Source organism: Chionomys nivalis, chromosome 6 (assembly GCF_950005125.1).
Source record: "Chionomys nivalis chromosome 6, mChiNiv1.1, whole genome shotgun sequence".
NCBI classification, from domain to species: Eukaryota; Metazoa; Chordata; class Mammalia; order Rodentia; family Cricetidae; genus Chionomys; species Chionomys nivalis.
In genome coordinates this window covers 708,533-780,621 of record NC_080091.1, presented here as the reverse complement: position 1 = coordinate 780,621, position 72,089 = coordinate 708,533, and the positions used below count along the sequence as shown (strand labels likewise).

General features: G+C 39.8%; 1 protein-coding gene and 1 pseudogene across 2 annotated transcripts; one reads left to right on the top strand and one right to left on the bottom strand.

Moving 5' to 3' along the window:
* Positions 1-21,650: 21,650 nt before the first annotated feature.
* On the top strand, positions 21,651-66,120 carry Adgre3 (adhesion G protein-coupled receptor E3). Of its 2 annotated transcripts, none has more exons than XM_057772463.1 (16): positions 21,651-21,705; positions 25,005-25,055; positions 25,800-25,922; positions 31,716-31,868; positions 38,774-38,814; positions 39,320-39,455; positions 40,619-40,720; positions 43,440-43,624; positions 44,803-44,970; positions 47,240-47,443; positions 52,435-52,670; positions 55,089-55,155; positions 56,181-56,272; positions 58,087-58,267; positions 60,986-61,081; positions 65,562-66,120. In XM_057772463.1, the coding sequence occupies exons 1-16, from the start codon at positions 21,657-21,659 to the stop codon at positions 65,586-65,588; spliced, it is 1,911 nt and encodes a 636-aa protein (XP_057628446.1). In that variant the 5' UTR covers positions 21,651-21,656; the 3' UTR covers positions 65,589-66,120. The 2 variants fall into 2 exon arrangements, with proteins under 2 accessions (XP_057628446.1, XP_057628445.1); XM_057772462.1 differs by having other exon boundaries at positions 40,619-40,723.
* On the bottom strand, positions 61,492-61,591 carry LOC130876695 (U6 spliceosomal RNA; annotated as a pseudogene).
* Positions 66,121-72,089: the final 5,969 nt, after the last annotated feature.

The window sequence follows — 72,089 nt, the reverse complement described above, 5'->3', positions numbered from 1 at the left end:
TCTTTGAAGAATTGTGTTGGGATTTGGATGAGAACTGCATTGAATCTATAGATTGCTGTTGTTAAATTATAACTTTAAACCATGGTGATCCGATAAGATACAGGGGGTTACTCCAATTTTTGTTTCTGTCTGTGGAGGTTTGCTTTGTTACTGAGTATGTGGTCAGTTTTAGAGAAGGTTCCATGAGTTGCTAAGAAGAAGGTATATTTTTCTGTGTTTTGGTGGAATGTTATATAGATGTCTGTTAATTTGTTTTATGACATCTGTTATTTCTCTGGTCAGTTTCTGTCTGGTTGACCTGTCCATTGGTGAGAGTAGAGTGTTGAAGTCTTCTATTATTAGTATGTGGGGACTGATGTGTGATTTAAGCTTTAGTAATGTTTCTTTTATATATGTGGATGACCTTGTATTTGTGGCATAGATGTTCAGGATTGAGACTTCATCTTGAAGGATTGTTTCTGTTATGAGTATAAAGTATCCTTCTCCATCTCCTCTGATTAATTTTAGTTTAAAATCTATTTTATTAGATATTAGGACAGTTATACCGCTTTGTTTCTTAGGTCCATAAGATTTGAAAAAACTTTTCCTATCCTTTTACTCTGAGGTAGTATCTGCGTTTGAGGTTGAGGTATGTTTCTTGTATACAGCAGAAGATTGGATCCTGTTTTCATATCCATCCTCTTCGCCCATGTCTTTTTATAGGTGAATTGAGTCCATTGTTATTAAGAGATATTAATGACCTGTGGTTGTTAATTCCTATTATTTTTTGGTAGTAGTGGTTTTTGTTTCCCTTCTTTGGGTTTTGCTGGTGGGAGATTATCTGTTACCTATAATTTTGTGGTACAGAAATGAAAAGGGGGACATAACAACAGACATGGAGGAAATATAGAGAATCATCAGGTCATATTTCGAAAACCTGGACTCCACAAGATTGGAAAATTTAAACAAAATGGACAACTTTCTGGATAAATATCACTTACCAAAATTAAATCAAGACCAGATAAGCAAATTAAACAGGCTTAGAACTGCTGAAGAACTAGAAATAGTCATCAAAAGTCTCCCAACCAAAAAAACCCAGGACTAGATGGCTTCAGCTCAGAATTCTATAAGACTTTAAAGAAGAACTAATACCAATACTCCTCAAATTATTCCACACAACCGAAACAGCAGGAACATTGGCAAACTCTTTTTATGAGGCTATAATTACCCTCATACTTAAACCACAGGAAGAAATTACTAAGAAGGAGAATTACAGACCAATCTCACTCATGAATATTGATGCAAAAATACTCAATAAAATACTGGTAAATCGAATCCAAAAATACACCATAACCATCATCCACCATGATCAAATTGGCTTCATCCCAGAGATGCATATGAAAATCTGTAAGCGTAATTTACCATATAAAAAACTGAAAAATAAAACCACGTGATCATCTCATTACAGGCTGAATAAGCTATTTTGACAAAATACAACATTCCTTCATAATAAAGGTCTTGGAGAGAGCAGGGATACAAGGGACATACCTAAACACAATAAAGGCAATATACAACAAGACAACAGCCAACATCACACTAAATGGAGAGAAACTCCCAGTGAGTCCACTGAAATCAGGAAAAAGACAAGGTTGTCCACTCTCTCCATATCTATTCAATATAGTTCTTGGGACCCTATCTAGAGCAATAAGACACTAAAAGGAGATCAAGGGGATACAATTTGGAAAAGAAGAAGTCAAACTCTCACTGTCTGCTGATGATATGATAGTTTACATAAGTGATGCCAAAAATTCTACTAAGGAACTTCTACAATTCATTACTTTCAGTAATGTAGCAGGATACAAGATTAACTCAAAAAAATCATTAGCCCTCGTGTACACAGATGATAAAGGGTTGTGGAGAAAATCAGAGAATCAACACCCTCACAATAGCCACAAATAGCATAAAATATCTTGGAGTAACTCTAACCAAACAAGTGGAAGACTTTTATGACAAGAACTTTAAATATTTGAAGAAAGAAATTGAAGAAGACACAAGAAAGTGGAAAGATCTCCCATGCTCTTGAATAGGCAGAATTAACATAGTAAAAATGGCAATCTTACCAAAAGCAATCTATAGATTCAATGCAATGCCAATTAAAATCCCAGCAAAAATTTTTCACAGACCTTGAAAGAATGGTACTCAACTTTATATGGAAAAGCAAAAAACCCAGAATAGCCAAAACAATCCTGTACAATAAAAGAACTTCTGGAAGCATTAAAGGCCCTGACTTCAAACTCTACTACAGAGCTACAGTACTGAAAACAGTCTGGTATTGGCATAAGAACAGACAGGAGGACCAATGGAACCAAATCAAAGATCCGGGTATCAATCCACACACCCTCAAACACCTGATTTTTGACAAAGAAGCAAAAAATATCAAATGGAAAAAAAGAAAGTGTATTTGACAAATGGTGCTGGCATAACTGGATGTCAACATATAGAAGAATGAAAATGGACCCATATCTGTCACCATGCACAAAACTCAAGTCCAAATGGATCAAAGTCCTCAACATAAAACCAGCCACACTGAACCTTATAGAAGAGAAAGTGAGGACTATGCTTGAACGCATTGGCACAGGAGACCATTTCCTAAATATAATCATAGCAGCACAGACACTGAGAGAAACAATTAATAAATGGGACCTCCTGAAACTGAAAAGCTTCTGTAAAACAAAGGACATAGTCAACAAGACCAAATGATAGCTTACAGAATGGGAAAAGATCTTCTCTAAGCCCACATCAGATAGACATGTGATATCCAAAATATATAAAGAACTCAAGAAATTGGTCATCAAAAGAACAAATAATTCAATAAAACAAGTGGAGTACAGACCTAGACAGAGAATTCTCAACAGAGGAATCTAAAGTGGCTGAAAGACACTTAAGGAAATGTTCAACATGCTTAGTCAACAGAGAAATGCAAATCAAAACAACTCTGAGATTCCATCTTACATCTGTAAGAATAGCCAAGATCAAAAACACTGATGACAACTTATGATGGAGAGGTTGTGTGGAAAGGGGAACACTTATGCATTGCTGGTGGGAATGCAAGCTGGTACAGCACCTTCGGATGTCAGTGTGTTGATTTCTCAGAAAATTAGAAAACAACCTTCCACTTTTGGGTATATATCCAAAGGATGCTCAATCGTGCCACAAGGACATTTGCTCAACTATGTTCATAGCAGCATTGTTTGTCATAACCAGAACTTGGAAACAACCTAAATGCTCCTTGACTTAAGAATGGATAAGGAAAATTTACACAATGGAGTACTACACAGCAGAAAAAGATAATGACAGCTTGAATTGCAGGAAAATGGATGGAGCTAGAAAAAATTATTTTGAGTGAGGTAACCCAGACACAGAAAGACAATTATCACATGTTCTCACTCATAAGTGATTTTTAAACAAAAAGCAAAGAAAACCAGCCTACAAATCACAACCCCAAAGCACTTAGACAAAGAGAACATTAAGAGAGACTTACATAAATCTAACCTACATGCAAAGCAGTAAAAGACAAGATCTCCTGATTAAACTGGGAGCATGGGGACCTTGAGTCGAAGTGGGTAGAGAAGAGGCAAGAAGGGAAACAGAGAAAAATGTGGAGTTCAATAAAAAAGGGAAAAAAGAAAAAAAATTATCTACTCATATACTCATGAGTGTTGTGTGTGTAACAACAACTAAATAAACAGGCCATTAATTTGAGAGAGCAAGGGGTTACATGGGAAGAATTTGAGGGAGAAAAAATGAAGATGAATATAATATAATTATGTTTTAATTCCATATAAAACATACATCAAAGTAATTTTCAAAAGATGAGACATTAAAAGTGAAGAGATAAAGTCACAATCTCAATACCATTTCTTTTAAAAAACAATCTAACCAATTATATTTTAAGATTTATTGCATAAATGGTTCATTTTCTATAGTTTTACATGAGCTGAATTATCTGCAAGGTAAATGTGCATACACAATTGCACATATATGTACACATACAAATATAGTATATGCATAAATAGATATGAAAAATATATACATTACACTAGCACACTTTCAATAGGTAAAATATTTAAAGTAGTACCTGATACAGTTTTTCTTTAGTATGAATTCTATAGCTTTTGGGGAGAGACAGCTTTTATCCATTAGAAAAGGACCACTCATCTTATAGTAAATGTGTTCTTTCTAAATACAGGCAGTCAGTGCACTGGCTTAGGATGCTGCAATTAGCACCTAACTGGTTCTGATACACTGAGAAAGTTCTTAGTAAATATGGGAGCAAGCTTGAGAGTTCCATGCTCAGGTTTCCAACCAGTGCACACATCATGGCAGAAATGTGGAGATGGAGCCACTGCAGAAACGACCGAGTTTTTAAATCATATTATTTTCCCGACTATTAAAATACCTTGTGCTTATCATTTTTATTTCTGCCTTTCCCCATCCTCCTTCATTTCTTCCTCCTTTATAAAAAATTTTGCTGTATTTTACTGCGTATGCAGGGCCTTCTTCACTCTAAGCAACGGATTTACAGTTTATATTATTCCTGACCCTATTAGTATTATTATTTTTACTGTCAAAGCAAGAACTATATTTTAAAATGTGGGGGTTTTTTTGTTTTGTTTTTTGTTTTTCGAGACAGGGTTTCTCTGTGGTTTTGGAGCCTGTCCTGGAACTAGCTCTTGTAGACCAGGCTGGTCTCGAACTCACAGAGATCCGCCTGCCTCTGCCTCCCAAGTGCTGGGATTAAAGGCGTGCGCCACCACCGCCCGGCCTAAAATGTGTTTTTAATAGAAAGAAAATTATGTTACTTCCCCCCTCTCTTTCCTTCTACTAGGCCCTTCCAGCTTACCCTTCCACAAATCCATCCCATGCTCCACTACACTCATTTTATTATGATTGCTTCATCCCCCTCTATACACACACACCACACCCCCCCCACACACACACCCTGCTGAGTATGTTTCAGTTGTTTTTGTATTAGGGGGTTCATGGCTTATCATTTTGCATTGGTTAACCAATAAGGGGCTCACCTCTGGACCAGGCTAACTCTCCTTCTCTTAGCAGTCAGGGGCTCACCTCTGGACCAGGCTAACTCTCCTTCTCTTAGCAGTCAGGGGCTCATCTCCGGACCAGGCTAATTCTCCTTCTCCTAGCAGTCAGGAGCTCATCTCTGGACCTAGCAGTCTATCAGTCAGTAGTCATTGCCTGTAGTTGTTTGTCGTGATGGACTCGATAAAATTTTCCCCTTCCACATTAATGTGTCCAGTGATATTGCTATTCTTCTGCTCTTGTTTATGTGCCCATTTCTAGGAGAGACTGTTTCGTGTCTGACTTTGTGGTGTTCTGGCTCTTACATAGTATTCTGCCACCTCTTCTGGGAGGTTCTCTGAGCCATGACTCATGGAAAAATTTTATTTTTAATTTTAAATTTTTTATAATGAAGTTTACTTTAAATTTAATATATAAAATTAAAAGTTACAGTTAAAATATAAATCACTCCAGCAGAGGCTATCATTGGTGTTTTTGATTTTAGCCATTTTGACAGGTTTAAGATGGTATCTTAATGTTGTCTTGATTTGCATTTCCCTGATCGCTAAGGAAGTTGAGCATGATCTTAAGTGCCTTTTGGCCATATGAACTTCTTCTGTTGAGAATTCTCTGTTCAGCTCAGTGCCCCATTTTATAATTGGATTGATTAACCTTTTACGGTCTAGTTTCTTGAGTTCTTCATATATTTTGGAGATGAGACCTTTGTCAGTTGCGGGGTTGGTGAAGATCTTCTCCCAGTCAGTGGGTTGCCTTTCTGTCTTAGTGACAGTGTCCTTTGCTTTACAGAAGCTTCTCAGTCTCGGGAGGTCCCATTTATTCAATGATGCCCTTAGTGTTTGTACTGCTGGGGTTATACGTAGGAAGTGGTCTCCTGTGTTGTAGAGTACTTCCCACTTTCTCTTCTATCAGGTTCAGTGTGTTCACTGATATTGAGGTCTTTAATCCATTTGGACTTGAGTTTTGTGCATGGTGATAGATATGGATCTATTTTCATTCTTCTACAGATTGACATCCAGTTTTGCCAGCACCATTTGTTGAAGATGCTCTCTTTTTTCCATTGAATACTTTTAGCTCCTTTATCAAAAATCAGGTGTTCGTAGGTTTGTGGGCTAAAGTCAGGGTCTTCTATTCGATTCCACTGGTCGACTTCTCTGTTTTTATGCCAATACCAAGCTGTTTTCAATACTGTAGCTCTGTAATAGAGTTTGAAGTCAGGGATGGTAATGCCTCCAGACGATCCTTTATTGCATAAGATTGTTTTGAGTATCCTGGGTTTTTTGTTTTTCCGTATAAAGTTGACTATTGTCTTTTCCAGATCTGTGAAGAATTTTGATGAGATTTTGATGGGGATTGCATTGAATCTATAGATTGCTTTTGGTAGAATTGCCATTTTTACTATGTTGATCCTCCCAATCCAAGAGCAAGGGAGATCCTTCCATTTTCTGGTGTCCTCTTCAATTTCTTTCTTCAAAGACTTAACGTTCTTGTCAAATAGATCTTTCACTTCCTTGGTCAGAGTTACCCCAAGATATTTTATGCTATTTGTGGCTATCGTGAAAGGTGATGCTTCTCTGATTTCCCTCTCTGCTTCCTTATCCCTAGTGTATAGGAAGGCAACTGATTTCTTGGAGTTGATCTTGTATCCTGCCACATTACTAAAGGTGTTTATCAGCTGTAGGAGTTCTTTGGTAGAGTTTTTGGGGTCGCTTATGTATACTATCATATCATCTGCAAATAACGAAAGCTTAACTTCTTCCTTTCCAATATGAATCCCCTTGATCCCCTTATGTTGTCTTATTGCTATTGCTAGAACTTCAAGCACTATATTGAAGAGGTATGGAGAGAGTGGACAGCCTTGGCGTGTTCCTGATTTTAGTGGGATGGCTTTGACATTTTCTCCGTTTAATTTAATGTTAGCTGTCGGCTTGCTGTAAATAGCTTTTATTATATTTAGGTATGACCCTTGTATCCCTAATCTCTCCAAGACCTTTATCATAAAGGGGTGTTGAATTTTGTCAAATGCTTTTTCAGCATCTAATGAAATGATCATATGGTTTTTTTCTTTCAGTTTATTTATATGGTTGATTACATTGATAGATTTGCATATGTTGAACCAGCCCTGCATCTCTGATCATAATGGATAATTTTCCTAATGTGTTCTTGGATTTGGTTTGCCAGTATTTTATTGAGAATTTTTGCGTCGATGTTCATGAGTGATATAGGCCTGTAATTCTCTTTCTTGGTTGGGGCTTTGTGTGGTTTTGGTATCAGGGTAACTGTAGCTTCATAAAAGGAATTTGGCAATGACTCTTCTGTTTCTATATTGTGAAATACATTAAGGAGTATAGGTATTAGCTCTTCTTGGAAGTTCTGGTAGAATTCTGTATTGAAACCATCTGGTCCTGGGCTTTTTTTGTTGTGAAGAAAGGGGTACACTCATTCATTGCTGGTGGGAATGCAAACTTGTGAAACCACTTTGGAAAGCAGTGTGGCGGTTTCTCAGGAAAGTTGGGATCAACCTATCCCTGGACCCAGCAATACTACTGTTGGGATTATACACAAGAGATGCCCTATCATACAACAAAAGTATATGCTCAACTATGTTCATAGCAGCATTGTTTGTAAGCGCCAGAACCTGGAAACAACCTAGATGCCCTTCAATGGAAGAATGGATGAAGTATGGAATATATACATATTAGAATACTACTTAGCAGTAAAAAACAATGACTTCTTGAATTTTGCATACAAATGGACGGAAATTGAAAACACTATCCTGAGTGAGTTAAGCCAGACCCAAAAAGAGGAACATGGAATGTACTCACTCATATTTGGTTTCTAGCCATAAATAAAGGACATTGAGCCTTTAATTCGTGATCCTAGAGAAGCTAAATAAGAAGGTGAACCCAAAGAAAAACATATAAGCATCCTCCTGAATATTAACCTTCATCAGGCGATGAAAGAAGACAGAGACAGAGACCCACATTGGAGCACCGGACTGAAATCTCACGATCCAAAGGAGGAGCAGAAGGAGAGAGAGCATGAGCAAGTAACTCAGGACCGCGAGGGGTGCACCCACACACTGAGACAATGGGGATGTTCTATCGGGAACTCACCAAGGCCAGCTGGCTGGGGTCTGAAAAAGCCTGGTACAAAACCGGACTCGCTGAACATAGCGGACAATGAGGACTACTGAGAACTCAAGAACAATGGCAATGGGTTTTTGATCTTATTGCACGTACTGGCTTTGTGGGAGCCTAGGTAGTTTGGATACTCACCTTACTAGACCTGGATGGAGGTGGGTGGTCCTTGGACTTCCCACAGGGCAGGGAACCCTGAGTGCTCTTAGGGCTGATGAGAGAGGAAGACTTGATTGGGGGAGGGGGAGGGAATTGGGAGGCGGTGGCGGGGAGGAGGCAGAAATCTTTAATAAATAAATATATAAATCACTCATATTCTCCTACTAATATCTATTACTTTTGAACATATTATTCTATATTGCTCTATAATCTTTTATTTTTATTGTGATGTTGTATAAAATATTTCCTTGGCTATTTAATATAGTTCTGAAATATTGTTTTATTTATGATATTAATTATTAACATTATCAATATTCTCATGCTGTTTTTCTCACGTATACACCGAGTGAGTTACACCTCTATTGAGGGCTCTAGCATTTTTTGAGGTTTTATTATTTTACAGATTTACAAAGAACAGTGTTTTTGATGATGCTATGCATTTGATGTTGTATTTTATTTATTTTTTTTATTCTTTTTTAATTAAAATTTCCAACTGCTCCCCGTTTCCCATTTCCCTCCCCCTCCTCCCACACATTGCCCCCTCCCCCCACTCCCCTCCTCCATCACCACTCCTCTTCTCCTCCCCCCAGTCCATTCCCCCTCCCTCTCGATACTGAAGAGCAGTCCAAATTCCCTGCCCTACAGGAAGACCAAGGTCCTCCCACTTCCATCCAGGCCCAAGAAGGTGAGCATCCAAACAGGCTAAGCTCCCAAAAGCCAGTTCATGTATTAGGATCGAAACCTAGTGCCATTGTCCTTGGCTTCTCATCAGCCTTCATTGTCCGCCATGTTCAGAGAGTCCAGTTTCAACCCATGCTTATTCAGTCCCAGTCCAGCTGGCCTTGGAGAGCTCCCAATAGATCAGTTCCACTGTCACAGTGGGTGGGTGCACGCCTCGTGGTCCTGATTTCCTTGCTCATGTTCACCCTCCTTCTGCTCCTCATTTGGACCTTAAGAGCTCAGACCGTTGCTCCAAGTTGGGTCTCTGTCTCTGTCTCGATCTATCGCCAGATGAAAGATCCTGTGCCATTCTCCTTGGCCTCTCGTCAGCTCTCATTGTCCGCCACATTCAGAGAGTCCGGTTTTATCCCATGTTTTTTCAGTAGCAGTCCAGCTGGCCTTGGTGAGCTCCCAATAGATCGGCCCCACTGTCTCAGTGGTTGGGTGCACCCCTCATGGTCCTGACTTCCTTGTTCATGTTCTCTCTCCTTCTGCTCCTCATTATAACCTTGGGAGCTCAGTCCGGTGCTCCAGTGTGGGTCTCTGGCTCTATCTCCATCCATCGCTAGATGAAGGTTCTATGGCGATATGCAAGATATTCATCAGTATGATTATAGGATAGGTTCATTTCAGGTTCCCTATCCTCAGGTGCCCCAATGAACTAACTGGGGACATTGCCCTGGGCATCTGGTAGCCATTCCAAGTTCAAGTCTCTTGCCAACCCTTAGGTGGTTCCCTTACCTAAGGTATGAGTTTCCCTGCTCCTCCATCCAACCTTCCTTTATCCCCAATCACCCTGATTCCCCCAGTTCCCCTCATCTTCTCCTTCACACTTTTCTCTCCCCATCACCCCTCATCCCCATCCCACCCCACCCCCAAGATTCCAATTTTTTGCCCATCAGTCATGTCTATTTCCCATAGCTGGGAGGATATCTATATGTTTTTCCTTGGGTTTACCCTCTTGTTTAGCTTCTTTAGGATCACAAATTATAGACTCAGTGGCCCCTATCCATGGCTAGAAACCAATTATGAGTGAGTACATCCCATGTTCTTCTTTTTGGGTCTGGGTTACCTCACTCAGGATCGTATTTTCTATTTCCATCCATTTGCATGCAAAATTCGAGAAGTCATTGTTTTTTACCACAGAGTAGTACTCTAATGTGTATATATTCCACACTTTCTTCATCCATTCTTCCATTGAAGGGCATCTAGGTTGCTTCCAGGTTCTGGCTATTACAAATAATGCTGCTATGAACATAGTTGGACAAATGCTTTTGTCATATGCTAGGGCATCTCTTGGGTATATTCCCAAGAGTGGTATTGCTGGGTCCAGGGGTAGGTTGATCCCAATTTTTCTGAGAAACCACCACACTGATTTCCAAAGTGGTTGCACAAGTTTGCAGTCCCACCAGCAATGGATGAGGGTACCCCTTTCTCCACAACCTCTCCAGCAAAGGCTATCCTTGGTGTTTTTGATTTTAGCCATTCTGACAGGTGTAAGATGATATCTCAAAGTTGTTTTGATTTGCATTTCTCTGATCGCTAAGGAGGTTGAGCATGACCTTAAGTATCTTTTGGCCATTTTAACTTCTTCTGTTGAGAATTCTCTGTTCAGTTCAGTGCCCCATTTTTTAATTGGGTTAATTATCCTTTTAAAGTCTAGTTTCTTGAGTTCTTTATATATTTTGGAGATCAGACCTTTGTCTGTTGCGGGGTTGGTGAAGATCTTCTCCCAGTCAGTAAGCTGCCTTTTTGTCTTAATGACAGTGTCCTTTGCTTTACAGAAGCTTCTCAGTTTCAGGAGGTCCCATTTATTCAATGTTGCCCTTAATCTGTGCTGCTGGGGTTATACATAGGAAGCGATCTCCTGTGCCCATATCTTGTAGGGTACTTCCCATTTTCTCTTCTATCAGGTTCAGTGTGTTCAGATTGATATTGAGGTCTTTGATCCATTTGGACTTGAGTTTTGTGCATGGTGATAGATATGGGTCTATTTTCATTCTTCTACAGGTTGACATCCAATTGTGCCAGCACCATTTGTTGAAGATGCTTTCTTTCTTCCATTGTATACTTTTAGCTCCTTTATCGAAAATAAGTTGTTCATAGGTTTGTGGGTTAAAATCCGGGTCTTCTATACGATTCCATTGGTTGACTTCTCTGTTTTTATGCCAGTACCACGCTGTTTTCATTACTGTAGCTCTGTAATAGAGTTTGAAGTCAGGGATGGTAATGCCTCCAGAAGTTCCTTTATTGTATAAGATTGTTTTGGCTATCCTGGGTTTTTTGTTTCTCCATATAAAGTTGATTATTGTCCTTTCAAGATCTGTGAAGAATTTTGATGGGATTTTAATGGGGATTGCATTGAATCTATAAATTGCCCTTGGTAGAATTGCCATTTTTACTATGTTGATTCTCCCAATCCAAGAGCAAGGGAGATCCTTCCATTTTCTGGTATTTTCTTCAATTTCTTTCTTCAATGCCTTAAAGTTTTTGTCAAATAGATCTTTCACTTCCTTGGTTAGAGTTACCCCAAGATATTTTATGCTGTTTGTGGCTATCGTGAAAGGTGATGATTCTCTTATTTCTCTCTCTGGTTCCATATCCTTTGTGTATAAGAGGGAGACTGATTTTTTGGAGTTGATCTTGTATCCTGCCACATTACTAAAGGCATTTATCAGCTGTAGGAGTTCTTTGGAGGAGTTTTTGGGGTCGCTCATGTACACTATCATATCATCTGCAAATAATGCAAGTTTAACTTCTTCCTTTCCAATTTGAATCCCCTTTATCCCCTTATGTTGTCTTATTGCTATTGCTAAATTCGAGAACTATATTGAAGAGGTATGGAGAGAGTGGACAGCCTTGGCGTGTTCCTGATTTTAGTGGGATGGCTTTAAGTTTCTCTCCATTTAATTTGATATTAGCTGTCGGCTTGCTGTATATAGCTTTAATTATATTTAGATATGACCCTTGTATCCCTAATCTCTCCAAGACTTTTATCATAAAGGGATGTTGAATTTTGTCAAATGCTTTTTCAGCATCTAATGAAACGATCATATGGTGTTTTTCTTTCAGTTTATTTATATGATGGATTACATTGATAGATTTGCGTATGTTAAACCAGCCCTGCATCTCTGGTATGAAGCCTACTTGATCATAATGGATAATTTTTCTAATGTGTTCTTGGATTCGGTTTGCCAGAATTTTGTTGAGGATTTTTGCGTCGATGTTCATGAGTGAGATTGGCCTGTAATTCTCTTTCTTGGTTGGGTCTTTGTGTGGTTTTGGTATCAGAGTTACTGTAGCTTCATAAAAGGAATTTGGCAATGACTCTTCTGTTTCTATATTGTGAAATACATTAAGGAGAATAGGTATTAGGTCTTCTTGGAAGTTCTGGTAGAATTCCGCATTGAAACCATCTGGTCCTGGACTTTTTTTGGTAGGGAGGTTTTTGATAACAGCTTCTAATTCTTCACGACTAACAGGTCTATTTAGGTTGTTCACCTGATCCTGGTTTAACTTTGGTATATGGTATTTATCTAAAAAAGCGTCCATTTCTTTTACATTTTCCAGTTTTGTGGCATACAGGCTTTTGTAGTAAGATCTAATGATTCTCTGAATTTCCTCTGTGTCTGTGGTTATGTCCCCCTTTTCTTTTCTCATCTTATTAATTTGCAAATTCTCTCTCTGCCGTTTGATTAGTTTGGATAGGGGTTTATCAATCTTGTTGATTTTCTCCAGGAACCAGCTTTTTGATTCATTGATTCTTTCAATTGTTTTCTGTGTTTCTATTTTGTTGATTTCAGCCCTCAGTTTGATTATTTCCAGTCTTCTACCCCTTCTAGGTGAGTCTGCTTCTTTTTTTTTCTAGAGCTTTCAGGTGGGCTGTTAAGTCTCCAATGTATGCTTTCTCTGTTTTCTTTAAGTGGGCAGTTAGTGCTATGAACTTTCCTCTCAGGACTGCTTTCATAGTGTCCCATAGGTTTGAGTATGTTGTTTCTTTATTTTCATTGTCTTCAAGGAAGAGTTTAATTTCTTTCTTTATTTCTTCCTTAATCCAGGTATGGTTCAGTAGTTGACTATTCAGTTTCCATGAGTTTGTAGGCTTTCTGGGGGTAGCATTGTTGCTGAATTCTAGCTTTAATCCATGGTGATCTGATAAGATACAGGTGGTTATTAATATTTTTTTGTAACTGTGGATGTTTGCTTTGTTACCGAGTATGTGGTCGATTTTTGAGAAGGTTCCATGAGCTGCAGAGAAGAAGGTATATTCTTTCCTATTTGGGTGGAATATTCTATAGATGTCTGTTAAGTCCATTTGATTCATTACCTCCATTAATTCTCTTATTTCTCTGTTAGGTTTCTGTCTACTTGACCTGTCCATTGGTGAGAGAGGAGTATTAAAGTCTCCTACTATTAATGTGTGCGGTTTGATGGCTGCCTTGAGTTTTAACAATGTTTCTTTTACGTACGTGGGTGCTTTTATATTAGGGGCATAGATATTCAGGATTGAGACTTCATCCTGATGAATTGTTCCTGTTATGAGTAGAAAATGTCCCTCTCCATCTCTCCTGATTGATTTAAGTTTGAAGTCAACTTTGTTAGAAATTAGTATGGCCACCCCTGCTTGTTTCTTAGGTCCATTTACTTGATAAGCCTTATCCCAACCCTTTACTCTGAGTAAGTGCCTGTCTTTGTGGTTGAGGTGTGTTTCTTGTAAACAACAGAATGTTGGATCCTGTTTTTGTATCCAATCTCTTAGTCTGTGCCTTTATATAGGAGAGTTGAGTCTATTGACATTAAGTGATATTAATGACCAGTGGTTGTTAACTCCGGTCATTTTTTAAGTTGTAAATTTTGTGTGTTCCCCTTCTTTGTGTTGCGCTGGTGAAGGGTCTCTAGTTGTCTGAGATATTGTGGTCATTGTTGGACTCCTTGGTTAGTGATTTTCCTTCTATTACTTTCTGTAAGGCTGGATTTGTGGCTACGTATTGTTTAAATTTGTTTTTATCCTGGAAAATTTTGTTTTCTCCATTTATAGTGAACGAAAGCTTGGCTGGGTATAGTAGTCTGGGCTTGCATCCATGGTCTCTTAGTTTCTGCAGTACATCTATCCAGGACCTTCTGGCTTTCATGGTTTCCATAGAGAAGTCAGGTGTAAGTCTGATAGGTTTACCTTTATAAGTAACTTGGCCTTTTTCCTTTGCTGCTCTTAGTATTCTTTCTTTATTCTGTATGTTTTGTGTGGCGAGAGGATGTTTTTTTTTTGATCCAGCCTATTCGGTGTTCTGTATGCTTCTTGAACCTTCATAGGTATATCTTTCTTTAGGTTGGGAAAGTTTTCTTCTATAATTTTATTAAATATATTTTCTGGACCGTTGAGCTGCGCTTCTTCTCCTTCTTCTATTCCTATTATTCTTAGGTTTGGTCTTTTTATTGTGTCCCATATTTCCTGAATGTTTTGTGATGAGAATTTGTTGGCCTTGCTGTTTTCTTTGATCAGCGTGTTTATTTTCTCTATGGTATCTTCAGAATCTGAGATTCTTTCTTCTATCTCTTGTATTCTGTTGGTTATGCTTGCTTCTGTAGTCTCTATTCATTTACCTAGATTTTCCCTGTCCAGCTGGCCTTCTGTTTGTGTTTTCTTCTTTGCCTCCATTTCAGTTTTTAAGTCTTGAACTGTTTCCATTATCTGTTTGATTGTTTTTCCTTGGTTTCCTAGGGTATCATTCACTGATTTACTCAATTCTTCAAACTTTCTGTTATACTTCTCATCCATTTCTATAAGGGCATTTTTAACATGTTGTTTAAGGGCATCAATCACTTTCATAAAGTCAATTTTATCTACCTCTTCATGATTAAGGTGTTCATGTCCACCTGTTGGGAGGTCGCTGGGTTCTGGTGGTTTCATATAGTTTTTCAGATTGTTAGGTGAATTCTTGCATTGGTGCCTGCCCATCTCTTTCTCCGAATGCTCCCCTGTGGATCTTCTTTTACCGGATCAGGTCTCCTTGCCTACTGATGTACCTTCCCAGTGATGGCTCTCTGCAGTGATAGCTCTCCTGGTGCTCCAGTGATGTCTCTCCTTGCTTGTTGCAGGCAGGCCAGTGAAACAAAGGAAGTCTCCTCTGCCTACTTGCCCTGAGGATTTGCCCCCAGCGCCAGACAGACTGAGCTGGATGGTGTTATGTGCCCAGAGAGGAAAGGGGGCAGAAGGAAGAAGGGTTCTGGATGCAAGCTGGGTAGGACAAGAAGAGAGAGGCCGTATGCGGGGTGTAGAGCCCCTGCAGGGAGCCCAGGGAGTATAGGGAGGGGGATGAGGAACTTCATAGTTCCCTGTCCAGGGCTGCTTCCGCCGCCGCTGGTCACAAACTCACCCCACTGCTGTCTCTCCTGGTGCCGAGATCAGATCTCCGTGCAGGTTGGGTAGTTCGTAAACAAACCGCCTACCTTAGTTGGTGCAGGCAGGCCAGTGAAACAAAGGAAGTCTCGCCTGCCTACTTGCCCTGAGGATTTGCCCCCAGCGCCAGACAGACTGAGCTGGATGGTGTTATGTGCCCAAAGAGGAAAGGGGACAGAAGGAAGAAGGGTTCTGGATGCAAGCTGGGTAGGACAAGAAGAGAGAGGCAGTATGGGGGGGTAGAGCCCCTGCAGGGAGCCCGGGGAGTATAGGGTGGGGGATGAGGAACTTCAGAGTTCCCTGTCCAGGGCTGCTTCCGCCGCCGCTGGTCACAAACTCACCCCACTGCTGTCTCTCCTGGTGCCGAGATCAGATCTCCTTGCAGGTTGGGTAGTTCGTAAATAAACCGCCTACCTTGGTTGGTGCAGGCAGACCAGTGAAACAAAGGAAGTCTCGCCTGCCTACTTGCCCTGAGGATTTGCCCCCAGTGCTAGACAGACTGAGCTGGATGGTGTTATGTGCCCAAAGAGGAAAGGGGGCAGAAGGAAGAAGGGTTCTGGATGCAAGCTGGGTGGGACAAGAAGAGAGAGGCAGTATGCGGGGTGTAGAGCCCCTGCAGGGAGCCCGGGGAGTATAGGGAGGGGGATGAGGAACTTCATAGTTCCCTGTCCAGGGCTGCTTCCGCCGCCGCTGGTCACAAACTCACCCCACTGCTGTCTCTCCTGGTGCCGAGATCAGATCTCCGTGCAGGTTGGGTAGTTCATAAACAAACCGCCTACCTTGGTTGGTGCAGGCAGGCCAGTGAAACAAAGGAGGTCTCGCCTGCCTACTTGCCCTGAGGATTTGCCCCCAGCGCCAGACAGACTGAGCTGGATGGTGTTATGTGCCCAAAGAGGAAAGGGGGCAGAAGGAAGAAGGGTTCTGGATGCAAGCTGGGTGGGACAAGAAGAGAGAGGCAGTATCTGATGTTGTATTTTATATACCGGACACCCACTGTCACTTTCCTCCAGGTGATTCTCTTCTCGATTCTAAGTGATTGTCTCAATATTGCAGCCCGTTGCTTCAATGACTCATTTATCTGACGTTAAGCACCTCCTATATTTTCTTCTCCAGAAATGGGTTTTTAAATTAGAGGCTGCATTTGGTTAGAATGTAAAACAACTCGTGCCATGGAAGTTTCAGTTCCATCAGATTCCCAGCCACATATCTGCAAAAGCAGTTGAATCTGTAAGTTTTATAGATAATTTCCAGGAATATTTTATGAAAATACAGACTCACGATGTGTTTCCTGACACATTGCATGAGGACATAGGAGAGATTGTTTCTCGGATGACTTCATGATATTATTTATGGTATTCTAGAGTCTTTTGCCCTATCCACACAGAAATCACAAGTAGACAAGAGAAACTCTTCCAGTGTTTGTAGTCTAGAGCTGTGGAACACTTCAGGTCTGATCACTGGACCGAGAGATATGAAGGCTGATAGCACCAGGCTCTGTGAGATATTTCTACGTTGCTCCAGGGTTGAAAATGCAGTGGACTATGACCCTGGCACTCAGATGGGAGACTAGTGTTCTGAACTTTAACCCCCACCAGTGGCTTGAAGACAATGTCACTAATAGCAGCCCACTGCTTCCAACACTCATGAGCTACAATAGACAAAAGTGGACAGCATCTGTGAGTCACACAGCACCTGCTGATCTGTTGATGTTATGGTGCAGACGCCCTCTGCTTTAGGCTCTCCAGACACCCAGAATTGGCAAGTCTCTGAGGCTCATCTAGTGGCTAGGAACTGCAGCCACGTCTTTATCTCTCATGGCTTTCATCATCTTTGCTGCCTCTGCTTTCTTTCTCTAATTTCCTTCAGTGGTCCTTTCATTGCCATAGTTGCTGCCTCTGCCCTCTCTTCTGTCATTGCCACTTCACCAAATTCCGACAATGGTAAAGAGTAAAAGTAGTCAACCAGGGGAAAGCCAAAGTTAATAGTACACACATGTACACCCACATGCACATACATGCACGTAAGTGCACATTCATGTACACAGAAAAACACTTATGTAGGCAGGAAGACAAGTTATAAAAGCATTTGATGGGTTTAATTTTGCAATACCAGCAGGTGATCCAGGAGATGTCACCAATCTGGCTCAGAAAGTTAATTGAAGAACTCAGTTCATTGCCAAAGGAACAGTGTGACAATGGTGTCTGTACAAATCATGACACAGACTTTTGATGCAACAAAAGCTCTGTACTTGAAGCAATCACAGGTTTTCTGCAGGACTACTGGGGTATTTTCTCACTTTAGCCTTGAGGAAATATTTTCAGTGTTATCTATTGCTCATCAAGGATTAGGTATCATTTCCTATAATAAATATTATATAGTATATTGTACTGTGATCACTAAGAAGGTGGCTGTAGAGATGTCCTTGCCATACATAATCCTGACTTTAGACCCAAGCATGTTTGCCTTACAGTGCCCTCTAAGGCCCTTGTCCAAGAATGAAATGGACTCCCTATCCTGTGAAAAGGGGAAATAGCAATCAAAACAACCCAAGAGTAAAAGCACCATGTCTTTGAAAGAAGAAAACATATATTGAGTATGTCTGGCAGATGAAGCATTCCCAGGCAGTGTCTAAGCAAAAGATTTAATTACTGTTTGCCTTGTTATATAAAGATGGCTGTGGTGAAACTGGCCAGCATCACCCAGGAGAAGCTTCCCTTGCCCATTTCTATTGATGTCTGACCTCGTCTCAAGTATTTTTCACGCTATTTTACTCCTGCTTGCCGTGTACTTTATATATTGAAAGCACAGCTATGATAGCTTTTTGTCCAAATTGAACACTTCTCAAAGATGAAACTGTCAGGACTGGAGCATACCATCATCCTCAGTGGCATGTGTCATAGTGTTTCTGTTGCTATGAAAAAATACCACGAGCATGGCAACTCTTATAAAGTAAAATTTATTTGAGGTGGCTCACTTACAGTTTCAGAGGCTTGGTCCGTTATCATCATGTAAGGGTCACGGCAGTGTGCGGACAGATGTGGTGCTAGAGCTGGGAGTGCTACATCTTGCAGGCAACAGGAAGCCAACTGAGACACTGGGAAGTATCCTGAGCGTAGGAAAACTCAAAGCTCACCCCGTAGTGGCACACTTCCTCCAACAAGGCCATACCCAATCCACCAAAGCTACCACCTTCTAATATTGCCACTGTCTATGAGATTATGGGGTCCAATCACATTCAAACTACCACAGTTTGGGCCCAGTGAGCTGACAGAGCACACTCAGAGTGATTGTGAATTGTCTGAGAATTGAGGACAACCTAACCATTCGCCAACAAAGGGGAATCTCCCTCACAAGGTTTCCAGATATGGAGTAAAATCTGTCTGCTGTCTATAATACTCACTCACAGAAAGCATTGAACATTGAAATGACGTTAACTATAAAATCAAACAATAACTTGACAGAAAACAACTATTCTGATATCATTTAACAGTACTTCTTAGTATTTTAGAGTGATCAATCACTGCCCAATGCCACAGGAAAACACAAGCTTTCTATGTCAGTAATTCACATCATCCTGTATTTGAGAGTTTTGCATTATTTTCCGTGGATAACTTTGTGTCCATATACAATGCACACATACATGTAACTGTGCACATGATGACAATTTATTTGTGAAATTTATGTGATAAATTTTCTCTTACATAAACATGAATGCATGTGTGTATATTTCTGTTGTGTTACAGATCTTCTAGCTGCTTGATTTCCCATAGAAAGCAGGCCATTTCCTTCAGCAGCTCTTTCTATGCAGTTGCTAAATAAATGCTGATCCTTGCATTCTCCTTATTACCCAGCCCTTGGAGCTCTAAAGGAAGCACTACCACATTTGCCAGACCCCAAACAATCTCAAACCAGAAATTAATTTTCATATTGGCCTACTTACTTGGTTACTCCTGGTATATTGACTAGCTCATATATATATATATATATATATATATATATATATATATATATATATGTGATTCCTCTCCTTCCACATCCTCCAGCCCGCAAATCATGTAAGAACAAAAAAATCCCTTTGTCATTCATAACCGAGAAGCCTGACTCTCTTTAGGACCCAGGCCATGCTGTGCATTATGACTATAATTCTAATGAAGCAATCCTCTAAAATACAATTTGCCTTAGCTTCCTTTATACCAAACCACTCATAATATCTTTGATCCATCTAACAGTTTCTGATTTTGTATACCATGTTGACATTTCCTGATCATTCTCTCTGCTTCATATATATGTCAGCATGCAAACTTCTGCCCCTTGGTATTTATAGATTATTAAATACTAACTTACCGGTATGAATTTGTTCTCTCATCTATACCCTCCCACACCATTTTTTATCCTGTAAAATTTCAAATATATGTATGTGTAAAGATAATAGTATAATGTCTCTCGAAGATAACTTTAAAAGTGAATAAGTCCTGTACAATTTTGTTTCCTCTTTATTTCTTGTTGCTTTAGAAAACACACCGCTACAGAGGTATTTGAAGCAAATTAGTAATATCACCAGAAAGAAAGTATATATCACCAAAAACACAAGGCATCTTTTAATCACAGATACATATTAATACATTCTTTAGAATAGTCAAATAAACCACAATATAAAGAATCTTAATGAATTACCACATGAAAGTAAAATGAATGTAAATATTTGTAACTCCTTTTTGAAGAGAGCATGCTTTTTAATTTTGGATTTATTCTTTCAGAGTTTATACATGTACACACAAAATGTCTTGATCACATCCACCTTCCAATCACCCCTTCTAGATGTTCCCTCTCATGTACTCCTCCAATTTTATATCCTATTCTTCTGTGTTTAATAACTCACAGAGCCTAGAATCAATTATACATAAATGTCCTTGTATATAAAGTTATATACTGAAGCATAGGCAATCTGCCAGGGCAACATTCCTGAAGAAAAGTGACTCTTCTTCACTTAGCAGCCATGAACTGCAAAGAACTCCCCAAATTTCAAAAAGAGTGCACTACTGATGAAGTTTATGGGCCTTTGTTGTCTATTATTTGATTTTATTCCTTTCTTGCCCTTGGGTCTGTGTACCAGTGTGTGTGTGTGTGTGTGTGTGTGTGTGTGTGTGTGTGTACACATATGTGTTACAGGCTTTTGAGTGCGTAAATGTGTATAGTTATGCATGCCCACACAGAAACCAGAAGAGTGTCAGCTGACTTCACTCACTCTCCTCTTAATTCCTTTGTGACAGAATTACTATAGAAAGTGGGAACTTGACATTTTGTCTAGGGTTACTCATCAAAAAGATCCAACTTTCTTCACCTTCTACTGCTGGAGTTACAGGCATGTGTAGCTGTCCCCATATTTTACACAGATGTTAGGAATTCCAACTTAGCTCCTTTTGCTTGCACATAAAGCACTCTTTAACAGAGTGCCATGTTCTCAGGCCAAGACTGTACACTTTTTCAAATAAAGAAAATGTAAAATTCATAATTAAAAAATAAAATCTTGAGCCAGGCAATGGTGGTGCACACCTTTAATCCCAGCCACTTGGAAGTCAGAGGCAGGAGGATCTCTGTGAGTTTGAGGCCAGCCTGATCTACAAAGGGATTTCCAGGACAAGTTCCAAAGCCACACAGAGAAACCCTATGCATAGGACATTCCCAGCTACATAACTAGGCCTTAAGTGAAATCATAGAAACCAATGCACCTGTGAAGCAATAAATACTCTGTATTTTACATTATTTCACTACACAGTGTCATCTGTAAATGTAATATTGCCCACCACAAAATCAATGTAATTTTTGTGAAAACCTGAAAAGCAATAGCAACAGTTAGTGTAAGAACAGCCTTACTTTGGAGTCATCACTGTGTGAACTGGGTTTTAAACCTCAACAGAACTGAGCTACATGAAATTTTGATTCTTGGAGTAAGCATTTGTGCCCCAGTCAGTGCTACTCCGGCCATCTTTTACCGGTGTTTTCCTCAAGATAGGCTGATGAAAAGAGGCAAAAGTCAATGAGTGCATTGACAGTTTTATCTTCTAAGTTTTTCTGATCAACAAGAGATTACTGTTTATAGATTCATTCATTCGTTCTAGGAATTCTCACCCAGCCCTGTTGAACAGATGCTCAGGTCTTTGATGGTGGCGACTGGAGATATGGGAATCAGCTGCCAGCTGCATGCCACAGGTAAGTAGAAAAGGATTCTCTCATCTCCTTGTGGCTTTGCTTACTTGTATCATTTCTAACTTACCCATAATTGTCAATTTTTCCCTCAACAGTGTTATGTGCGTGTGCTATTTAATCTCTGTTCTGCAGTGTTTGGTTTGAGATTCCTCTTGCATTGCCTATAAGTACCCAAGAAAATGAAACCACAGTGAACACACTTAAACTTTCAGCAAAAGCTGACATTTTAAATAGAAAAGTAAGCTGTCAGATAAGCTCACAGATTTAAGTGAAAATATAAATCCATAAAACTTTCATCATCATCATAAACATTCAGTGTCCAAAACTGTGCAAAATGTTTTTGGACCTGACATAAAAATGAGATAAAAATGATTAATTGTACATCACAGTATACCAAATAGTTTTGTATTTTGTTTGTATCTCCCTTGTCTACTCAATTTGGCACTCTTCCTTCTCTGTAATTGCCCCACTTTTGATTTTTATGTCTTATAGGAAAGGTCATAACAGATAGGAAGGTGTGTGTGAATATTAAAATCATCATTAAACACCCTATGATGATGGAGGCACGCTTCACCTGAAGATGAATATGTATATCCTACTTGCCATACAGTACAGATTACCAATCAAAAATTCCTTACATTCATGTCCTCAGGTCAATGTAATATAGAAAATTCTTCAATTCAGGTTCCCTTTCTCTATTTGATAACCATGATCAGCCATCATATCATTCATTGGGTTTTGCTCAATCATCTAACTCTCAATCTTGGCACGGCTCTTTGTCAATTAAACTACCCATCAATTAATCTGTCCTCTATTTATTTTCATACTTATGTGATTGGCTTGTAGTTTCAATGGACTGTTGTCTTGACTGAACATGGGTGGCTACCTCTCATCAGAGGCGCCAAGAGTAGTTGTGGGTTCTCTTGTTTACCCAAGGCTTAGCTCCTTCTCTGTGAGGTTGGCTGCAGTGGTATTCTTCTTAGAATAGCTGGAGACATTTTAGAAGCTGTCCTTATCCAGAATTTAGTCTGCTGCAATTAGATGCAAGTATAGATTAGATGGCCACAGAGTCTTGCTTATGTTCCTCAGAAAGGGAAGTGAATCAGGGGGATTCCACCAGAGTCATTTGGGTCCTGCAGGGCTGGTTTTTTGTTTCCCAGAGCACTCTACTTCCTCTTATCTGGCCACCTCGCTTATCTCATACTTAGCTGCAATCCCTCTTATTTGTCTTCTTCAAAGTTTACAACATCACATTCTTAACTATAACTTTCCTTTTAACACTAACATTTGCTTTCTTGAACAGTACAAATGTCTGTTCAAAAACATGTCAACAAAATCAGACACTACAAACTATGGCTGTTCAGTCCCAATGTGCTGCTGCCCTTTGATTTTCAGGGTCCAACTTGATTGGACTTTGGGAGAGAGGAGAAATGGGGTTTGAGAGAAAGAGAGAAAGAGCAGCCTTTAGGCAAAGGGTTTGTTAGGGATCCAGATGAGTGGAAATGTGAAATAGGGGTTTCACCTACTTCACAGCATACAGAATTAATGAATGAAAGGTATCCAATGTGAGAGTGGGGAGAAGAAAATGTTGTGCCCAGGGGAATAGTTCCAGGAGCAGGACACTTCAGTTAGACTTGCAGGCTTAGTTTTTGCTTGTGTGGGTGAAGGAGAGGTCCTGAGTACACTCCTGTATAAGGGGCATATGGAATAGCTCGGGCTTCTTTAGTGCACAATGGAATGTTTCTGGCTTTAGTCATTCTCTACTTGGGGGTCTGTCATCTGGAAATGTCTGGTCCCAGGAGGGAGGAGACTTAGCTCGTATGACATCTGTGAAATGGTGTGTGAGGGTTCTTGTATCAGTTAGAAGGTGTGAGGTCCAACACACATGGTTTATGCTTTCTTAGTTTTCATTCATCTCCCTGAGAACAGCAACATCAGTGCACATTACATGTCTCCTGTGCACACTATCCCCATCCACCATGTGCATCACATGAGCACAAAGAACATGTTCAATGGGAGTGAAGATGCACCACATTTCTGAAACAAACTAGAGACTCAATACATACAAAATGTAGAGCATTTTAAATTATCTGTATACCACTCTGTTTTTCTAATCACACATGGTAGAACGCTAACATCTCAATGCTCTTTGATGATGTAAAATATAGCATTGAAATCAACTTCACCTTCTTGTGCAACTCTGTACTCTTCATGACACACATCGGGAACATTTGAATCAGAGCCCATGTGGATGCTCATAGAATACTTCCACAACATTAGATCACTAACATTCCTCATAGAGATAGGTTTGATGAGCTTATTTGTTACCTGTTTTCCAAGATGAAAATGAACAGTAGTGGATGCTGCCCTGGGAAAGAAACTCTTTGGCAGCACACCTGTCCCTCAGTTGACTATGTGCCTGTAAGTAAGGCCTCAACATGTTCCTGGAAGGAATTTCAGCTAAACTAACTGGATCACCAAGGTAGACTTAGGTAGTCATTTCTTTGGATTTTTATTAGATTCTTGTCCTAGTTTGCTTTCTGATTCTGTCATAAAAATAAACAACCTGGGGAAGAGAGGATTTATGTTAGCTTACAATTGTAAGTCTTATAAAGAAGGCAAGAACACAAATAATGAAGTGATGAAGAGATCAAAGAGGAATGTTGCTTATTGCCTTGTTCCCATGGCTTGGTCAGCTGGCTTTCTTTACAACCCTGGACCACCCTCCCAGGGGTGACACTGCCCACAGTGTCCTGGACCCTTCCACATCAATTACTAATCAAGAAAATACCCAGGTTTTGTCTACGGATGGAATAGTACTTCAATAAAGATTCCAAGCTATGTCAGTTTGCGTTGAGTCGACAAAAATCAGACGGTATACTTCTCTTCCTGAGATTAATAAAAACAGACTCAAACAGAAAAGTCACCAAACATATAAATTCTTTTTGCATTGTGCTTTTCTTCATATGGCAATTAGATTTAGACTCATACAAAACGTGGGTGTAGAGGCTTGTGCTGGAAAGAGAGACCCCATAATTATAGAACAAAGATTGTGAGTATGTTATCTGTGTGCAAGGTTTGAAGGAACACCCGAGTCTGCTGGTGGGTTCACAGCTGCAACAGGAAGTACTTTTCTCCTTCAGTATTCCCATGCTCATCACAATTCACTATGACTACTCTAGTGAGCTGCTGTACCTAAGTATAGTCTTCTCTACGGGACTAGTAAAGTCCATAGCACTCCCAAGCAGAGCCAGAGCTCCAAAGGAACCCAATTAGATTATTTCCTCTTCTTTCTTTTTCAGCTCTTGGTATCCTGCTGGTCTGGTCAGTCTTACAACTGCAGAATATTTCAGGTGAGTCTATTCATGGATAAAGCCTGGGGAAAAGATAAGGGGGTATGGAATCTTATTTCCTAGAAGTGAATGGGTCACTTTTAAGAGTGAAACATTTTATGATTTTATTTTAAGCACCATTGCCATACTTCTAATATCTCCATCTTCACAATTTGTTTCCATCACTTAGTTGAGAAATCACACATGTTATTGTATTTGATGTTCATGATATTACTATGATAATATGCCATAATTATGAAGATGAAATCCACACATGATAATTAGTTCTCTAGAGGAGGAGCTGACTCAAAGTCACAGAACTGAAAGATGCTAGCTTACATTTTTTTACCTAAACTTTTTCATTGCTGGCATTGTGAAACATGTTTTGAACTCAGGCCATCATACTTACACATAAATATTACTTGAAATCTGATTTAAATTAGCAACCGAAGCATCTCTACAGCTCTTGAAGACAAGTATTTTGTAGACTCATTCCTGTCAGTCATCGATGTAAGGAGCTAATCCTAATGGGAAGGCATTATCAGCTTGTCCTCTGCTGGTCAATGAAGACACGGTGACTAAAGAAAGCTCCCAGGAAAGGAAACATAAGTTCTCCTTATTGAAATATGACAGTTTGGAAAATAGAAATTTATGTAAAAATATGTATATGGGAAGGCATTGTGAGCATTATAAGTGGAACGGATACAAAAGAGGTCTCCCTAAGGACACAAGGCAATTCATACATGTACTCTGTGTTCCCTGCAGCATCCTGCCCTCAATGCAATGAAAATGCCAACTGCTACAACAGCTCCCACTGTATTTGTAAAGATGGATTCTGGTCAGAACCTGATAACAGAAAGATAATTGAGCCCCATGTGAGATGTGAAGGTAAAGAAGCCTGTCTTCATTTGCTTTCTGTTTTTGTGATTAACACTCAGGTTACCTGGGGAAGAAAGGGTTTCTTTCAGCCTACACTTTTAGGTAACATTCTGATACAGAGGCTAATCAGGACAGGAACTCAAGGCAAGAAACTGGACATAGATATTAAAGCAGAAACCATGGAGGAGTGCTGCTTACTGCATTGTTCTTCATGGTTTACTCAATATGGTGATTTGAATGAGTATTATCTCCATAGGCTCATATATCTACCTGCTTGGTTTCCCGTTGGTGGAACAGTTTGAGAAGGATTAGGAGGTGTGGCTTGTTGAAGGAGGTGTCACAGTAGGGGTGGGCTTTGGGGTTTTAAAGCTCATGATACTCCCAGTTAGTCCTCTCTGTGCCTCCTGCCTGTAGATAAATGAGCTATAATCTCCCTGCTCCTGTTCTGGCACCATGTGTGCTGATCTGCTGCCACACTTCATGCCATGATAAGTCCCCAATCAACTGCTTCTTTTTTTAAGTTGCCTTTGTCATAATTTCTCTTCACAGCAATAGAAAAATCTATGGAAGCATTTTTTTTTCAATTGAGGTACCTCTTTCACAAAAAAAACCCTTTATTGTTCCACATTGATAAAAACCTAAAGAACATAAAGTTTTAGTTAATAGTTATTGAAAATTCTTATTCTCCTTGATCAAACACTGATATGTCATGTAGATTTCGAGACATTTGAAAGAGTCATTGACAAAAGAAAGGTCTTAAAAAAGTATACTCACATTATAGTCTTTGGATACACAGCCCTCATGTGTCTCTTTGGATCAAGGAATCTTTGGTCTGTAGTCGTCTTTATTAGTTTCATTTTTCTTATCTTAGCTCTATATACCAGATTATAGTCCATCACTTTAGAAAAATAAAGGGGGAGAAATGTTAAACAATTATTCACAACCACAGTCACAAATAGCGGCAGGATGAATGGGTACATGTCAGATATGAAGCAGCTATCTCCTTTTCTCTCAGTCTTGTGCCCAGATCAAGAAAGAGCTCTGTTCACATACAGGGTGGGAAGTCTTACCATCTCAGTTAACTCAATAGAAGGCATCCCTTACAAGCATGCCCACAGGCCAACAGAATCCACAATATTTCTCTCATTAAGACGCCCTTCCCAGGCTGTTCTACTACCTTCTGTCATGTTGACAAAACTCATAGTTGCGGAGCTGGAGAGATGGCTCAGTGGTTAAGAGCACTGTCTGTTCTTCCAGAGGTTATGAGTTCAATTCCCAGCAACCACATGATGGCTCACAACCATCTGTAATGAGATCTAGCGCCCTCTTCTGGCGTGCGGGCATACATAGAGGCAGAATGTTGTATACATAATAAATAAATCTTTAAAAAAAAATAAAAAAAAAACTCATAGTTGCAACTCTAGTACTAAATGCATCAGTTTGACAATTCAAACTGATCACTATACAGTCCCTCTGTTAAAGGTAACTCTGATCTGCCAGCAATGAAAATGAACATGAAGAAGGACTGGTCCTGTTTTATGGGAAGAAATCAAAATCCTGGCGAAACCTGCTGGGATTCCTAGGCTCTTATGTCCTGGAACAGTGAATTGGAGCAGCGACATATGGACAGTATGAGCAAGAGAGTTAGTTTATAAAGAAAAAAGCCCATAGTGCTCCTAAAGGTATAAGCAGACTGGTAAACTTAGCAAAGACGGAAGTTCACACTTCTTTTCCTAAGCATCAGTTCTGATTGTTTGTAGGTCATTTATACAACATATACTTTCTCAGTGAATTCCTTAAGCTTTTCTAGGCTACCACACTATTTTCTTAAGTATATCCCTGCTAGAAAGAGAATTCTTTGATATATAATGTATTCTTTATATTGATGCCTCTCTCCCTTCTCACCTATATATTGGAAAGTATGAGTGTTGTGTCAGGAAGGAGTATTCTCTTTCAATCTCACCCTTACCAATTTCTAATAATGAGCTCACTTATTCTAATTTTATTCTTCTATTAAGTATAGTTTGTTAATCGGATAAATACCATGACTAAGTAACTTATGGAAGAAATAGTTTGCTTTGGTTTATGGTTCCAGGAAAGGAGTCTACAATGACGGGGATAGACATCAGGACTCTGCATAAGCAGACAACATGACTGCTTCATTTTATGGTTAAGAGGGAAGTTTTATTGTAGATGTGAGAAAATAGCCAATCATCTAGAAGATTTGAGATCATAAAGAGAATGTAGACTTAACATGGCCAGGAGACTCAACATGGCAGGGGCTATGTCCTGGAGAGGGGGGAATAACAGAAGGAGGAGAATCAAGAAAACATAGAGAAGTCAGAGCGAAAAAGAGAGAGAGGCAGGGCTGTAAGGAGAATGAGTAGCTGCTGCGGTGACCTATAAGCTGGAGGGGACTTAGGGTACTGGAGGTGAGAAGGATGCTGGCATGAACTTTGAAATGTGTAACAGGTTTTTGTGATACTTAGGGAGCCTAGAAGGCAGCATGTGCTTTGATATGATAATAAGAACTACAAGTAGCCAGCCATATATACGCCCCTTTTGCCAGAGGTAAGATAAATGGCAACAAGTTCACAAGTTCCCGGGGAATGCTAGCTTTTATCTAATTGCCAGAAGTCCTCCTATAGTCTTGGTTGAAATCACTAGATTTCCTTTTGGAGTCTGGGAGTTTGGAGTTTCCTTTGGACCTAACAGTATCTCAGAATATTCTGAAGATTCACATCTCACCCACAAATAGGAAAAAGAACAAATGAACAAGAAGTAGGGCAAGGCTATAAACCTTCAGAGACCTTTCTCAATGGTGTACTTCTTCCAGCAAAGCTCCACATTATACATTTAATATAACTTATAGGATCAGTATTCACAATAGGGGATAAATTGATCAAAATCCTTAGCCTATGGGGAACAGTATTTTACTTAAACTGTTATATTTGTTACCTTGGCTACCATAGGTTCATAGCTATTTCATGTGAAAAATGCATTTAGACCAACTTTAAATATCTCCCTAGTCTCTCCCAGTCTTGACAGTATTCAAAACCAAAATTAAAATTCTACTCTGAGACTCAAGTGTCTCTTGGCTGTGATCCTTGTAAAACACAAATGATTTGCTTCATGCAGATGATGGCGCAGAGCATACATTACCTTCCCAAAGGGGAGTAATGAGGGCTTAATGAGGAAAGATCACACCAAAGCAAATGAAACACAACAGGGTAAGCCTCAAATGCTGCAGCTCCATGTCTGGTATCTGGGCCATGAGTTACTGAGGACTTAGATGACTCTGCTCCTCCACGTTTGTTGCCTGAACATAAATCTCTTTCCTTCTTGAGCTGTTTGCACTCCTTGTGCGAAGCTCTTGGTAGGTATCTCATAGCTCTGCTAACGCCAACACCTTGAGACCTCCACCACAATACAGGTTTCACCTTTACAAATGCGCATAGTAGGCTTCCAAAGCCTTCTCTCATAAATGCAAGTCCTGGCACACTTTGCCTGCCCCCAAGAGATCCCTGAAACCACAGAAAAAGAGTGCAAAACACCCTCATTCTTGCACTCTTCTTGACTTCAACAATACCAAGTTTGGCTGCCAGCTTAGGATAGACCCCTTCCTCCATGGATCACAGTTGCAACTTAATTAGTATGCTTTGTAGGAGCAGAAGCTCCTTGGGCCTTCTTTTTCCCCTCATTTCGGTAGCTGGTTGTAATCTTGTCCTCAGGGCTCCTTTTCATTGCTCCAGTGCAGAGCAAGAGCTCTAACCTTCATGCTTCTAGGCTTCAACATTCACAGTCTCTTTTCTGGTGTACACTGGGCATGTCAATAATGCAGGAAGTGATGAGGACCTTAGAGGCTTGAGGCACAGAAGATCTCAGCAGGAAATAAGTTGTCTATTAGTCTCTGGGTTAAAAGGGTTTTATTTTATTTTCTAGGGTTCTTATCTCTCTATAATACACACTTTAAGTTTTTTCTGCCCCGCTTTCTGGTTTTCCTTATAGAAGTGAGTGAGATAATAAGTAACAACCAGGTATGGATTCAGTATTGTGCTGCCTTGCAATGTCCTCTCATAAGTAAATTAGTAAATTGTTTTTAAGTTCAACTCTGTGCCAATTATGAGAACAAGGGCAGAAAACATCCAGATTCTTCACTGAAGCATAACACAAATGGCCTTTAACCCAGGTACTAATAGACAATTTATTTCCTTCTGAGGTGTCCTGTGCCTCACGACTCTAATGTCCTCATCACTGCCCGAATCATTGCATTTTGAGATCCTTCAATAATATCTAATAAAGCTCCACGTACAGAGTCAACCAGGTTTTCCTGCTTCCTTAAAAGGAAAGAATGGTCAGGTCAATCACAACAACTCCACTTCCTAGTTTCAGCTTCATTTACTGTTTATATTACGTATAGGGGTGTTTTTCAGCGTGTATTTCTTTGTACCATATTCATGTAGTGCCCATGGAAGTTGGAAGAGGGCAGTAGATCCACTCCATTGGGACTGTAGTTACAGATGTTTCTAAGATGCAATTTGGAGTCTGGGAATTGTACTTGAGTCTTCTGCAAGAGTCTCCAGTGCTCTTAAATACTGGTCCATGTCTTTAGCCCCACAACTTTTGTCATAGTTTTGTTGCTGTTATAAATGACACAACCAAAAGTAACATGTGGAATTAAGTGTTTGTTATGGCTTATGGTTTCAGGGACAAAGTACATAATGGTGGAAAGCAATATTATGAGGCGGTCAGAGATCCTGTATCACATCTCAAGTACACACAAGAGTCACAAGGATCTAGGAGGAAGTGTGACAAGGCTACACTGATATTCTTCCTCCAATAGTCTTCTTAAAGAATGATACCAACAAAGATGATTATTCAAATATTTGAATCTGTAGGGATCATTTATTATTTAAACCACTACTATTACCTTGTTGCTGAGTTGTATGTTTTAAGTCAATTTAACAAACTACTTGAATCAGGATTAAAAAGCTACTGAATTCTCCCTTTGGAGTTGTGATATTATATTAGAGAAATTGCTGTCACCATCACCTTGCCCTAGGATGTATTTCTCATACTATAATCTATTCGACTATTCATTGTTTATTCTTTCAGTAGTACCTCAACATCATTCTAAGCATTATATAGGATACTTCGATGTCTAGAAGGTTGCTGCTGCCCACCTCATAGTCCTTCTGGATATTATTATTTGGGGGTGTTACTCTACAAAACACATGCATGTTTTTATTGATATTTGTGATAATTATTCCTCACTGTCAACTTGACTGGATTTGGAATAACGCCTGTGGGCATGCCTGTGAAGATCCTTAGAGTGAGTCTTAAATAAGGAAGGACAATGTGCCATGAATGTGAATGATAGAACGCCATAGACTTAAATTACAGACTAAGTAGAAAAGCAACCAAGGGAAAAACATCTTAGAACCATATTCGTTTCTCTCTGCAGCCTGGTTACTTCTGCAATGTACATACTTGTGGCTGTGCCTTCTTGTGGTCAAGGACTGTTTCCCACACTTACTCACAAGTCAAAATAAGACATTCCTTCCTTAAATTGCTATTGTTATATGTTTGGAGACATAATAAAAACAGTTTCTGAAGAATTGTGTTGTTTATAAATTAATTCAAGGAGAACTGTCACCTTTATCATATTGATTTATTGTAACAAAGAACAAAGGATATTATTTGGTAAATTTACAAATGAAATCTAGCTGTAGAGACTTTACAGGCAAGAGAAACCTGTACATCCTATAAAAATAAAAGCAAATAACTTTTCTTCATTTACAGATATTGATGAGTGTCAGTTGGAGCCACTGGTGTGCAAAGATGTGTCGTACTGTAAAAATAAAATTGGTACTTACATATGCAGCTGTCTAGTAAAATATCCTATCTTCAACTGGGTAGCTGGCATTATTGATATTGATAGTCCTGAGTGTTATGGTAAGTTTATACATATATCTTTTTCCATTATGCTAAAGAAGGTGGGTGGGTAGAGCTTGTGACAGCTATGCCTCCATTGGCTGGAATACTAGAGTTATTTTTGTACCTTCATCCATCATTTCTTTGCTGTATATGATCTTTTGCAATGTAATGCCAACTAATCCGTGTGATCAAATAACCACTTCCAAATTGAAACATTCCAAATTCTTCTCCAGTACAGGTCTCTTTCCCAGTTCTAAAATCGGACATCTCTGATTTTCTTCAGAACTCCACAGCTTCATCTTGCACTAATACCAACTGCACTTCACATGCCACTCTGTATGCATAGAAAACCCCTTGAGTTCACACTAATGCTCCCAAACCTTCCTTCATGTGCAACGCCTTAACGGCCAATCAGCTTCTGAAGATTCACAATGTATTTTACTGCTCAGCTTACATGGAATATCATGCTCTAAATGATGCTGTGCAAGGAGGTAGTGCTTTCACTTACAAATTGGTTTTAGTGGACAATTTAAAATGTTTTTTATTAAATTTTTTCATACAATAAATTTTTATGTTTGCCTTCCCCCAACTTCTGTCAGGTCTTCCTCTCTTTCCTACTTTCCTAACTGCATGCCCCCCCCCCATTTGTCTTTACAAAAACAGTAATAAATCAGAACAAAAACCAAGACTAAAACTTCTGTCATGCCAGGCAGTGGTGGCACACACCTTTAATCCCATCACAGGGAGGCAGAGGCAGGCGGATCTCTGTGAGTTCAAGGCCAGCCTGGGCTACAAGAGCTAGTTTCAGGACAGACTCTAAAGCTACAGAGAAACCCTGCCTTAAAAAAAAAAAAGAAAAGAGAAAATATATCATGACATAAGCAACATGAAATGAAACAAATCTCTCTCTTTCTCTCTGTCTCTGTCACACAAATTATGTAGTCTGTTTTGTGTTGACCAACTATATCTAAATATGGGTCTTACACTAGAACGTGATACTCTCCACTGGAGAAAACAGAAAACTGATTTTCCCTTCCCTGGCAAGTTTCAATTGCATGCAACTTCTTGGTTAGGATTGCGACATTATGTTTTTCCCCTTCTTAGTGCTGGTATATTTTCTTTAGCAATTGAATTTTGACCACAGTATGCACAAAATGCCTCATCTATAAATAGGAATAGCAACAAAGTTTATTATGCTACCTATACATTGCTAAATAGCAAGTTATTCCAGAACTTAGTAGAATAAAATAGTAAATATACCTGCTTTTGCACATTTTCTCTGATTACAGTCTAGACGTGGGCTAACTGAGCTGTCTGCATCTGTCTCTAGTGCTCGGTCAAGATGATTCTCAAAGGCACAGTTTCGTCTGGACCCTGAGTGGAAGCAGGACCCACTACTATACTTACTCACGGGTTACTGACAAGAGAGTTTCATGTTTGATTTGTGTTTAATGATTTTGTGGCTAGGGATGATATTGATAGGTAACCCAGTATTCCAGAAAACTTGACTCCTCTGCCACCACCCCAGCTGAGATTCAAGCATGCTTCAACATGCCTAGACTTGTAAATTATTTTCCCAAGGTTTTCCTTCCAGGCTGGAAATAAAGTAAATTAGCAAGCTTGACTTTTCACTAGCATATATCCAGGGATCTTTACACTGTGCTTAGTTTTGAGCAGTTACTCAAAGGGTCCTCCTGATTGAATTGCCGAACTGACAAATTCTTTATAGTGTGACTTTCACTGTGGAAATGAGCAAACGTCTGTTTGCCCAAGATAGGGTACCAAGGGCAGGAGAGAGAAATGACATCACCCACGTAGACTGGAGAATGGACAAGTTTACTGAAGTTATCCTTTGGGTCAGGGATCACAAAAAGCCAGTTATGGCACTAAAAGCCCCAATCCAGAAAGCTCCGTTCCTAGGCAGATCCTTCAGGAGGCTTGAGCACTAGGGTGGCTTGAGAGTTTCCTCTCCCTGGAAGTGACTGCTGCCTATGTGGCCCATGCGAGGGGCCTTGCAGGTTTTCTAAGTTCCATTGCTTCCTGAGACTGGAGGTGTTTACCTCCTCTAAAATGTAACATTTCATTTCTGAGGAAGTAGTCACAAACTCTCCACTCCTTCCTCCAGCTCTCATCCTATTTCTGCCAGCGCGTCCACAATGTTCTATAGGCACAGAGTGTAGCAACATTGATATTGGTTGTCTTCCTTCTTCCATGGCTGAGAATTAAATGACTGTGCCACAGCAAGAAGATTTACTCTGTGGCTATTTCTCAGTTACGGCTCTCTGTACTGTATTTCTACCTACAATAAAGAAGTTTCCCTCAATGACCAGCACTTTAGAGACAATTGGCTAATGTTATTCATTCATTAAATGGAGCAAGCACAGTGGTCTCCTTGGGGCCTCTGACTCTTGTCGCTGGCTAACGGTACCACCTGTGAGTTCTAGCTTGTGTAGGAGACCTTAACTGCAACTGACAAGCAGCCAGTTATACTCATAACAGCCATGCCGTGATTGCACCAGTGAGCTTATCTTGCCTAGTTTGTAGTAGCATAGCGTGCAGGATTCATAGTCAACTAAAATTGTTGGTGATATTTTCACTGCCACAGTTCCCATTATACTTTTCCCCACTTTGAAAGTTGGTCTATGGGGCTGGAGAGATGGCTTAGCGGTTTAAGAGCATTGCCTGCTCTTCCAAAGGTCCTGAGTTCAATTCCCAGCAACCACATGGTGTCTCACAACCATCTGAAATAAGATCTGATGCCCTCTTCTGGCCTGCAGGCAGACACACAAACAGAATATTGTATACATAATAAATAAATATTTTTTAAAAAAGAAAGTCTACAAGGGAGGGACATCAAATATGGCACAAAGTTATTTTTCTATGTTCTTCAGCCAAAGATTTTGATGTATTTATCAATAGGGCTTTGCCATCAAGTCCTGCCATGTAGCCCACAAGTACTGGTAATAGCCTTTATGGTTTGTGGGGCTTTGTGTACCTTTATAGCTAATAATTCATAGGGAGTCAGCCCATCTTAGCCACAAGGATTTTCACTCAGCGTTATGTCCTCTGGGGTGACATTTCCTACTCACAATAGCTCTGTTCTTCCAGATGCTTTACGAACTTGTAAGATACTCAAGGGTTAGTGCCACATTATAAAACTTATTTTAATGACGGTGCACAGGACCTCAGATGTCCACCACCATTAACTCCAAGTATGTATCAATGGGTCACTAAAAGGAACCATTAGCAAGAACCAGCACAGTGCCGGGCGGTGGTGGCGCATGCCTTTAATCCCAACACTCAGGAGGCAGAGGCAGGCGGATCTCTGTGAGTTCGAGGCCAGCCTGGTCTACAAGAGCTAGTTCCAGGACAGGAATCAAAAGCTACGGAGAAACCCTGTCTCGAAAAACCAAAAAAAAAAAAAAAAAGAACCAGCACAGTATGAAGTGATCTCATCACTTCTATAAGTTATTTTATCAAAAAGACAATGCCAGTGAAGTGGCATGGAAGGAGACATAATTCCCTGTTGTCCTCTGTTACACACAGAAACCTCTGAGTCCCTGGTCATCAGTCAGCTGCTGAAGTGGTGTGTCTTGACTCAGCTGCCTTGTGATGCTCAGCTCTCTCCAGTCAGCTATGTCTGGTGCTGGTGATGGCAATGTCTTCTCAGTTCAACATGCTCTGTCCGCTGGCTACACCTGACCTATCAAACAGCCCCAGGCTGAGGGGAAGAACCCCACCACAAATCTATCTTCATCTTTCTTTCCTTGAGCTTTCACTTGGGTTTGTAAGGCATCTAGAACCTCACTAGCCCAACAGTTGGCCTTCTGGTAATTTCTTCTGTAGGAACTCCATCCAGCGTGACACCAATCCTGCCACATTCTTCATCCAGAGACACTAACACATCTCTCTGGCTGCTTATCTTTTCTCTCTTTGTCTTTTGGTTACTTTAACAACTTTAGAACCTGATTTATAAGTCACAGTTAATAGGAGGCCTGCTCTTTTCTGAAGGGAAATGGAGATAAAGAAGGTGGATTGGGAGAAGTACAGGACCGTGGAAGCTGTGGTTTGGATGTAATATGTGAGAGAAGAAAAATAAAAAATCACTCACATTCTTTAAAACCTCTTTATCTCATATATGCTTCAGCTTATGTGGTTCTGCAAAGCCTTTAAAGGTCCATGTCAGGCCTACATCACCTGCTAGAGCAACATCTTTCTGAGATTTGTGAACACAGTCTTATAAGAGTCAATTAATTGGACATCAAATGACACGTCTCTAATGCTCAGTTTCCTCAGTAATGACAGGCTTTCTTCTAGTGTTTTAATCAGTAATATTAATGGAATCTTACCTGCTGAGGAAGAGATGTCACCCTCAGATTTTATGTGACAGCATATTAGACACTTTTTTGGACTTTAAGATTATGTATTCTTTGTCTTAAGGGTAGACATGAAATATTAATAATAAATTTGTAGCTTTCACAGCACAAAGACTGATCATATCCACAAGTCTGTCCCACAGCCTCATTGACAAGTATATAAAATGTCTTTTGTATTTTGTTTATTTGTTTAAAAGACTTCCCTAATCCATGTCAGATGATTATCTTTGTTTTTCACACTCAGCTATTAAGAAAAGTATTGTCTTACTGTGACTTGTGTATTTCTCTTACTTTCTGTTGGAAGTCAGACCTGGTACTGTCTTTCCTAATTTTATCTTCCTATATTCCACTCATTACATTATTCTTTCCATGAGTCCAAAGTTTTGGATCCCAGGAAGAGTTCTTTACTACATATTTAATTTAGATTCTCTTAATTTTTAATCCAGCCAGGCCTAGGGAATAGCCAGCCAATACCTGGATTTTATATTTCCACTCCTTTTTTTGGTTTCTCTGACAAATCATGAGACTAATGCAGTACTCTTTATCAGTGTGATTTTTCTCCTATCTGCCAAGCTCTTTCTGTGAAAAAAATCTCAACTCAGTTGCATGTCTTTATACACACAACAAAGGCCAAGCAATGGATGCCACAGTTTTCTTATGACCTTCCCCAACATATGCTAATTTCGAGGATTGTAATGTATTTTCTACTCCATCAGCAGATTGGTGGGTTTTCCTAGAATGGCTTGATGGGCTCCAGTCATCAATGATGCTTGCCACCACATACCAAGTAGAAGATGGCCACTCTGTGATTCCTCCCACGGGCACTCCACTGTCAATCAGCTTGCCCTCAGCTGCACATCCTACCTCCCATCACAGGGAGCATACTACCACTACAACAGCAAAAAGACACACCATGCCTTACTATGTAAGGAAAGGTAGCCATATTGGAATTTCTTCTGCAGGCATCCATCTTCATAAAAAGGAGACACCGTTACACGTCCTACAGTCCAACACAGGTGACACACAGCTGTTGCTTTCCATGTCATTTCTGGTTTTGTTGGTGTCATATAACGTGGTCTGGATGATAGGGACAAGTTAGCTATTCATCCTGTATAGAATACCTATATAGAACAATCAAAGAAATGATTCTATGCACATCTAACTCACTGAGCCAGCGAGTTTACTAGAGTTACTTACAAGAGTGTTGTCGAGTGGTGCTCATTGGAGCTATATCAGAAACTCCACACTGCAGGGATTACAACTCACTACAGACATGGAGCTCCCTTAACACATTTTTAAGGTAGTTCATTTGATCTAATCGGAGAATATTCTTCCCTCAGCAATTGGTACTGCTTATATAACCATGGGGATGGAGGCTTGTGATCGTCTAAGTTTCAAAAACTTCATGAGGCTTTTGATTATTATTTTTAATTAATTAATTAATTTTTATTGATCAAATTTCCCCCTCCTCCCTCCTTCCCCCTCCCCTCCCCCTCCCCCTCCAGTCCAAAGAGCAGTCAGGGTTCCCCGCCCTGTGGGAAGTCCAAGGTCCTCACCCCTCCATCCAGGTCTAGGAAGGTGCGCATCCAAACAGGCTAGGCTCACACAAAGCCAGTACATGCAGCAGGATCAAAACCCAGTGCCATTGTCCTTGGCCTCTCATCAGCCCTGATTGTCCACCACGCTCAGAGAGCCCAGTTTTATCCCATGCTTTTTCAGTCCCAGTCCAGCTGGCCTTGGTGAGCTCCCATTAGATCAGCCCCACTGTCTCAGTGGGTAGGTGCACCCCTCGCGGTCCTGACTTCCTTGCTCATGTTCTCCCTCCTTCTGCTCCTCATTTGAACCTTGGGAGCTCAGTCAGGTGGGTCTCTGTCTCTATCTCCATCCATCACCAGATGAAGGTTCTATCTTCCTGAGGCTTTTGAATTTTGTTTACTTACTCAGTTTTAATGGGCCTTCTCCAGAACACAGTGTTTTATTCAGAAGGGATAGCTGTAGAGCAAAAGTACTCTTCCCCTTCTAAAGTCCTAACATAGTAAAAGCTCATCTAGACATAGAAATACATCACAATAGTAACAAGGGCTTGGGGATAATAAATGGTTTGGTTAAAGGTAGGAAATTATATGAAAGGAGAACAGCATGGAATATAAACAAAGATGGTTTACATATATGTTATGAAAGAAAAGACAAAAAATTCAACTGTCGAGTACATTTTCAACTTCTTTTGAATGTTTTTATTTACTTTTGAGAATTTATTTCGAAAATACATTTTTTTGAGAATTTATTTTGAGAATACATTTTATCATGTTCTTTCCCCTACTACAACTTCTCTTAGATCCTCTCCTCTCCTTACCCATGCAACTATATGCTCTCTCATACTTGAAAAAATACCGAAGCCAAACAAATAAACTGTAACAAAAACAACAAGAAGAACACAGATGGGCTGCAGAGCTACCAGAAAAATCACCAGCTTGATGGTGCCTGGGAAATGAATGTGAACAAGGTGTGGTGTCCCCATATCTGATTTAAATCTGATTTATTTTTCAGCGAAAGAACCAGAGAACATAAAAAACTCAGAAGATGTATGGGTGAGTGGAACAATGTCTGGGTGTGGAAATGATTAGTCTGCTTTGCTGTGTCTTTCTCTTGTTTAAGAGTACCACTCACTCATTAGGAGTTTTATTATAGACTGCTTCTCATCCACAGTCTACTTTGGTCTCTATCCCAGGTAAAAGTTGGAAATACATAAATAGTAATTTTTGCTATTGTGATCTGGGGAGGAGTCATACCTGCAACTAATTCATTAACAACATGTGAATGTGAAATGCCTCATCCTTTTAACATGTCCAACACAACCTTCTACCACTGAGGTTTAGCCACAACAGGATGTCCATGGAAATGGAAAAACTTTGGAGTAGATTTACAGTACTTCAGCTTGCAGTCAAGGACTTGCGTCAAGTGTCAAAAATGTGGCAGTCATCCCACAGCACAATGGTTAATGTTGTTGGGTTTTGGCACCAGTCAGCAAAACTTAAATTCCTTCTTCCTTAAGTTTTGATAAGAATCAATATAATTGGCTATATTTCTTGAAAGGGAAAGCTGATTGGACATGAATCTAAAAAGAACGTTGCAAAAGCAGCTACCGAAGTGCTTCATCGAGTGGAAGTCCACGTACTGAATGAATATGCAGCTGCACCAACAAAGGGTGAAAATTCTGAATTGGGTATAGGTGAGAAGATCAAGTTGACTTATTACAGCACCATAAAGAGAACTGGGTTCTGGTATACTCATTGGCTATGAAGAGTAAAATCTGGTATTTCCCAGAAATGAATACTTAATATGTGAACCAACTCTCCACACATGTGGAAAGTTTAAGGATGAATTAATCATGTTTCAACACTATGAGAGAATACCTGAGCAAATCCACTTCAAGTATGAAAGATTTACCTGACAGGGGGTGGGTGTGGTTGGGTCCTAGTTTTCCATTTGGCTTTGTTGACAAAGCCAACATGACACGGGTCTGTGTGCAGTGAGACAGAATGTCATGGCTCTACCATGTGCTGAGCAGAAGACAGAAAGAACAAGGGACAAGATGCTCTTTTCTAATTTTTAATTTTTTTATTTTTCATTTTTTTCAAGACAAAGTTTCTCTGTGTAACAGCTGCAGCTGTCCTGGAACTAGCTTTTATAGACCAGGCTGGCCTCAAACTCACAGAGATCTGCCTGCCTCTGTTTCCAAAGTGCAAGGATTAAAAGCCTGCACCACCACCACCCAGCAAGATGTTCTTTTAAAATGCAAATTCACAGTGGCTTATCTCCTCTAACTTACCCTCTAGTTTCTAGAATCTTATAAAAATACTATTAATCTGTGAATACAATTATAAACAAACTAATTCAAAAAGAATCCCCAAAGTCCTGAGTAATGAGGCCCATAACAGTGTAGAATGTTTGCGTAACCCCTATCTGTGCAGACGGTGCATAGTGCATGCTTTTTTTTGGAAAATGTCCAGAAGGGGAAAGGTGTCCAATCCCTTTTGCAATCTGGCTTCTTACATATGCTGGTATTGATGTAGCTCTCTCCAGCCCCTATTCTCCTGTCACATAAATCAACTGATTAACTTAGCTTTCAAGATCCAATCAATCACCTTTCAATACCCATCAACTAATGATAAAGTCTTCATCATGTGGAACTTATCAGGAGACATTTCACAAAGGATTAATGATTAGCAAATAAATCACCGTCTTAGTGATTTCAACTTTCCCTGAATGTTGAAAAGTATATAAACCAGAAAATTTCCAGCAAGTATATTATTATTATTATTATTATTATTATTATTATTATTATTATTATTGCTGTGAGTGTGGAACAACTGACTTTTTTATTACTTTCAGTGTATGAAACCAAGAGGTGCAAAAGTATGACTCTTCTGGAAGCTGGAAATAACACAATGAAGATTGACTGCAATAGTGTTCTCAAAGAAACCAAGAGTACAGGTGGTATGTTTAATAGAGAGCTTCTCTTTCTTAGTAACTGGGCCGGGGGCACACACTCACATTTCTAAGGGAGAGGGCCTCCAACAGTAGGTAGAAGAGATCTTCCTTGACTACTCACTAGGCACAGCTGAGCCAGTGCCCAGGGGCTCTCGTAAGGACAGCGTGTTTTCAGCGTACACTCGAGTAAGAGCAGAGTTGTACTGCTGTGCTTCCTGACAAAGGACAAACTTGTCACATTTCAGTACAATAGTCTGTCATCCTAAAATTCAATGGTGCCAGGCAATCATTGCCCTGACCATTATTGCTTTTGAGATTTTGAGACTATTTTTATTAAAGCAGTTACTCAGTTGCTCTCTCTTTCTTGACAAACTCATTATTTTAAAAGACCACATGGAAAATACTGTAGGATTGGGGCTCCATCATAACTATTCGAGTTTGCTGGGGTTTTTATTTATTTATTTATTTATTTTTGTGTAGATATAGGCATAGATGATATGGTGATCAAGAACCATGGTTGTATCAATCAAACTTCCTATGGAAAGACAGAGCATGTTGGGTTTGGCTTTATCTTCAATAAATGTCCCAGGAAAAATGGAGGATGAGGTGGAGAAGGAAGGAAGAAAAAAAGAAAAAAAAATGCATACAAACAGTTTCACATAAAAAGACCTGGAAATAGAGGATACTCTTGCTGTATTTACTCCACAAATTTTTAATACTCCTGCACCATCACTACTAATTAAAATCTATAAATCCAAGGAAGAGAAAGTTCTAACAATGAGTTAATTTTCTCTTTCTATTAATTTTATTTATTTATGTATTTTTTTAGGGATGAGTGCCCTGTCTGCATGTATGCCTACATGCCAGAAGAGGGCACCAGATGCCATTTTAGATGGTTGTGAGTTGTCATGTCATTGCTGAGAATTGAATTCAGGTCCTATGGAAGAGCAACCAGTGCTCTTAAGCACTGAGCAATCTCTCCCGCAAACAATGAGTTGACTTTTTAAGGTGGAGTAAATAATAACAGAGGTGGTGACTGACTTTAGTTTGAAGCAGGAGGTGGGTTCGGAGGAAGCCTAAGAGTTTTGCTCGCTGCTTTGGCCTCCCTGGGAAGCATCCTATGCTTTGTCTTTGTGCATTTGGAAAAACACCCGTCAACCATTGTAATTTCCCTATACTGTGATTCACTTCCTAAAAAGGCTGCACCAAATGTGGGCTCATCTATCTCATGATAGAGTGCTGTTATAGAGAGACTCCATCTTTTATTTTCTACTAGAAACCACACCACTATAGGGGTTGGTGTTTGAAAAGACCAACAGTTTTTGTTCCATTTTTGTCATAATCAGGTGAGAAGCAACAGAAGCTGCTTTAATATTTATAGCGTTAATCAGTTTTATTCTGGGGTTATAAAGCAATTCATTATCTACAATATCTGTATAATAAAACTGTACAACTTTCTCAAGTTTACAAGAATCAAAAAGCAGGATTTCTATAATACAGTAAAATCTACACACTGTAAAATAGCAACAGCACAAGGACAACTGGAGTTTATGTATTTAGCTTACAGAAATTAACTTCTAATTCCATGAAAACATAGGAATAAGAGAAAGGGAAGTAGAAGGAGCAACAAATGAGGGATAAAAGAGAGAGGAGAAAAGATGAGGGAAGGAAGGAGCTATAAAGAGGAAAGGAATGTATACATAAAGAATAGAGGAGAGGGAGTGAGAATGAATAATTAGATAACCTTGAAGAACCTTGAGGTATAAGGTGGTAATTCATTTTCCTTTAGTCTTATTGTCCTTTGGAGCACAAGCAGTTACTAACCATGTTCTACACACACACGCGTGCGCGCGCACACACACACACACACTCACACACCTGTGCATATATATGTGTGTATATATCTATATATGCGGCTATCATACAATGATTTTATATGCACATATATTGTCTTAGCTAAGTCTCTAATGCTGTGATGAACCACCATGACTAAAGGAACCTTGGGGAGGAAAGGATTTATTTCACTTACACTCAGTTAACAGCCCATTTATTACTGAGAGAAGTCAGAGCAGGAACTCAAACAGGGAAGAAACATAGAGGCAGGGGCTAATGCAGAGACCAAGGAGGGTGATGCATACTGGTTTCTTCCACACAGTTTGTTCAGCCTGCTTTGTTTTAGAACCCAGAATTATCAGCCCAAGTATCCACCATCCATCAAGGGCTGGGTCCTCCCACAGCAATCATTAAGAAAATGCCTCACAGGCTTTTCTACAGTCCATCTTTGGAGGCATTTTCTCATTTGAGGCTCCCTCCTCTTCAGTTACTGTAGCTTGTGTCAAGTTGGTATAACACTAGCCAGGACATGGAATCCTCTCCCACAATCGCTCTCACTCTGGGTGTCCACATATGTGCATATATACATTTGTGTGTGTCTCTGTGTGAAATTCCATGCCTAAAACTATTTAGAATGTGTTATATGTGCAATTTAATGGATGCCCATGGGTAATTTTACTAAACATGCTGTGTTTACTTCATAGTTCGTATGTAAGACATTTGTGTAAAAATCTTTAACATGCAATGCCCTCCTTACTCTCAGGACTCTACAGCAGGGAAATCATCACCACAGTCATCTTTGAAGTCTTTCCCTTACAGAATCAGGAAACAAAATAAATACCTTTCCCTGTATATAGTAAAAACATCTCTAATATTATTTTTCCCTCAGATGAGACTCCAGTTGCTCTTATTGCATATCAATCCCTCGGGAAGTTTCTAAATGGATCATATTTTAGTAACAAAGAAGGGGTTACAGAAGTAAAATTGAACTCTCTTATTGTGAGTGGTGCCATTCGTTCAGAAGTCAAACCTGTCCTATCTGAACCTGTAATCCTGACTTTACAAAATACTCAGGTGAGCGTACTTTCAAAGTATCCTTTAAAAACAATTTAAAAGTTTATTTTTATTGCATGTATGTGAGTGTTTTGCCTGCGTGGACATTTGTGAACAAGGCCATATAGTTCCCTCAGAAGATTATTATCAGTTCTCCTATAACTTGACTTCGAGACCGTCATGGGACACAATGTGGGGGCTGAGGATGGAACCTGGGTCATCTGTAACAGCAATTCATTCTCCTAAATTCTAAGCGATCATCCTCTCTATGAAGTATACAAAGTGACAGGTGATTTAATTAAATGTCTGGAAAGGGATGGGATCTAACTGTGAGAATCCAGAACTACCATCCCAGAGGTGGCACTACCTATTATGGGCTGGGCCCTCCCCAATTGATCACTAATTTACAAAATCCATTGCCCCTGGATCTCATGGAGGCAGTTCCTCAACTGGAGCTCCTTCTTCTCGGCTGACACTAGCTGTGTCAAGTTGACACACAAAACCAGTCAGTATCACTAACTCTAATATTTCTTTCATGCTGTCTGCATCTATGGGTACATCCTACAACTTAAAGATATTCATGTTTTGTGAATGGTACGTCAAGAAAGTGGGGAATAAAATTTTAAGCTGCCTGGGTACTCCCATAAAGGGAAACTATTATCATGCTGAAACCCATGTAGGCAATGGGGTCTTGGAAACTGTGAATATGGAGAGTCAGAGGTAGGAAAGAGGGACGTGCCTTTTCCAGGAGGAGCCTGGAGCAGAAAGAGAGACTGAAAAAAGACACCTGACATCTCTCTTCAAGCAGTGATCTCACATTCTCGCCCCTCATTCATTTTGTCACTGACAAGAAACTGATAAATCAGTTCTAAGTCAATGCACAGGGCGCTGAGATAGAGACAGAAAATGAACGATGAAACAAAGATCTATGTGGGATGGGAGGATGTGAAATGTCCCTGGTTATGTTTCCTCATTCTGGTGTGCGTCAGATTAATCTTTGTGGAGTAGTTATAATTTGGAGGTACAACAAAGACAGAGGGTACAGAAAAGGTGAGGAGTGAGAAAGATTATAGAAAAAGATTAGAAAAGAAACTATTAAATCACATGTGCAAGTCAATGTCACATAGCCTGATTAAAGATAAATAAAAGTTTGGATTATGAAACAAAAACTATGTTTCTTCATTCTGTTTTCTTTGCAGCCCATTGACCCAAGAGCAGAGCATCTTTGTGTCTACTGGGAAGGATCAGAGGATGGGGGCAGCTGGTCTACTAAGGGCTGTTCTCACATGCACACCAATGACTCCTACACCACCTGCAAGTGCTCCCACCTGTCCAGTTTTGCTGTGCTCATGGCTCTATCCCTTGAGGTATCAAGTCTTATAGAACTCGACCATGAAAGTGATTTTCATTTAAATATATGTCTATAAAAGATATCCAGAAAAAGGAGTTAATTATGTGTAGGTTTGGTGAGAGATGATTCCAAGAAACACCCATATTAAGAGAATGAGTGTGGTCTTGTGCACCTCTGTTATCTCACTAGTGTTCTGTTGAAAGATTGATTCCAATGTTTTGTCAGCTGAACTGTCTAGGACTGTGTCCTCCACCCTCCTTGTCCCTCACTCCTCCTGAAACTATGTGCTGTCTATCCATCAAAGAGGAGGGCCATATTTTTTTGTCAAATGTTTTGTTAGTTACTTTACTGGCTGTCATAAAATACTGTGACTGAAAGCAATCTAAAGATGAAGTTCATTTGGCCATCTCCAAAGGGATGGTGTCCATCATGGCACAGAATGTGGGGCATTATAGCGGAATCAGGGAGCTGAGAGTTCACATTTTGTTCACACCAAGAAGTAGAGATGGCTCAGAGGTTAAGGGCACTTATTGTTCTTTCAGAGGTCTTGAGTTCAATTCCCAGCAACCACATGGTGGCTCACAGCCATCTGTAATGAGATCTGGTGCCCTCTTCTGGCCTGCAGGCACACATGCAGACAGACCACTGCAAACAAAATAAATAAATAAATAAATCTTAAAAAAAAAGAAAGAAAATATTTAAAAAAAAAAAGAAGTAGAGAAAGAAAAAGAAGAGGGGGAATGGGGTACAGTTATAAACCCTCAGTTCCTTTACAGAGTGACATATATCAACTGGAAAGACTGTACCTCCTTAAAAGCTCTGTAATATTCCCAAAGTACACCATCAACTGGGGAATGAATATTGAAATACACAAGCCAAAAGGGTCATTTTACTTCAGATCCCCCACAAAGGTACATGTGTAGCTTCACTCCCATGATAGAAATGCCAAAAAAATTATCAATAAATACCAGTATTGGATTTTGAATATTAAATGGGGACAGTCTGTGTGGCAGTATTTGCAAGTTAATGACAATTTTGGGCATATGGGGCTTATACCACCCCTGGAAAATGCTTGGAATCACTGCAGAACCCACAGTTCAGAGTTATTATAACTATTAAAGGATGGTGTGGCTTGGGTATGATACACAGCCCCTTTTCAGTGATTTGACTTCACCTGTGTACAGTGGTAACATTTCCTGAAGATTTCATAGTAATAGGAAAGCAGAATTATGACTCATGTCATTTTAAGAAATACAGTAGTGGAAATATAAGGTAGGTGGGTTAAGCAAACCTGGGGAAATCTTGACTCTTCCATAAGTGTGTCTGGAGTAAGTACATCCCATCAAGGAAAGCCATCAAAGTTTGGGAAGTGGAGTTTGCATACCCCAAAGTAGTAGGGGGCCTATGGGATTTGGAACTGGAAGCATTATTTCACTTGCAATATAGTTATATCCAAATGTCCCTGGTTGAACCAAACTAAGGCAATTGGTTATCATCAAAGGTTCATCACGGCTCCTAGGATTTTTAGATGTAAACTAAGTGTCAGGTAATGTAAGGTGAAGGAAACTCACCTAATGGCTTCCTATCAACATGAAATAACAAAACTACCAAAGCTTCTACTTCATAGGAAATAAAAATATTTATTTTGGGGCTGACACTGACTCAGAAAAACAAATTCAAATTACTCTAAACATCATGTTTTTATAGTAAGAGAACAAAGGAAATAATAGATAAAGTCAATTCAAATGCAATTGTGGAACATCAGACAGGTGGAAATCTGCTACAACCTGAGATGCTGATGACATCTTGAATTTAGGTTAGTGGAAGTTAGGGGTTTGCTTGTGTGTTTCTAAAGGATGTACAGAAGATACATAAGGATGCTAAGCAACACACAGGCTAAAGACAACTATCATAATGTTACAGCCATTCTGCAATGTTCCAGTTCTCCATAGTCACAGGTTTCAGTCAGTAAGTCAGCCTTGTAAAATGTTTAAAACTTATGGCTCTTAATCTATAATTTAAATTTCCACTACCCTGGTTTACTTTAGGCCGTGTTTATTAACTATTTTACTATTCAATGTCCATCATGCCGTGTCCTTCCACATGCATGATTCATTTAGTTAATATTTATTAAGTGAATAACATGTGCTAAGCATTAATCTCAGCCTCGATGGTACAAGAGATAAGAAGACAAGGCAAGACCCAGGCTTCTGAGTGCATCACGACGTTCATGCTAACTGTCGTATAGACATGGAGAGTCTGAAGTATTCTTCTGTGGCTTGCAGGAGGACTCTGTGCTTTCTGCACTGTCCGTGATAACCTATGTGGGTCTGAGTCTCTCCCTCTTGTGCCTGTTCCTGGCGGCTGTGACCTTTGTCCTGTGCCAGCCCATCCAGAATACCAGTACGACACTCCACCTACAGCTCTCCATCTGCCTGTTCCTGGCCGATCTCCTCTTTCTCACCGGCATCAACAGAACTGAGCCTAAGGTTGGTGACTGAATCAACTTACTTCATTGTCCTATGAGCTTTAGCTGCCTTGACTTGTGCAAGCACAAAGAAAGAGGGATTCATCAGTAGAGATCTTGTTGAGGGAGGCTCCTCGTTCATTCCCAGTTGGCCTGACTCCAAATAATCACACAGAAACTATATTATTTAAATCACTGCTTCGCCAATCACTTAAGTATATTGCTAGCTAGCTCTTATATCTTTGGTTAACTGGTTTCTATTATTTTATATTTTATCACGAGGTTTGTAGCCTACTTGGCAAGGTTCTGGCTGGTGGCTTGCGTCTTTCTCCTCTGGTGGCTCCATGGCTTCTCCTGACTCTGCTCTCTCTCTCTCTCTCTCTCTCTCTCTCTCTCTGTATGTGTGTGTGTATACATATATATTTAAAAATATATAGATGTGTGTATGTATGTGTGTGTGTGTGTGTGTGTATAATATATATATATATATATATATATATATAGCCTGCCTGGTTATATTCTGTTAAGCCATTGGCTGAAAACAGCTTCTTTATTCATTAACCAACAAAAGCAACACATATACAGAAGGACTTTACATACCAATGCATGATGAAAATTTCAGTTCTCTATCTGTGTAGAATTGAAGGAGTTTGGATATTTGATCATTTCGGAACTGAAAGCATTCCAAACATCAATGTTACCTGACAATGTTCTTGGTGTCTGTGGTGTCTGTAGTTCTTATTACTGGTGTCTGCCACCTTTCTTCACTACCAGTCCATCCAGAATACCGTGGACATGTGTAGTGCATGGACCCGAGTGCACAGGTGTGAGCAGTTATGTATGAATGTAGCCAGAGCAAGTTGTCAGATACCTAGCTCTATTGTATCCTCCTTATTGCCTTGAGATACAGCCTCTCACTAAATCAGGAGCTTGCCATTTTGACAAGGGTGGATGACCAGAGAGTTTTGGGGATGTACCTGCCTCCCCAACCCCATTATGTTGGGACTGTTGGCATCTATGGTTATGTCCAACTTTTATGTGGTTGTTGGAAATTTGAACTCATATCCTTATGTTTGCAAAGCAAGTGCTCTTACTCACTGAGTCATTCCCCAAGCCACAGCTAAGTTTACTATCTGTGAATACAGGTAAACAGATTTGAAGTATTCCAATTCTTCGTCTACATGGTAAAGATATCTCTGTCATTATTTATATGCAACTTTGAAGTCACCATTTAGTCCCAATAGAAAATGGTTAAAATAGAATATCCGCTAAAAGAGGAAGTATATACGCACCAAACCAGGGATGCACACAGTCTCCTTTCATACTCTACTTCTGAGAATCCTTACGCTTGGCCACAGCAAGCTGTAAGGCATGCTGGGTAATGTAGCCCTTGCTTGGGACATTTTTTCACAACCTACCAGACTCCAGAATCAGGGTTAGATTAGAGGTTTGAAGTGACTGACGGTTGATTTTCTACACTGCTTTGTAGGTGATTCTGAATTTTTCATCCTAGTTGCTGTTTGAACTTGTTGAGGTGACTTCTCCCTTTTATAATGCAGGAAAATATAATTATTGCATCGTTTTCATTGACAAATTTTGTTCAAATTGATTGTATATACAATATGTTTTTAGAAAATTCATTTTCTGTTTGTTTTTTCTTTTTTTATTTTTATTAAAAATTTCCACCTCCTCCGCTCCTCCCATTTCCCTCCCCCTCCCCACACTCCCCCTCTCCCTCCCTCGCCAGTCCAAAGAGCTGTCAGGGTCTCCTGCCCTGTGGGAAGTCCAAGGTCCTCCCCGCTCCATCCAGGTCTAGGAAGGTGAGCATCCAAACAGACTAGGCTCCCACAAAGCCAGTACATGCAGTAGAATCAAAACCCAGTGCCATTGTCCTTGGCTTCTCAGTCAGCCCTCCTTGTCCACCATGTTCAGAGAGTCCGGTTTGATCACATGCTCCATCAGTCCCAGTCCAGCTGGCCTTGGTGAGCTCCCAGTAGATCAGCCCCACTGTCTCAGTGGGTGGGCGCACCCCTCACAGTTCTGACTTCCTTGCTCACATTCTCCCCCTTCTGCTCTTCATCTGGGTCTTGGGAGCTCAGTCCGGTGCTCCAATGTGGGTCTCTGTCTCTATCTCCATCCATCGCCAGATGAAGTTTCTATGGTGATGTGCAAGATATTCGTCAGTATGGGTGTAGGATAGGGCCATTTCAGGTGCCCTCTCCTCAGCTGCTCAAGGAACAAGCTAGGGACATCTCCAAATATACACTTTAAGGTAGTTATGTTACGGGTCATGTATTTGAATGTGCACCACAAAACCCACTTGTTAATGACTAAACCTCAAATATAATAATGATAAGGGTTGGTCCTAAAAATATAGAGGGACAAAAGTGGATACTTCAAAGTAGTCAGAAACTATTGCATTTTTACTATTTCAAGCATCAGCACAGCGAAATGGTAAATGTCTGGCTGATAAATATATTAATAACCTTAACTTGATCATCCCATGTGTGTACGCATATTAAAGTGCGGTAACATACCACAGAACCATATTCAATTAATAGCCATCCATTAAAATAATCATGCAAGGGCTTGTTCATGTAATCAGCTACTTTGGAAGTTACAGGAAGATTGTGAGTCAGAGGCCAGCCTAGGCAACATAGTGAGACTCTAGCTCAAAACAAATAATAATACAGAAAAGTGGTGGTCCCATTAAGAAGAGATTGCTACAGTGGGCTCATCCCTCATCAACTGTTCCTTTTTGATATTGTTTCTGTGTAGAAGGACAAGGGTTTCGTTTCATTGTATGTGCTTTTCTGTTATAGGCTGATATAAAAAATGAAGTCTGCCTAGAAGTGCCCTTTGAACTTTCACTTCCTTCCTATTAAAGGAAGCTAGAAACATCTGTCTGTTAGTAAATATCTGATCTTCGGTAAGGTGCTTTGCATCACTGAATAAACAGAGGCCAGATCAAGCCAATTAGCATATTCATTTTTTCTAAAGATTAATCTTGTGTGGCAAGGACACTTGAAATCTACCCTTAGCAGTTTCTGAATGCTGGGTATGATGCAAACTGATAGAGAAGTTACTTCACCTGTTTAAGACTCTGCAAAAACAACCAAACCCCAAAGCAAACATACACAAACAACAAGAAAACCCAGAAAACAAAACATGAGATAAAATAAAACAAAATGGGTAAAAACTCTGTCTCCACTTGCATGGTAATGATAAAAATTTCTTGGTAGAGAGGTATTTTGTTTCTTATATGTATTTGCTTTTATTTATTATCCTTATATATCTTGTTAATGTTTTCCCATAAGGATGAAGATTTCATGTTTCCTTTTGTAAATAGTATTTGACAGTTTTTGATTTTAGGATCTGAATTCATACAGATATTAGGGGAGTAATGTTACAGTTCCAACTGCAAAGTATTTGTGATACCTATGAACCACAAGCAGTTCATGAAACTCAATTTCCTAATATTTATTTCTATTATTATCTTAGTTATGATGTGTAAGCTTGGGTATCCATCTGTTGAAAGTGATTAAATCTCATCCTGAGAAAACATTTATTGTATTATGTAGCACTAATAAACAGTAAATGTTGTTCTCTGAAGGTTCATTATCATTTTCCCTAAATTTAGATCCCACAATAAAGAGTTGATGAACACGCTTTTTTTTTCCTTTTATGTAAGACATACTCAGCTAGCAAGGAAAATAATACCAAGATGGACGGAAAGCCAATGAATGGCTATTTTCTTTCTTTTAAAAACTGATTTTTTATTGAGCTCTACATTTTTCTCTCCTCTTTGCCTTTCCCCTCCCCTTTAACCCTCCCCCAAGGTCCCCATGCTCCCAGTTTACTCAGGAGATCTTGTCTTTTTCTACTTCCCAGGTAAATTAGATCTATGTATGTCTTTTTTAGTGTCCTCATTGTTTTCTAAGTTCTCTGGGATTGTGATATGTAGGCTGGTTTTCTTTGCTTTACGTCTATTTTCAAGAAAGTGCCCAGCATAAACAATTGCAGGTATATTCCCCTGAAGACCTCCAGGAAGCAGCACAGAGCACATGCCAGAGAGTTCTGTTTAAAGTTCCAGGGCATCCCATGTTCCTCTTTTTGGGTCTGGCTTACCTCACTCAGGATAGTGTTTTCTATTTCCGTCCATTTGCATTCAAAATTCAAGAAGTCATTGTTTTTTACTGCTGAGTAGTACTCTAATATGTATATATTCCGTACTTTCTTCATCCATTCTTCCATTGATGGGCATCTCGGTTGTTTTCAGGTTCTGGCTATTACAAACAATGCTGCTATGAACATAGTTGAGCATATACTTTTGTTGTATGATAGGGCATCTCTTGGGTATATTCCCAAGAGTGGTATTGCTGGGTCCAGGGGTATGTTGATCCGAAGGAGGTGGGAGGTCCTTGGACTCCCCACAGGGCAGGGAACCCTGACTGCTCTTAGGGCTGATGAGAGAGGGGGAGTTGATTGGGAGAGGGCTATGGGAGGCGGTGGCGGGGAAGAGACAGAAATCTTTAATAAATAAATAAATTAATAAAGAAAAAAAACACAATATCCCCCCACACACACACTCTGGCATATATTATACTGTCATGATTTATAATTCTGACACATTTTTGTGGAGCAGAAGTATATGTTCCTAGTAAAATTAGTTTTCCATGAAAGAGTCATGAGAACTCCAAAATAAATTTTAAGATTTCTTCTCCTGAAAAAAAAAAAGTTCCAGGGCAATGGAGTATGGATCTACAAACCCTTTACCAGTTTAAAGCATGTTCTGACAGTATCTATTCCTTGGCATTTTCTGACCTGATAATTGATTTATGTGGAAAGTAAATTTCACTGATCAGAAAGGGCTGCCTCAATGTGCATTGTCTTCAAGAAAAGTGTTACAGAATCCTGTTGAGATCTCAGGTCAACATACAGTGAATAGTAGGTACTGACAATTGGATCAGGTACAGCCTGCATCTGTCCCACACTCTCATTTTTTCCTCTTAGGTGCTGTGCTCCCTCATTGCAGGAATGTTGCACTACCTCTACTTGGCTTCCTTCATGTGGATGCTTTTGGAAGGGCTACACCTTTTTCTCACTGTGAGGAATCTCAAAGTAGCCAACTACTGCAGCTCAGGAAGATTCAAGAAGAGGTTCATGTATCCTGTAGGCTATGGAATTCCTGCCTTTATTGTTGCTGTGTCTGCAATAGCCAGACACAAGAATTATGGAACACATACCCAGTAAGCATAGTGTGTGTGCAAGGTGGAAATGTATAAATGTAACTTAAACATCAAACTTTTCATTGGACAACTAACCTTCTCTTTTTATATTGTTCTTCAAACCAGCCTGTCTGCATATTACGGTCTTTTGCAAATATCAGCAGTGTTGGTTTTGAGTGTCTTGTTTCATTGTTGTTGGTTGAGTTCACATTTATCCTAGCTATAACATAGAGAGTTGTCCATTCATAGATACATTTTTTGTCCATTATATATATATGTATATATATATGACAAAATAGATAATAGATACTATTTTATTTACTTATTTTTGGTTGGTTTGCTTGAAACATGGTCTCATGCATCCCAGGTTGGCCTGGAACTCACTATGTAGTCAAGGATGTCTTTGAGCTCCCCATCTTCCTGGCTCCATCTCCTGGGTGATGAACACAGGTTTTCAGCCCCACACCAAGTTTCTGCAAAGACCTGGGTTCTTTGTGTATGCAACAAGAGTGTCGACCGCCTTGGCAGGTCACTCTGTCTAGGGTCTGTAACCCGCCTGGCTGGCTGGTCAGTTATTCCAGGGTCACGGAGAGGTACCACCTGAAAGACATAGGCTGATAAGAGGAAGGAGGCTAGGCAAATTTGTCGAAGCCTCCGTTTATTAGAGTCACGGTTGTAGCTTATATAGCCCCTGGATGAGGAGCTTGGGGGGCTGGAGCACGGGATCTTGCCACGTGGTCCACGCCGGTCACATAGGCCAAGAGGTTACAATCGGTCAGGTCACGATTCCTTGGTCAGGAAGTCACAAGTTGGCACACCTAGTTCTCTAGATAGTTTGGAATGTGAGGCTGGTTCCGCTAACATATAGCTCTCTATTAACAGTTAATTTGGGTGTGGGATAGGCTTTGTCAATAAAACAATTCTCAATACAATTGGGAAGTGGAGCCCTCTGCAAAACTCCTCAGGGCAGTGATCCCTATAATAATTTTGGGGGGGACATGGCTCCTGACACAAGAGCACTTTCATAACTGGTCCATATCTTTTGTCCCATCTTTTCTAATACTTAAAAACATAATCTAATGGAAATCCTCAGCAGCTTTGGTGTCTGATCACATTGGGAATTTTGGTAAAATGAGAGCTCCTTTAACAAATGAATCTACAGACATAAAAAAATGAACCTGACTTCATGAAATTAAGGAATGGTTAAAGGAATTCCACAGTCTCACACTAAATTCCCATGGATTATATTCTCCAAGAACTTTAAACAGTAGGCAGATATTAACAGAAATCCCCTGAATGACCATAACAACGAGAAGAAAAATGCCAAGTACTAAAGACTGGTTTACTGCTTGTGTGTCTCTAATATAACTCCATGAAGAGCCCTACAATCAGAATAATCTTGGTACAAGATTTGGAGCAGTCAAACTGTTTGCATAAAGGGCGAAATGCTAAATACCTTAGGTCTGTAGACCAAACTGTCTCTGTAGAAATCACTTCTTATTACATGGCTATGGTGAAAGCAGTCATTGATGGTATGTGAAGAAGGGCAACTGAATCCCAGTAAGATTCTACATACAAAATATGAGTAGTTTGTAGCTGCATTGGCTACATAGTTGTAGTTTTCAACCCAAGAAGACAACTTAAGAGTGAAGGTTACTGAATCCTAAACATTGGCTGTGGGACATTATAATTATTCATAGTGACATGCCGGGACCCAATTTAGAACACTTTCTGTTAGATTTTTTTGGCGCTTTTCATGTCAAGTTGTGACAATCTTCAAGAAATAAGAGTATTTTGTATATGAAATATATTTAATTTTGTCTAGTTGATTTAATCTAGAGTTAACTATTGGTTTGACTGCCTCAATATAGCTACCAGTGTCATTATAAAAACTATACCTATAGAGTCTTGACTTTTACCCCAAATTTCCATGTATACCATTCCACTTAACCCTTACTATACAGTTTGTAGCTGAGAAAACTCACAAATGCCCAGGAAAAAAGATTTAGACCAAATGGAGAACTGTAAAGAGATGTTTACAGATAGAGTTAATCTTACTAAGAGAAATGATTTGCAAAAATTGTTTTAAATATTTGACATTCAGAATTCCTAGAGAGTTATCTTGTATATACTGGAGAAATTACCAAAAGTCTAATGGAGAAGATATAAGATCTTGAATTAATAACCCAAAACTATGGAGAAATGATAGCTACTGAGTTGTAAGTACCCCGCTGTTCCTCCCGTCATCTAATCTTTCTAAAGATTTAATCACTTCCTACTTGAGAAAGCTCATGCGTATTGCACCCAGTTCACGTCAGACAAGAACATCTGAAATCCCGGTTGGAAACAATTGTTTTGCACAGTGCTAGATCAGACTTCCAGGCCGCGTGTTCAACCCTGTAGTGAGAGAGACAACTAATCCTCATTTCCTATTCACAGCTGCTGGCTCAGCCTTGATAAAGCATTCATCTGGAGCTTCCTGGGGCCAGTGGCATCCATTATCTTGGTAGGTGACTGCTATTAGTGGCTGTGCCTGTACTCGGTCAAAAACAGAATGCATTCCTTTCTATTGAAGTGAAACTGAGGTGAAGATGTGAACCCAGAGCGCAGGCTGAGAGGCCCTTGTCCTGAATGTGTGCTCATCACCCACTCGTCCCTCATTTGCTCATCTCCCTTTAGCTGATTTTTCAAATTTATTGTTGAGGATTTTATGCAAGTATACAAGTAACTACGGTTCTGTCTATCCCCCATTCTCATCCAATTCTCTTCCCAAGTTTACATCCTCTTCTTTTATTTACATATCCAACTAAGTCTAACTAATACAGCCCATATGTGCATGGCTGTAGGGCCTAGCCTATCAGTGGCTATATACAAAGAGGAGTATTGGGTGTTTTTCCTATTCTAGCTATCAAGGCCACTCGTTCCTTAGCTGCGGTGAAGCTGCCGCAGTTCCTTCCTCACCCGTGCTAGAGTTTTTGCTGGCTTGATTGTGTGTGAATAACCACAGTGGCTGTGAGTCCATGAATGCGATAAAGAAGTCATACACAGATGACAGCATTCGCAGCACCTCCCCATCCTTCATCTTTTATAGACTTTCTAGTTTCTTTATTGCAATTTAAATTATATAATATAGCAGTCCACCATGGGTTGTTTTTAAAGTTCTAGATTAATTGGTTCATTGGTTGATTTGTGCATTCAGAAACATTGAGCAAACATTTAGCTACTCTGTTCAAGATGTTTTCCTATTCTCTAGAAACTTCATAATCAATACCTTCTGCCTAGGTCAGGAATGAAAGCTTTCTACTTTCAAAACGTTCTATTTTGAATAAAAGACATAGGAAACTAAATAAGAAGTGGGGACAACTGCACATATATTGTTTACTGCATACAATAGGTCAGAGAATGACCATGGAATCTATGTGGGGCCTGAATTGTTTGTGGAATTAGTCTCACAGCAATCAAAGTTGTATTTTATGAAGAAAGGATCATAAAAGAAAACTCCAACTCATTTTTTTCATGACACTCCCACAGATCAACCTGGTGTTCTACTTTCAAACTATATGGATTTTGAGAAGCAAACTTTCTTCCCTCAATAAAGAAGTTTCTACACTTCAGGACACCAAGTAAGAATGTAACAGAATTAGCTTTTTCCATTGCAACATTTTCTAGGGGAGAAACACTGGATACAAAATATGGTAATGGGTCTGACTGTGGTTCATAGATAGAATTCTTGGTTAGAATGTTTGAAGACCTGGCTCCCATACCAAGACCAACAAGCAAAAACATAAAAACTTACAAATGTAGAAAATAGAATTCTCCATATCTACCACCTGGTTGTAATCAGGAACATTAAATAGAAGAAAATTCTCTATTTCCGATAAACAAATATGCTTCTTCAATTATGTACTAAAGGAATTTTTATTAATTAGTTTTTGGCCAATCCATATTAAGGGAGAAAGGATCTATTTTACTTTATAGGTCTTGACTGTGTATAGTCACAGTCATAGGAAGGTCAAGGCAAATAGATCTAGAGCTACCTGGCCCTACTCCATTCACAGACGGAAAGAAGATGGCAGTGAGTGCATGCAATTACATGGATCCCCTTCACATAACCCAGCATCCCAACTCAGGGACTGCTACTGCCCATGGTGGGCATGACTTCCTTCCTCAATTACTCTAATCAAAACAATCCTTCACAGAGATTCTCAGAGGTCACCCTTATTTTAATACTCCCTCACAGATGTGTTCAGAATCAGGCTATGTGTGACTTTACCTCCTACTAATGAGAAAATTAATGTATCACACTCCATCCCTTATTAACTTGATACCCAAACACTTTACTTTTTAACCATTGCATTATATTCCTTGTTTTTACAAGCTCACAGCCATCTCATAATGGAAAATCCATGTAGTCTAAATCAAACGCCCCTGGGGGCATTAACATTTTCAACATCTTAAAATTCCTCAAGTGTGAGCTGCTGTAATTTTTCTCTTTTATTCTTATTTCATATATTATATTTACTGAATTTTCCGCTCTTGCCACTCCTCCCAGTCCCTCCCCTTCCCTGCTTTCTCAGATTCATTCCTCTTCCTTTCCCTTCCAGAAAAAAAAAAAGAGTAGGCCTCCAAGGGCTTTCCACTGTGCACAGTTAACAAGCTACAATAAGACTAGGCACAAAACCTCATATCAAAGTTAGGTGAGGCAACTCACTAGGAGAAGGTGGGTCCCAAGAGCAAGTGAAAGGGTCAGAGACATGCCTCTCCTACTGTTGGGCCTGCCGCAAGAACACCAAACTATGCAACCGTAAGGTATACGCAGAGAAACTAGCTTAGACCCATGCAGGGTCCGTGGTTGCTGCTTCCGTCTCTGAGACCCCAGTGAGCTCCACATAGCTGATTCTTTGTGTCGTATTCTCATGGTATCCTCTACCCCTCTGACTCCTACAAACCTCCCTCCCCATTTCTGCAGCGTTTCCCTGGCTCTACCTTGTGGATGTGGGCCTCTATATCTGTTCCCATCAGTTGCTGCATGATACCCCTTTGATGACAATTGGGCTAGGCACCAATCTATGCGTACAACAGGATATTATTAGGAATCATTTCACTGACTAATTTTTTGCTAGTTGTATTTGTTTCTATCAGGGGGTTCTGGGCTATCTTGCCTCTGGCTCCTGAACATTCAGGCAAGGTTACATGTGGGCACACTCTTGTGGTGTGGGCCTTAAGTTGTACTAGTAACTTATTGGCCACTCCCACAAGATACTGACATTACCCCAGTGCACCTTATGGACAGGACAGATACATTTTTTAACTAACAAAATATTTCAAAAATGCAGTAGCATAACACATAAAAATATTGCTTATATTAATGCTAACTTAACATATAGTCAAAGCCTGGGGAACAGTATATAACTTTGTTGCCATTGTTTTTATCCAGGATCATGACATTTAAAGCCATTGTTCAACTATTTGTATTGGGATGTTCTTGGGGCATTGGCTTATTTATGGTCATTGAATTCGGGAAGACAGTGAAATTGATCATTGCCTATCTATTCACCATCATCAATGTCCTACAGGGGGTTTTGATATTTGTGGTACACTGTCTGCTTAATCGCCAGGTAAGGCTGTCTCATTTCTTACCAACCTAATACCAAAATTCTCTTAGACCAGTTGCTCATATTCTTGGAGTTTCACATTTCAATTTTTAAATGTTCATTTGTTTAAGATATTTTGAAGTTTTTCCTAGTTAATTCACACATTGTGTTTTGTATCTATTCAGCATCTAAGTGTACCTCTTAAGGGCATGCAAGACAAGGTGGATTATACTGCATTAACAAATGGCACTTTCTTTTCAATTTTTCAACCATGGTGCCTTAAAACAGAATTTCTTGTTACTTGGTTGAATTAGCCTTTATGAAATGAAAGAGTCTTCACTTGGGAGTAAATTAGCCTGGCAACATGGACACAATGTGGGATATTATTTGTCTTGTATCAAATGGGAAGGATATTTTATGTAAATCCCACATTAGATCTTAAAGCTTATGCATAACTGTTACAAATAACATTATTTCTGCACTCTTTTGATTATTCAAAACAAACTTCATGATCAAATTTGAGTTCACCAGGGATATGATTGGTTGTTGTGATTCATATTGAACAGGATAACACTAGGATATTTGGCACAATCTACCTCACTCTGTTCTTCCATTTATTAGTTTGTTTTGTGACCTCAAAGAGGATACCAATTCTCTCTGAGTCTACTTTACCATATGGAAGTGTTACGGTGTCTTATTTTGAAGAGTTAGGATTCTGTAAGACAGTACAATATAATCCAGTAGCACACATTGTGTGTGTGTGTGACAAGGTTTGGAGCCTGTCCTGGAACTCACTCTGTAGACCATGCTGGCCTTGAACACTCAGAGATCCACCTGCTCTGCCTTCTGAGTGCTAGTATTAAAGGTGTACACCACTGCCTGGTACACACGCTCTTTTGTGCATGTCACTGTAATTATTCTTTAATCTTTATTTATGGCAATCTTTGGTGAACTTTTTGTTTGTCTGTTTGTTTGCTGTTGGATGTAAATACCAGCAGTTAAATTGCTAATACAAATGAACCATCATTATAATAGTTCATTAATTCCTCTTCCCTAATTGTGTGCCTCCTCTATGTTTGGTACTTCTCCCTCACAGTAAAATGGCTTAGGAAAAGTTAGGTTACTTTGACCACATACCTCCTCCCCCCTGAAGCCTTGTTATTAAACAGTTTCTCCCTTCTTTTGATAAAAGATACTTATCAGGTGTTTTAAAGATCAGATGATTCCTTCTTCCCTGCTGGGAGATGATCATAGGTAAATAAAAGTTTTCTCTGGTGATATGAGGCTTGTGTGATGTTTTATAGACCAAAGGGTTCTTCTTTCCTTTTGTTGTAAACTCATGCCTCATCCTGCCACTGGTTACACCTTTTAACGTCAAAAAGCTTTACCATGCTTTAATTTACCTCCAAGAGTTTTTTTTTTTCTTTTTTCTTTTTCCTGAGGAGCTAGTCTGCTCCTGGTAAGCTTTCTAATAATAAAGGACTCACTGTATTCATGTATTCATGTATTCATGTATTCATGTATTCATGTATTCACTGTATTCATGTATTCATGTATTCTAGTATGCATGGTGATCTGTAACTTCTTTGAGTTAATTATTTCAGCAGAAGTAAAATGAAACATGGGTGTCTCTATAAAATCATGTGAGGAGTAAAAACTCAAATTTTATTTTTAATACGACAATGATTTTTAAAAAGGTAGACCATGGAATTATATGCTGAACTGTCATGTGCCCTGTTAAATGTTACTTTCTTAGTATTTAGATTCTGTCACCTGAATTAGAGATTAAAAACATATGTTTTATCTTCAATTTATGTGAAAGTTAAACATTATGCTGCTTATCAAGTGCCTCACATATATCTACTGTTTAGTAACTTTTGGCCACAATCATCACATTTTCATCTTCCTCTGCTTTTTCATCTTCATCACCACCACCACCATCATCATCATCATCATCCTATCATTGTCCTTATTATCATCATTATCATATCCATCATCATAGCCATCTTATCACCACTATATTATCATAGTCATCTTCATAATTATCTTCATTCTCAGCATCCTCGCCACCATCATTACCACTACCATTAACATTGCCACTCTTGTCACTGCTATCACTAACACATCCTTCATCATACTTATTACCACCACCACCACCACAATTATCACAGTCATCATCGTATCTATCATTCCATTCCAACCACCATCGCCACCAATCATCTTATTTTTCAGTATTAACACCACAATAATTATCATATTTACTATATTTACTACCATCACATCAATATCACTACCATAATCATTATCATTACCACTTTGGTCACTGTGACCATATCACACATTCATCATATTCATCATTACCAACCCTACTGGGACTACTCTGATTATTCGATTACCTTTATTATCATCAGCGTTCTAATAATTAGCATTATGGGCATCATGACTGTCTTCATTATGACCGTCACTGCTATCACATCCAGCAGTGTCACAGTCATCATTATCGTCATCACCCACTACTGTACCACTGTCAACATTATCAATTCTTTTTGTATAAGTTCCTATTTGTAATTTAAATAAAATTAATAAGTTCAATTATGGTCAAATATATACAGAAAAACAATGAGTCATACAGAGTAGGATTTGACATTAGTGTCTTTTGTTTCCCATGTAAAGTAGATTCCCTTACCTTGCACCAAGTTCTAGATATGAGCCATCCTTTTAATTATTCTTTCAAACTTTCAGGTGCGAATGGAATATAAGAAGTGGTTCCGTAAGATGCACAAAGGGGTTGAGACTGAAAGCACTGAGATGTCTTATTCTACTACCCACACTAAGATGGTAAGCTTGGCTCCCCAGAAAGGCTTATGTGACTAGTTATGGCTAGTTTGTCATGGAAACAGATTTCTTCTCTGTTCCTTGAAAAGGAAATAAAAATTATAACATACTATATACAGCCACAGTTTCTAGATTTGGTACCTAAATTCCTTCCTTAATTCCCTAATTTCTTCTCGCCTTTCTTGATTCATTACTTCTTTTCTTGATCCTATCTTCTCTCTCTACCCCACTCACATGTCTTTACTCTTCAATATTTCTTCCTCTATTCCTCCTCCCGATCCTCATCTCTTCCATCTATCTTTTCTGTTCACTATCACAAGTAGTTATATATTCACCTCAGAAGACTCATCTCAGTACTCATTAGACACAGGCAATGAGCAGTCTGTGAGCAGCACAGGATGCCCAGCCTCTGGTACCATCAGTGACACCTCGGGAATTTGCCTGTCATCCTTGCACGGGGCCAGGCTAATCTTCCCTGAATTCTTCCAAATTCAGAATATGTGCTGCTGATGCTGGTGGAGTTGAGAATTGAGAGATTTTCACCCTTTTCCTTGACACTTTCCAACCTTTTTCCTTTGTGAAAAGACATATAAATAAATTTTCTTCTTTTTACTTAGGCCCAGACCACCCTCTGCTACGCCCTTCACTCTGTATCAGAACATGGACTTTCTGTGTTCACATCCCTCTGTATATATTGTTTCTTATGTAATTATCTCAGTCTCTGTATCTGTGAGAGTTTGTCCATAGATTCTGTGAATCAAGATTTTTCCAAGTATTATGATTCTCTGAAAAATCTAGCCAATAAAAATAGGGCACTTCTCAAGATGGTGCTTTCTGGCTTGATAGGGCTCTTATGAGCCATAGAATTGAGTTCTTATCTTGTGCTAACTTTCTGTACAGGAAGAGTCATACTCAGACCCAGCTCTCTACGATACCCAAAAGCACTAAGATCTGTAGAGATAGTACATTCAGTATAGCGTTTGCCCTGCCAACACGAGGACCAATTTCTATCCCTGGTATCTACAGAAAAAAACAAGGCATGGTGGTACATGCCTGTAACCTCAGCACTGAGTAGATAGAGTCAAAGCATCCCTGGAACTCCCTGGACAGCTGGTCTAGATGAACAGGTGAGCCCTTGACCAGTTACAGACCCTCTTAAAAATTAATGGAATCTACACCTGTAGATATCCTGTGACCTCCATTTGTGTGTAGATCCATGAATATGTCACCTATACAAATGCTTGGTGTACACACATGAAATTTAAATCACTTTAACTACTGCTATGTAGCTGTCAGTTTTCACCACATTCTCTAATTTGCCTTATGTTTGCACCATCTAGTTCCCATAAAATTTACTTCTAAAGTACCTCAATGAGTCTCCATAAGAAGTATACATATATAAAGACTTCAGGGTGCTACATGATAAAATTATCCATTGGTGTTTGTGTGAACTAATTATACAGAGCAATTTATTGAGAAACCATCGACTCTTGAGTGATGAGAGTCTTGCTGCTGGGCTCATCTTTCAGTGTGGCCATGGCAGGATGCTGTGTTCATGGATCTGTTAATATGAATGATAGTTTATTTGAGGGGAGAGGACTGGATCCTTTAATGCAGATAATAATGTATTTGAAGGTAGAAGGCTGGGCAAATGGCTTCGTGAGTAAATAAAGCACCTGTTATGCACAAGAGGGAGCTTGGGTTCATGTCCCAAAGGTCCATGTAAAGTTAATACAGTAACTCAATTTTTAATTCCATTGCTAATTCATCAAGATGGAACACAGAGCCAGGAGAATATCCAAATGTTCAGAGGCACTATTTGATAAACACAGTAGCAAACAAGAGACCTTGTCTCAAACAAGGTAGGAGGCCTGAGGCTGTTCACTGACATCCATGTGGAAGACAGAGATGTATTCACTTGTACTCACACACATGACCACATGCACACACAATCCATACAGCATGTACAAAAGACAAAATGAGGGCGAAGGATGATGTGCAGCATTGGCAAATGGCAAATGACAATAAAAGCCAATGGGTGTGGTTTCAATCCTCTATTAAAGAAGGTGTAAAAAGGTGCCCAAATTTATTCAAAAGGCTAGAGAGATCCATCAGAACAGACAGGTCAGAGAAGCATGCACTGTTCTGAAGAGATTACTTCCCCTGCCTTTCCTTTCCCTCCCCTCCATTTTCTTGCCTTCCCTGCCCTTCCCCTCTCTTCTCACCTCTCCTTGCCTTTCTTTTCTTTCTCATTTTCTGGTTAATAATCACTGTCAACTTACCTGAATTTAAAATCACCCAAATGATTTACATCTGGTTATTCTATGTGTGAGTGTTTCCAAAGAGATATCATTGGGCAGGGAAGACCCACTGAACGCAGGTGACAGCTACTGATGGGACAGGGTATTAGATCAAATAAAAATGAAAACAGAGAACTATCCGAGAGTGAACAATCCCCTTTCTCTGTCCTGATCTTCCCAGATGTGAGAGGCAGCTTCACATTACCATACATGAAAACGGTCTTACCACCATACCTTTCATTCCATCATACACTATGCCCCAACCATGAACTGAAACAGAGCTTCTTCTCTCTAGCTACTTCTCAGTTACTTTCCCAAATTTCACTTTATTTTCTTCCTGATGAATAGACAAATTGTTAATAATGATAAGTTTCACTGTTATGTTTCTATCATACAGGTAACATTTTAAAATCAAATACAACATCTATTTAATGTGTCTCTTGCCCCAGCTGTTTCTATTCTATATTAATGTTTAAGTGGCATTCAACATTAAAACGCACACCTTTTCTTTATCTTGTGTTAATTTCTCTGCGTATAATATGTTTCACTGAAATTCATGTCCTCCGTCTTCGTTCATGTTTTCTTTCACTGAGTTATTTATAATCAGGCAGTGGTGTTGCGTTCCTTTAATCCCAGAATTTGGAAGGCAGAGGCTCATGGATCTCTGTGAGTTGGAGGCTAGTCTGTTCTACAGAGTGTGTTTCAGGACAGCCAGGACTTACACAGGGAACTCTGCCTCAAAAAAGAAAGAAAAATCTTAATTTATTTTATGTAAGTTGGTTGTTTTGTCTATGTACTGGGTGTCCAGAGGTAAGAAAATGGAATCGTATACCTTGGAAATGGAGGTACAGACAGTTATGAACCACCACGTTGTGTAATAAATCAAACTCTGGCTTTCTGAAGAGCATCTACCGTTCTTAACTGCTGAATCATCTCTCCATCCTCTCTGTCTTTTTTTTTATCTAAATATGGGAGAAATGTTTGTGACTGTATGTGTATGCCAACCTTATTTTCATTGTTCATCTGACAGTAAGCATTTCTGTAGATTCTATATCATAGGTATTGTGAATAATGGAACACCGAGCATGCTCAGACAGGTATATCTGTGATGTTTCAGTGATGAATTTGCTGAGACCACATTTGTGCCCCTGTGGCTAGTAGGTATCTTAGTTTTCTATTGTTGTGATAAGACATCACGACCAAGGCAACTGATAGAAGAAAGAGCTTGTTTGGAAGCTTGCAGTTGCACAGGAGGAATCATGCTTATTCTGGAATTGAGCATGGTCATAGGCATGCAGACAGGCAAGCAGGCATAGCACTGGAGAAGTAGCTGAGAAATCACATCCTGATCCACAAGCACAAGGTAGCAAGAGTGAGACACTGGAGATGGCGTAGGCTTTTGAAACATCACGGCCCTCCTGCCAGTTACAAATCTCCCTCAACAAGGTCACACTTCCTAATTCTTCTCAATACTACTACCAGTTTAGGCCCAATAATTCAAATATGTGAATGTATGGGTACCATTCTCATTCAAGACAAGACACTGGTTAGTCTGTCTGAACGTTGATCAATTCATCAAAAAATGTAATTAAATGAGAATCAGAATAATATTCATGGGAACATTGTGCTCTGTTGTAATATGCTGTCACAGCTACATAATATCAAATTTCAACAACCAACTACATAAAAATGATCCAAAAAACTACTCAGAAACCCTTATGTTAGATATTATGTTTCATTATAAAAGGTCCATATCAACCCTTATAATGCCAGCACATTTTCTGTTGCATCTAAATGACCTGCCATTGTTATATTTAAATGAAGTCAAACGCATAAATTTAAACTCCCACTTTTAGCATATGTGGTCTGGTCAAAACATTTAATGTCCCTGTCTGTAAAACAAAGATAATATCAATCTCACCAGAAGGATTAAAGGATGACGTGTATGATACTACCTAGTAAGATGTGAGGGACCACAGTAAACCTACTGCCGTGTGAAAAGATAAAGTAATATAAATATTGCAGATGTGGGAGTGACGAGAGGTTCTAGATTCAGACACTAGGATGTGTTTTCTAAGCTTTAGACCTTACCAAAAGTCTAGGCTTGTCACCCCAACATGATCTAGAACTTTAGTTTCTGAGGAATGAATTTCTGTTTACCTCTAAATGTCTATCTATTATAGGAGGAAGTTGGAAATCAGCAGAACTGACTCACAGAGAGTGCTCACAACTTGAGTTCCTACTTCCAAACCAAGGACCATCACTGCTGTGTGGCCACACATGTACTAGGTTCATCTCACCATTCTTCCATGTGAATTGACATATTGAAAATAATCTTGCTATGGTTGCTAATGCACAGTAATTGTACATGTGATGCATTTTACTGGGAATTTTTCATACGTACAGCTTTGACCATGTCCACCTCTTTTCCCTTATCCTCACCTGACCCTCTTTATTCAGTCACTTTTCTTGTACATAATAATTCCTCTTTCTATTAATTTTCAACACAATGGAAAATTATATTTCTCTTGCTACATCTCACTTAATTATTATAGCATGCCTTCTTTTAATTCCATCTATATCCTTGCAAAAATAGGATTTATTCTATTTTAAAACAGAAAAAATATGCCATGGGTTATATAAAGCACAGTTTCTTTATTCTTTGAGGGACACTGAGGCTGACTCCAGATCATGGCTGTAGTGAATAGCACCTCAGTAAATTCAACTATGCTGTTGTAGGACACAGTTCTCTGAGGAAAAAAAAAAGCTGTCATCTTCCTAAGATCAACAATGACTGCTTGCAAGCTTCTTGACTGTCACAGAGCAAGGATGGGTTATGTCACTGGATACTCACTTGAGAAAGAAGCCATAATTCTCAAGCATTTGCTCCCAGTTCAGCCCTAATATTCCTGCCTTGGTGTCTCCAGAGGTGCTATAGTACATACTCTGCATGAAGGCTGAGACTCATTGATGCAAGTATGGGGAAGCAACCACCCATTCTGGGTGAAGTATCTCCAGTGCTGCTATTCCGAGGTCAACTACATGTTTGTAAATAACCTTTACCCAATAAATTTATTGGTTCTCATGGTGAACTTGGCTTAAGTCTTACTTTGGTTTATTATTTTTACCTTGTGAGTAGGGTGTAGACTGTTTTGTCTCCCAGGGGGAAAAAAACACTTGTGCTGTGATAAGGTAACCATACTTTCAGTTTGTGGAGACTCTATGCTCCTTTCAATAACTATATGAATGCATATACCTGTTCATAGTGTTAATTGGGCATTGCTTCCATATCTTTGTGAGCATTTTGTGTTAGTAGTCCTTACTGGTCCACCTCCAATGAGGGTTGAGAGTTATACAAAGCTTTGGGTATAAAGATAACAATTTAACAAGAACATCATTAATCTGTCCATGTAACAAAATGATGTTATTGCATTCCTCCCTAGGACCTAGAACCTAGGCAACGATGAGTTTTGGGTACTTTTAATGATACCAGACATAATTTGTCTCTTGGAGAGTGGGCTTTAAATGCAATAACAGAGTGGTTAGTTGCTCCTATAGCATTTAGATATCAGTGAGAATATCCTCCAATGCCAGTCATTATTTTAGCTCCAAGGGTTCAAAGACAGGTAAGCATTATGTGACACCATTCCTAGGGAGACATGAACAAATGTCTACTCACTCCAGGTAGGGAACTTACAGCTATGACTTACGGTGGTTTGAATGAGAATGGCCTCCATAGGCACATATATCTGAATGTTCCTTCTGCAGTTGGTGAATTATTTGGGTTTAGGAGATGGCACACTGGTGGAGGATGTATGTTACTCTGGGTGGTCTTTGCATTTTCAAAAAACCACCCCATGCACCCTTATCTCTCCGTCTCTCCATATCTGTCCCTCTTCTCCCTTATGGCTAGAAGTCAGATGCCAGGTCTCGGCTATGTCTCCAGTGCCATTCCAGCTGCAATGCTGCCATGCTTCCTGCCATGGGTTCATGAACCAAGAACTCAAATTTAAAGTCATTATTTTATAACTCCCCTTGGAAATGGTCTGTTGTAACAGCACTAAAAAAGTGGCAAAGACAAGTTTCAAAAAGCTCCATCAATCTGACTACAGGGTACGGTCAGTTCAGGTCCCTCTCCTCTATTGCTTGGGGTCTTAGCTGGGGTCATCCTTGTGGATTCCTGGGAATTTCTCTATTGCCAAGTTTCTTGCTAGCCCCTTAATGGCTCCCTCAATCAAAATATCCTTACCTTGCTCTCATCTCTGTTCTTCCTCCATCTTGACTATCACATTCCATCAAGTTCTTCTCACCCCTCCTCTTCTCCCCTCCTCTTCCCCTTTCACCCTCCCTTTTCCCCTCTCCCACGCTTCCAATTTTGTCAGGTGATCCTTTCTATTTTCCCTTTCCAGGTAGATCTATGTATGCTTTTCTTAGGGTTCGCCTTGTTACTTAACTTCTCTAGGATTGTGAACTTATGAGAGACTACATATCATGTTCATCTTTCTGAATCTGGGTTACCTCACTCAGGATGGTGTTTTCTAGTTCCATCCATTTGTATGCAAATTTCAAGATGTCATTTTTTTTCTGGTGAGTAGTACTCCATTGTGTAAATGTGCCACATTTTCTTTATCTGTTCTTCTGTTGAGGAGCATCTAATTGTTTTCAGGTAACGGCTATTACAAATAATGCTACAATGAGCATAGTTGAACATACGTCCTTGTGGTATGATTGAGCAGCTTTTGGGTATATGCCCAAGAGAGGTATTGCTGGGTTCTGATGTAGGTTGATTCCTAACTTTTCTGAGAAACTGCAATACTAATTTCCAGAGTGGTTGTACAAATTTGCACTCCCACCAGCAATGGATGAGTGTTCCCCTTAGTCCTCTCAACATAAGCTATCATTGGTGTTTTTGATATTAGCCATTCTGACTGGTGTAAGATGGTGTCTCAGAGTCATTTTGATTTGCATTTCCCTGAGATCAGATTGATGAATATCTTTTTTTAAATTTATTTTTTGTTGAAAAAATTTCTGCCTCCTCCCCGCCTCCCATTTCCCTCCCCCCTCTCCCCACTTCTCTCCCCCTCCCCCCACTCCATTCCCCCTCCCTCTTGAGTCTGAAGAGCAGTCAGGATTCCCTACCCTGTGGGAAGTCCAAGGTGCTCCCCCCTCCATTCAGGTCCAGGAAGGTGAGAATCCAAACAGGCTAGGCTCCCACAAAGCCAGTTCATGCAGTAGGATTGAAACCTAGTGCTATTGTCCTTGGCTTCTCATCAGCCTTCATTGTCCACCATGTTCAGAGAGTCCGGTTTTATCCCATGCTTATTCGGTCCCAGTCCAGCTGGCCTTGGTGAACTCCCAATAGATCAGCCCCACTGTCCCAGTGGGTGGGTGCACCCTTCGCGGTCTTGACTTCCTTGCTCATTTTCTCCCTCCTTCTGCTCCTCATTTGGACCTTGGGAGCTCAGTCCAGTGCTCCAATGTGGCTCTCTGTCTCTGACTCCATCCATCGCCAAATGAAGGTTCTAAGGTGATATGCAAGATATTCATCAGTATGGCTATAGGATAGGGTCATTTCAGGTTCCTTCTCCTCAGTGATCCATATCTATCACCATGCACAAAACTCAAGTCCAAATGGATCAAAGACCTCAATATCAATCTGAACACACTGAACCTGTTAGAAGAGAAAGTGGGAAGTACTCTACAACTTATGGGCACAGGAGATCACTTCCTACGTATAACCCCAGCAGCACAGACATTAAGGGCAACATTGAATAAATGGGACTTCCTGAAACTGAGAAGCTTCTGTAAAGCAAAGGACACTGTCACTAAGACAAAAAGGCAACTCACTGACTGGGAGAAGATCTTCACCAACCCTGCAACAGACAAAAGTCTGATCTCCAAAATATATAAAGAACTCAAGAAACTAGACTTTAAAATGCTAATTAACCCAATTAAAAAAATGGGGCACTGAACTGAACAGAGAATTCTCAACAGAAGAAATTCAAATGGCCAAAAGACTCTTAAGGTTATGCTCAACCTCCTTAGCGATCAGGGAAATGCAAATTAAAACAACTTTGAGATACCATCTTACACCTGCCAGAATGGCTAAAATCAAAAACACCAATCATGAATATCTTAAATGTCACCATTGAACCTTCATCCAGTAACTGATAGAAACAGAAGCAGAGACCTGCAATGGAGCACTGGGATGAGCTCCCTAAGCCAGCTGAAGTGTGGGAGGAATGACAATATGAGCAAAGAGGTCAAGATTATTATGGGGACATCCACTGAAAAAATTTACCTGAGCTAACCAGAGCTCACCAACTCCAGCTGGACAGGGAAGGAAGCAGCATAGGTCTAAACTAGTTCCTCTGAATGTGGTGACAGTTGACAGCTGTATGGCTGGGACAGACTGCAGGGCTACTGGAAGTGGCACCAGGATTTATCCCTACTGCTTGCACTGACTTCTTGGGAATCTATTCTCTTTGGATGGATAACATTCTCAGCCTAGATATAGTAGGGAGGGTCTTGAACCTTACCCAAAGCAATGTACCTTACCCTCTTCTGAGGAGTGGATGAAGGGTGGGGTGGGGTGGGTGGTAAGTAGAGGAAATGGGAGGAGGGAAGGGAGTGGGAACCGGGTTTGGTATATAAAATGAAAAATGATATTGTTTTCTTTTATAAAATAAAATAAAACTCCATCATTTCAAAGTCTGTGTCAAATAAGGGTACTGACTCACAAAACCTGGAAACTTGGGAAACAACTTGAAGGCAACCTCACAGGTTGCATATTGTCTGAGGAATCTTGGTTTATCTCTTCTTTTTAAAGGCAGCTTCTCTTGTCTTAGTCTGTCTGTTAGTTGTCCTTCCGGCTTGTATGTACTTGGATATGGAGGGTTCTAGTGTGTGTGGTAAGTTTCAGAGATTTCCTGTTAAGAGTTTTCATTTGGGGAGAAATTGTCACTTTTCAGTAAGACTGCTGAAAAGTCTTCTTTCCAGTGTTGTGTGTCGAAAACTTACAAACTGGGTTCCCTGCGAGCTCTCTGGAACCTTGGCATACATCCTGTGCCCAAACTTGGGGGACATAGGAAGTGAGTAGGCAGTAGCCCTGTGGACCCAAACCACCAACTCCCTAAGACCTCCACGTGGGAGAAAAGTCAGGGGCTCCTACCCAGCTCCCTCGGCATTTCTAGCTGCCAGCAGGGAGCTTGCAGGCTAGCCCTCAATCCACCCCGCCCACAACCCACCTTTCCCTGCCAGCTTCATGGAACCCTGGCATACAACCTGCGCCCATACTTGGGAGACATAAGAGCTGCCAGCAGGGAGCTTCCCCACTAGCCCTCCATCCACCCTGCCCCCAACCTGCCTTTTCCTGTGAGTTCCATGGAACCCTGCAAAACACAGCCTGTGCCAATACTGAGTGGAACTAAGAGACAGCCACAGCAAGGATTGGACCTAGAAGCCAAGACACTGCCAGCCTCATTTGAAGGAAGAGATGGGTAGGCGCCAATGCAAGAATTCCTCCAGCATCCTAAAAAACAACATGGTAACACCAGAGCCCAGCGGAAACACAACAGGAAGACTTGATCACCCTAACCCAGAAGTAGAAGAAAACGACTTTAAACATAACTTTATGAAAATGATGAAGACCTTTAAAAAGGAATTGAAAAACTCCCTTAAAGTAATAGAGGAAAAACAAAAGGCTGAAAGAAATTAATAAATCCCCCAAAGAAACCCAAGAAAACCAAGAAAAACCAATCAAGCAGGTGAAGGAAACAGTTCAAGACTTGAAGATTGAAATAGAGATAATAAAGAAAACACAAACTGAGGGAACTCAGGAAGTGGAAAATCTGGGTAAATGAACAGGAACTACAGAGACAAGTATAACCAGCAAAAATAAGAGATAGAAGAAAGACTCTTAAGCACTGAAGATACTATTGAGGAAATAGACTCACTGGTCAAAAAAAATCCCACTAAATCCAACAAATTTTTAACATAAAACATTCAGGATATCTGGGACACCACGAAAAGACCAAACCTAAGAATAATAGGGGTAGAAAAAGGAAGAAGGAGGAGAACTCCAGCTCAAAGGCACAGAAAATATATTCAACAAAATTATAGAAGAGAACTTTACCAACCTACAGAAGGATATCCCTATGAAAGTATAAGCCTACAGAACACTAAATAGACTGGATCAAAAAAAATCCCCTCGTCATATAATAATCAAAACACAAAACTTACAAAATAAAGAAAGAATATTAAGAGCTGCAAAGAAAAAAGGTAAAGTAACATATAAAAGGAAACCTATCAGAATTCCACCTGACTTCTCAATGAAACCATGAAAGCCAGAAGGTCCTGGATAGATGTGCTGCAAACAATAAGTGACCATGGATGCAAGCCCAGACTACTATACCCAGAAAAGCTTTCATTCACCATTGATGGAGAAAACAAGATATTCAATGACAAAAACAGATTTAAACAATACGTATCCACAAACCCAGCCATACTGAAAGTATCAGAAGGAAAACCTCAACCTAAGGAAGCTAATTACACCCATAATAACACAGAAATCTGATAGCTCCCCACCAGGATAACCCAAAGAAGGGAAACACACAAACAATACTACCAAAAGATAACCAGAGTTAACAACCACTGGTCATTAATATTGCTTAATATCAATGGACTCAATTCACCTATAAAAAGACACAGAC

Excerpts from the sequence above, each read along its gene's own strand:
- Adgre3 (XM_057772462.1), top strand. The coding sequence starts at position 21,657 with ATGGTGGCGACTGGAGATATGGGAATCAGCTGCCAGCTGCATGCCACA. Across the intron at positions 31,869-38,773 it reads TGATAGTCCTGAGTGTTATG|CGAAAGAACCAGAGAACATA; the intron begins GTAAGTTTATAC and ends TTTATTTTTCAG. Across the intron at positions 40,724-43,439 it reads AGAAACCAAGAGTACAGGTG|ATGAGACTCCAGTTGCTCTT; the intron begins GTATGTTTAATA and ends TTTTTCCCTCAG.